The 65857-nt window shown below is 44.9% G+C and overlaps 1 protein-coding gene and 1 long non-coding RNA gene across 8 annotated transcripts; both read right to left on the bottom strand.

Moving 5' to 3' along the window:
- Window positions 1–13129: 13129 nt before the first annotated feature.
- Window positions 13130–15226, bottom strand: LOC123492110. The gene is made up of 3 exons (XR_006661627.1): window positions 15005–15226; window positions 14736–14834; window positions 13130–13488 (listed from the first exon to the last, which is right to left on the bottom strand). It is a non-coding gene; the product is annotated as an uncharacterized LOC123492110 (long non-coding RNA).
- A 642-nt stretch (window positions 15227–15868) lies between these two features.
- washc2c (WASH complex subunit 2C) lies at window positions 15869–44373 on the bottom strand. Of its 7 annotated transcripts, none has more exons than XM_041887130.2 (32): window positions 44206–44373; window positions 43334–43477; window positions 42879–43043; window positions 42250–42318; window positions 41960–42133; window positions 38921–39014; window positions 35265–35326; window positions 35056–35109; window positions 34614–34703; window positions 34279–34381; window positions 30763–30828; window positions 29830–29957; window positions 29566–29638; window positions 29204–29257; window positions 28722–28916; window positions 23850–24013; window positions 23479–23580; window positions 23176–23268; window positions 22873–22974; window positions 22680–22781; window positions 22196–22365; window positions 21976–22099; window positions 21335–21580; window positions 20805–20999; window positions 20161–20292; window positions 19859–19960; window positions 19680–19751; window positions 19196–19267; window positions 18442–18672; window positions 17537–18268; window positions 17073–17244; window positions 15869–16672 (listed from the first exon to the last, which is right to left on the bottom strand). In XM_041887130.2, the coding sequence occupies exons 2-32, from the start codon at window positions 43475–43477 to the stop codon at window positions 16524–16526; spliced, it is 4431 nt and encodes a 1476-aa protein (XP_041743064.1). In that variant the 5' UTR covers window positions 44206–44373; the 3' UTR covers window positions 15869–16523. The 7 variants fall into 7 exon arrangements, with proteins under 7 accessions (XP_041743064.1, XP_041743079.1, XP_041743074.1 ...); XM_041887145.2 differs by having other exon boundaries at window positions 19211–19267; XM_041887140.2 differs by having other exon boundaries at window positions 35056–35106.
- Window positions 44374–65857: the final 21484 nt, after the last annotated feature.

Raw genomic sequence — 65857 nt, 5'->3', positions numbered from 1 at the left:
GCATATACTGTATTCTATTCTACTGTATTTTAGTCAATGCCACTCCGACATTGCTCGTCCTAATAGTTATATATTTCTTTATTCCATTATTTTACTTTTAGATTTGTGTATTGTTGTGAATTTCTAGATACTACTGCACTGTTGGAGCTAGGAACACAAGCATTTCGCTACACCCGCAATAACATCTGCTAAATATGTGTATGTGACCAATAAAATTTTATTTGATTTAAAAGGTGTCTTATTTGTAAATAAAAACAAAAGATGAAGCTATGCATGTCAAACGGACAGGAAAGTACAGTGAACAAAAATATAAATGCAACAATTTCAAAGATTTTACTGCGTTTCAGTTCATTTAAGGAAATCAGTCAATTGAAATAAATAAATTAGACCCTAATCTATGGATTTCATATGACTAGGAATACAAATATGCATCTGTTGGTCACAGATACTTACCGTAAAGATGGAGGAGCGGTGGTTTCAACACAGTGCCCCCTATCAGTCATCTAGTGTATATATAAAATCATTGGTTCCAATCCCCGAGCCGACTAAGTGAAAGATCTGTCGATGTGCCCTTGAACAAGGCACTTAACCCTAATTACTCCTGTAAGTCGCTCTGGATAAGAGCGTCTGCTAATTGACTAAAATGTAATTCACAAAGCGTCTTACAGTAGGAGTGCTAATCTAGGATCAGGTCCCCCCTGTCTATATAATATTATTCATTATATCCTAAAAGCCAGAACTGACATCAGATCAGCACTCCTACTCTGAGACGCTTTATGAATACGGGCCCAGATGTGTTGTTTGCAGGGGAAACACATTTTCTGCTTATTTGTTGAGAGGTTAGTTTCAGACAGACAGTCGATGTTCCGCTCTAGCAGACAGCCAGGCTAGGTGAAACTCTGCCCAGCAGAAACACAATCACCACTATTACAGACCAGGGAGATGACTCATGCCCCCTACAGGACATAGCATGCTACAACACACCGACGCAGGCCACAATGCAAACTCCACTCTGAAGACCATTTGAGACAAGCACTTGACTTAAGTGTAAAAATGCTCACACATTGGAATCTATCAACAGATCAAACTGGGTATAACAAGAGAGCATGATGACTGCATAAACAGGTAAGAGTACTTGAGGATTGTTTTTCCACTACCATGGTATGGTACTTGAAGGGTAGATGTGTCGGTCCTCTGCCCTCTCTCTACAACCATGCTAGGGTACTTGAGGACAGAGGACTCCCTCTCCGACTGCATCCCAAATGACATCCTATTCCCTATAAAGTGAACTACTTTTGACCAGGGCTCTGGTCAAAAGTAATGCACTAAATAGGGAATAGGATGTCATTTGGGACATAGCCTACCTCTCTCGTTCCAGCTCCTTTCCCCACACTGAATGCACTCGTTGGCCCAGTGAGTGCTGGAGAGAGGCCAGTGTTTGTGAGTGGGGCCAGAGTAGTGCCATGCTACTCTATTGTAGAGAGGCCTGCCTGCCCCAAGCTTCACTATTGTTAAAGGTGCTACACAGAATTTCTCCCCTATGTGGAAGCTAGGTGAATTGATACAGCACTAGGCTGCATTCAAAACAAATCTCCCCCTTCCCCGCATCCCACTGCCCCGTAACATGAGCTTTTACTTTTGGTCCACCAGCTTCCAACTGCTGTAAAAACAATATTTTTAGTTATTTAAAGATATTTCACAGCCATTTAGATGGTACAATGATTCCCTAAACTATCCAGTGCTTGTTTTCTCACATAAACTGAAATTGAACTAACAGTGTAGAATTTTTGCAACCAGGAAATGACAAAGCGATTTCTATAACACAGCCACAAAGTCAAAACAACAGATGCCAGCCAACCCTGTGAGAGAAATCAATAGGTGAATATCACAACACTGGCGGCAGGGTTTCAGTTAGCTGGCAATTGTTTTTTTTTTTTTTGCCAAAATGACAGGGAGAAAAAAAATCTGGTCTGTAGGTTAATTTGCATATTTAAATAAAATTAAAATTGGCCTGTGTGTATTTGTTAGTTGTTTTGGATAAATAAGATACATGATGACTGTCACACATGCACAGCAGTGGTCCTCTGTAGCTCAGCTGGTAGAGCACGGCGCTTGTAACGCCAAGGTAGTGGGTTCGATCCCCGGGACCACCCATACACAAAAATGTATGCACGCATGACTGTAAGTCGCTTTGGATAAAAGCGTCTGCTAAATGGCATATTATTATTATACAGAGCCTATTTTGAGCGGGATTTCTCTTGCAGCTCCTCAGCTGGTTTCTGTTGGAGTAAAACAAGTGCTTTTATAAGCCCATTCATTGTGCAACAATTATAAATGCAATTGCATGTAAAAAAAAATATATATATATTGAATAAAAAAATGTGCCTCCCATTCACCATTCAAGTGCAGGCAACAGGCTATAAACGCGTCACCCACCACTTTACAATGTGCGCTGGAGGCAGTATGCAATTTTTAAACATACTTAATTGTTTGAAACCGGAATGTTTTATTTAATATTATGAGGCATCTTAACTTCCTTCAAAGTAGGCAAAATCCGACCATGGAAACGTGAAAGCACGTGAGTTTGAAGTTTGGGGAAGCTTACAATTCATCCAACCATTTCTACTGTTCTGCGGAACTGTTATGATTTCATATGCACATTTCCGTGGAACAGTTTCATTTCAATAATGTTTTAATTTCTCAAAATCATTGTCACCTGGTTAATCATAAAAATCTGAATTAAAATGATACAAATCTAAAAGTTAAAAGTAAACTAATGTGAGATCACTAGCCTCTGCCATATGGACACACTGATACACCGTGATCCATTGGTGGCTAAAGACATGAGCGCATGGAACTCATAGCCTATAGGCCAATGCAGCAGTAGGCCTATAACTTCCATTTTATTTATTTTTTATTTATTTAACCTTTATTTAACCAGGTAAGCCAGTTGAGAACAAGTTCTCATTTACAACTGCGACCTGGCCAAGATAAAGCAAAGCAGTGCGATAAAAACAACACAGAGATACATATGGGGTAAACAAAACATAAAGTCAAAAATACAACAGAAAATATATATACAGTGTGTGCGAATGTAGTAAGTTATGGAGGTAAGGCAATAAATAGGCCATAATGCAAAATAGTTACAATTTTGTAATAACACTGGAATGATAGATGTGCAAAAGATGATGTGCAAATAGAGATACTGGGGTGCAAATTAGCTAAATAAATAACAATATGGGGATGAGGTAGTTGGGTGGGCTAATTTCAGAATGGCTGTGTACAGGTGCAGTGATCGGTAAGCTGCTCTGACAACTGACGCTTAAAGTTAGTGAGGGAGATAAGAGTCTCCAGCTTCAGAGATTTTTGCAGTTCGTTCCAGTCATTGGCAGCAGAGAACTGGAAGGAATGGCAGCCAAAGGAGGTGTTGGCTTTGGGGATGACCAGAGAGATATACCTGCTGGAGCACAGACTACGGTGGGTGTTGCTATGGTGACCAGTGAGCTAAGATAAGACGGGGATTTGCCTAGCAGTGATTTATAGATGACCTGGAGCCAGTGGGTTTGGCGACGAATATGTAGTGAGGGCCAGCCAACAAGAGCGTACAGGTCACAATGGTGGGTAGTATATGGGGCTTTGGTGACGGATGGCACTGTGATAGACTACATCCAATTTGCTGAGTAGAGTGTTGGAGGCTATTTTGTAAATGACATCGACGAAGTCAAGGATCGGTAGGATAGTCAGTTTTACGAGGGCATGTTTGGCAGCATGAGTGAAGGAGGCTTTGTTGCGAAATAGGAAGCCGATTCTAGATCTAACTTTTGATTGGAGATGCTTAATGTGAGTCTGGAAGGAGAGTTTACAGTCTAACCAGACACCTAGGTATTTGTAGTTGTCCACATACTCTAGGTCAGACCCGCCGAGAGTAGTGATTCTAGTCGGGTGGGCGGGTGCAAGCAGCGTTCGGTTGAAGAGCATGCATTTAGTTTTACTAGTGTTTAAGAGCAGTTGGAGGCTACGGAAGGAGTGTTGTATGGTGTTGAAGCTCGTTTGGAGGTTTGTTAACACAGTGTCCAATGAAGGGCCAGATGTATACAAAATGGTGTCGTCCGCATAGAGGTGGATCCGAGCGTCACCAGCAGCAAGAGCGACATCATTGATATACACAGAGAATAGAGTCGGCCCGAGAATTGAACCCTGTGGCACCCCCATAGTGAATGCCAGAGGTCCAGACAACAGGCCCTCCGATTTGACACATTGAACTCTATCTGAGAAGTAGTTGGTGAACCAGGCAAGGCAGTCATTTGAGAGACCAAGGCTATTTAGTCTGCCAATAAGAATGCGGTGGTTGACAGAGTCGAAAGCCTTGGCCAGGTCGATGAAGACGGCTGCGCAGACCTGCCTTTTATCTATCGCGGTTATATAATATCGTTTAGGACCTTGAGCGTGGCTGAGTTGCACCCATGACCAGCTCGGAAACCGGATTGCATAGCGGAGAAGGTACGGTGGGATTCGAAATGGTCGGTGATCTGTTTGTTAACTTGGCTTTCAAATACTTTCGAAAGGCAGGGCAGGATGGATATAGGTCTGTAACAGTTTGGATCTAGAGTGTCACCCCCTTTGAAGAGGGGGATGACCGCGGCAGCTTTCCAATCTCTGGGGATCTCAGACGTTACGAAAGAGAGATTGAACAGGCTAGGAATAGGGGTTGCGACAATTTCGGCGGCTAATTTTAGAAAGAAAGGGTCCAGATTGTCTAGCCCAGCTGATTTGTAGGGGTCCAGATTTTTCAGCTCTTTCAGAACATCAGCGGTCTGAATTTCTGTGAAGGAGAAGCGGGGGGGGCATGGGCAAGTTGCAGCGGAGGGTGCAGAGCTGGTGGCCGGGGTAGAGGTAGCCAGGTGGAAAGCATGGCCAGCCGTAGCAAAATGCTTGTTGAAATTCTCGATTATTGTAGATTTATCGGTGGTGACAGTGTTTCCTAGCCTCAGTGCAGTGGGCAGTTGGGAGGAGGTGCTCTTATTTTCCATGTACTTTACAGTGTCCCAAAACTTTTTGGAGTTAGTGCTACAGGATGCAAATTTCTGTTTGAAAAAGCTAGCCTTTGCTTTCCTAACTGATTGTGTATATTGGTTCCTGACTTCCCTGAAAAGTTGCGTATCGCGGGGGCTGTTCGATGCAAATGCAGTACGCCACAGGATGTTTTTGTGCTGGTCAAGGGCAGTCAAGTCTGAGGAGAACCAGGGGCTATATCTGTTCTTAGTTCTGAATTTTTTGAATGGGGCATGCTTATTTAAGATTGAGAGGAAAGCACTTTTAAAGAACAACCAGGTATCCTCTACTGACGGAATGAGGTCAATATCCATCCAGGATACCCGGGCCAGGTCAATTAGAAAGGCCTGCTCGCTAAAGTGTTTTAGGGAGCGTTTGACCGCGGACCCATTACGGACGCAGGCAATAAGGCAGTGATCGCTGAGATCCTGGTTGAAGACAGCGGAGGTGTATTTAGAGGGTAGATTTGTCAGGATGATATCTATGAGGGTGCCCATGTTTACAGATTTAGGGTTGTACCTGGTAGGTTTGTTGATAATTTGTGTGAGACTGAGGGCATCTAGTTTAGATTGTAGGTTGGCCGGGGTGTTAAGCATATCCCAGTTTAGGTCACCAAGCAGTACGAACTCTGAGGATAGATGGGGGGCAATCAGTTCACATATGGTGTCCAGGGCACAGCTCGGGGCTGAGGGGGGTCTGTAGCAAGAGCCTTATTTCTGGAAAGGTGGATTTTTAGAAGTAGAAGCTCAAACTGTTTGGGCACAGACCTGGATAGTACGATAGAGCTCTGCAGGCTCTCTACACAGTAGATTGCAACCCCACCCCCTTTGGAGGGTTCTATCAAGATGGAAAATGTTGTAGTTGGGGATGGAAATTTCTGAATTTTTGATGGCCTTCCTAAGCCAGGATTCAGACACTGCTAGAACATCAGGGTTGGCGGAGTGTGCTAACGCAGTGAATAACTCAAACTTAGGGAGGAGGCTTCTGATGTTAACGTGCAAGAAACCAATGCTTTTACGGTTACAGAAGTCAACAAATGATAACACAGAGGATTGGTGATTATCGAGGGGGAGATTGTTGGAAAGATCTTTCAAATAGCTTACTGTGAGGAACTACAGTATTAATAGATTATCATTTGCAATGCATGTAAAAAACAACAACACTTTCCTACATTTCTGCGCAGCAGGCCAAGTACTTATGAGTCCTCAGGCGTGCGCGCCCTACACATTTTCAGGACAGAGAAACCAGACATGTTTATTCCTCACATGGAGCACTCCAAAGAAAAGACAATGAAAAAATTCACAAATCTCGTAAATGATGGTTATGAAATAAACCAAAACTTGTTTCTCACAAGTGTAGCAGGTTGTGAACTCTGCAAACAACGTTTCCATTCTGAGAATGGTAAAATACTAAATTGCATTAAAGCTGCACTATGCAGAAATCGCTCTGTCATTTCCTGGTTGCTAAAATTCCAATAGTTCGCCAAATTTCAGTTTATGTGACCACTGTGAAGGATCTTTTCCATAACCAAAAATATTGTATTTTCAGCTGGTATACAAAACTGAAAGTAAAAGATGCAAAAACAAAACTTAATGGGAAGCATAGAAATAGCTGACAGAATAGATCTACCACTTCTTACACTTGCTTTTAATAAAAATGACAGATCTATAACTAACATTTCTATGTGAATTTGGTTTGGTCATATATTGCAGCTTTAACAGAAATGTATGAAACCAAATGACTGGGATTAATGGTACATTTACTACTGGTACATTTACTACTGGTGACATATTTAATTGGGAATTTATGTTTAAAAAAAAAAGTGAAAGGGCAAACAATTCACACAATGAAAAGTGCTAGAAACGGCAGGAGACAGCTGAGCCTTTCTGGAGAGACTCGCCTATATCTTTGCCACACACCCCTCCCGGTATCAACATTATAAATTATACTCAAGACATTTTCACACATATTTTAGACGCTTTTCACTGACAGCCGTAACTCAATCAGCTATGCCGATTGCCACGGGCGCTGTCCAAATTAGGCATAGGCCTACGAGCTTGTGATTTGAAACAATCCACAGCTATTTTTTAAAAGAAGCTAATGATCCTTGATTCCTCTGTGGCTAAGTCATGCTTTCTGGTGAAGTATTTTGAATGATTTTATATATTTCTGTGTAGACAGGCATAATTATATAATTTTGGCAAATGTATTTTCATTCACTTCCTTATTGGACCCACCGCTATGCCATTTCTCTCCTGTTCTATTGATTTTCATATCAACTTTCTTAAGTTGTCCAGAAGCCAAAAGGCACAATCCTAGTCATATTAGCAACCAATCCTAGTTGTTGCATCTTTAGATTCCCCCTTTCTAAGTTTCTAACTGAAATGTTCACCTCTGTCACATATGGAACTGCTATCAGGTGTGCTGTTTAGAATGGTGTTTTCCCAGGTGCACTGTTTAGAATGGTGTTTTCCTGCAAATTGCATTTTGGCAAATGTTTGAAAATGACGTTTTATCTGCTGCTTAATTACATGAGTTTCATGTTCTGTTAAGATGCATTACCATAATCTAAATGTGATTTGTCATTCTGAGCACCGTGGGTTGACGCCCTAATGGGTTTTGCACCCAATACATATGGGCCCGGTAGATTTCTCAAATGGCTGGTAAATTAAACTATTCTCGGTCACGTTGTCCGGCGCCACATTTTTCTAATGGAAACCCTGACTGGCGGGTAAGTAATACTGTGAAACACTATCATTACACGATTACTGCAGATATATTATGGAAATACAACGCACTTTTGCAAAATGCAAATATTCCTATGTGTACCACCTTAAAGAGGCAAACCCAGTCACATAGCCCTGACTAACATACTGACCAAACCTACTTCGCGCACATATTGCTTTTGTCTATCCCCACCAGACGCGTTCATCAGAGACACAGCTTAAAATACCAAATCCAACTGTGAACCAACTATACTGAACAAAAATAAACGCAACATGCAATAATTTAAAATATTTTACTGAGGTACAGTTCCTATAACGAAATCAGTCAAATTAAATAAATTCATTAGTTCCTAATCTATGTATTTCATGACTGGGAATACAGATAAGCATCTGTTGGTCACAGATACCTTACAAAAAAGGTAGGGGCTTGGATCAGAAAACAAGTCAGTATTTGGTGTGACCACCATTTGACTCAAGCAGCGCGACATCTCCTTCGTTTAGAGTTGATCAGGCTGTTGATTGTCCCACTCCTCTTCAATGGTTGTGCGAAGTTGCTGGATATTGGCGGGAACACACTGTCGTACAAGTCGACCCAGAGCATCCCAAACATGCTCAATGGGTGACATGCCTGATGAGTATGCAGGCCATGGAAGAACTGGGACATTTTCAGTTTCCAGGAATTGTGTACAGATCCTTGCGACATGTGGCCGTGCATTATCTTGCTGAAACATGAGGTGATGGCAGCGGATGAATGGCATGATAACGGGCCTCAGGATCTCGTCACGGTATCTCTGTGCATTCAAATTGCACTCGATAAAATGAAATTGTGTTTGTTGTCCGTATCCTGCCCATACCATAACCCCACCATGGGGCACTCTGTTCACAACATTGACTTGAAAATTGTTTGTGTTATTACATACAGCCGGGAAGAACAATTGGATATCAGAGCAGCGGTCACTCACCAGCATTACGACCAGGAATATGACTTTCCCGCAGCGGATCCTTTGTTCACACCCCCCAGGGCAATTGAACTGATTCCAGAGGCCGACCCAAAACAACGCCGGAGGAGAGGTACTCGGAGCGGCCTTATAGTCCAACTTAGGAGGCGTGCACACCACCCACCACTTCTGAGTATATAACTCGCTAATGTTCAGTCTCTGGATAATAAAGTTGACGAGCTCAGGGCGATGGTTTCTTTCCAGAGAGACAGGGACATACAGTGAGGGAAAAAGGTATTTGATCCCCTGCTGATTTTGTACATTTGCCCACTGACAAAGACATGATCAGTCTATAATTTTAATGGTAGGTTTATTTGAACAGTGAGAGACAGAATAACAACAAAAAAATCCAGAAAAACGCATGTCAAAAATGTTATAAATTGATTTGCATTTTAATGAGGGAAATAAGTATTTGACCCCTATGCAAAACATGACTTAGTACTTGGTGGCAAAACCCTTGTTGGCAATCACAGAGGTCAGACGTTTCTTGTAGTTGGCCACCAGGTTTGCACACATCTCAGGAGGGATTTTGTCCCACTCCTCTTTGCAGATCTTCTCCAAGTCATTAAGGTTTCAAGGCTGACGTTTGGCAACTCGAACTTTCAGCTCCCTCCACAGATTTTCTATGGGATTAAGGTCTGGAGACTGGCTAGGCCACTCCAGGACCTTAATGTGCTTATTCTTGAGCAACTCCTTTGTTGCCTTGGCCGTGTGTTTTGGGTCATTGTCATGCTGGAATACACATCCACGACCCATGTTCAATGCCCTGGCTGAGGGAAGGAGGTTCTCACCCAAGATTTGACGGTACATGGCCCCGTCCATCGTCCCTTTGATGCAGTGAAGTTGTCCTGTCCCCCAAAGCATAATGTTTCCACCTCCATGTTTGACGATGGGGGATGGTGTTCTTGGGGTCATAGGCAGCATTCCTCCTCCTCCAAACACGGCGAGTTGAGTTGATGCCAAAGAGCTCGATTTTGGTCTCATCTGACCACAACACTTTCACCCAGTTTTCCTCTGAATCATTCAGATGTTCATTGGCAAACTTCAGACGGCCCTGTATATGTGCTTTCTTGAGCAGGGGGACCTTGCGGGCGCTGCAGGATTTCAGTCCTTCACGGCGTAGTGTGTTACCAATTGTTTTCTTGGTGACTATGGTCCCAGCTGCCTTGAGATCATTGAAAAGATCCTCCCGTGTAGTTCTGGGCTGATTCCTCACCGTTCTCATGATCATTGCAACTCCACGAGGTGAGATCTTGCATGGAGCCCCAAGCCGAGGGAGATTGACAGTTCTTTTGTGTTTCTTCCATTTGCGAATAATCACACCAACTGTTGTCACCTACTCACCAAGCTGCTTGGCGATGGTCTTGTAGCCCATTCCATCCTTGTGTAGGTCTACAATCTTGTCCTTGACATCCTTGGAGAGCTCTTTGGTCTTGGCCATGGTGGCGAGTTTGGAATCTGATTGATTGATTGCTTCTGTGGACAGGTGTCTTTTATACAGGTAACAAACTGAGATTAGGAGCACTCCCTTTAAGAGTGTGCTCCTAATCTCAGCTCGTTACCTGTATAAAAGACACCTGGGAGCCAGAAATCTTTCTGATTGAGAGGGGGTCAAATACTTATTTCCCTCATTAAAATGCAAATCAATTCATAACATTTTTGACATGCGTTGTTCTGGATTTTTGTTGTTGTTATTCTGTCTCTCACTGTTCAAATAAACCTACCATTAAAATTATAGACTGATCATTTCTTTGTCAGTGGGCAAACTTACAAAATCAGCAGGGGATCAAATACTTTTTTCCCTCACTGTACTGTCCGAGTCGGTCCAGCCAGTTGGGTTCTCAGTTCATCACACAGACAGGAATAAACATCTTTCCGGGAAGCAGAAGGGCGGAGGTGTATGTTTTATGATTAACAACTCACGGTGTAATTGTGATAACATACAGGAACTCAACTCCTTTTGTTCACCCGACCTAGAATACCTCACAATCAAATGCTGACCGTATTATCTCCCAAGATAATTTTATTTGGTTATAGTCACGGCCGTGTACAGTTGAAGTCGGAAGTTTACATACACCTTAGCCAAATACATTTAAACTCAGTTTTTCACAATTCCTGACATTTAATCCTAGAAAAAATTCCCTGTTTAGGTCAGTTTGGATCACCACTTTATTTTAAGAATGTGAAATGTCAGAATAATAGATTTATTTCAGCTATTATTTCTTTCATCACATTTCCAGTGGGTCAGACGTTTACATACACTCAATTAGTATTTGTAGCATTGCCTTTAAATTGTTTAACTTGGGTCAAAACGTGTCGGATAGCCTTCCACAAGCTTCCCACAATAAGTTGGGTGAATTTTGGCCCATTCCTCCTGACAGAACTGGTGTAACTGAGTCAGGTTTGTAGGCCTCCTTGCTCGCACACACTTTTTCAGTTCTGCCCACACATTTTCTGTAGGATTGAGGTCAGGGCTTTGTGATGGCCACTCCAATACCTTGACTTTGTTGTCCTTAAGCCATTTTGCCACAACTTTGGAAGTATGCTTGGGGTCATTGTCCATTTGGAAGACCCATTTGCGACCAAGCTTTAACTTCCTGGCTGATGTCTGAGATGTTGCTTCAATATATCCACAATTTTCCTTCCTCATGATGCCATCTGTTTTGTGAAGTGCACCAGTCCCTCCTGCAGCAAAGCACCCCCACAGCATGATGCTGCCACCCCCGTGCTTCACGGTTGGGATGGTGTTCTTCGGCTTGCAAGCGTCCCCCTTTTTCCTCCAAACATAACGATGGTCATTATGGCCAAACAGTTCTGTTTTGGTTTCATCAGACCAGAGGACATTTCTCAAAAAAGTACGATCTTTGTCCTCATGTGCAGTTGCAAACCGTAGTCTGGCTTTTTTATGGCGGTTTTGGAGCAGTGGCTTCTTCCCTGCTGAGCGGCCTTTCAGCTTATGCCGATATAGGACTTGTTTTACTGTGGATATAGATACTTTTGTACCTGTTTCCTCCAGCATCTACACAAGGTCCTTTGCTGTTGTTCAGGGATTGATTTGCACTTTTCACATCAAAGTACGTTCATCTCTAGGACAGAACGCGTCTCCTTCCTGAGCGGTATGACGGCTGCGTGGTCCCATGGTGTTTATAATTGCGTACTATTGTTTGTACAGATGAACGTGGTACCTTCAGGCATTTGGAAATTGCTCCCAAGAATGAACCAGACTTGTTGAGGTCCACAATTTGTTTTATGAGGTCTTGGCTGATTTATTTTGATTTTCCCATGATGTCAAGCAAAGAGGCACTGAGGTTGAAGGTAGGCCTTGAAATACATCCACAGGTACACCTCCAATTGACTCAAATGATGTCAATTAGCCTATCAGAAGCTTCTAAAGCCATGACATCATTTTCTGGAATTTTCCAAGCTGTTTAAAGGCACAGTCAACTTAGTGTAGGTAAACTTCTGACCCACTGGAATTGTGATACAGTGAATTAATCTCTGTAAACAATTGTTGGAAAAATTACTTGTGTCATGCACAAAGTAGATGTCCTAACCGACTTGCCAAAACTATAGTTTGTTAACAAGAAATGTGTGGAGTGGTTGAAAAATGAGTTTTAATGACTCCAACCTAAGTGTATGTAAACTTCCGACTTCAACTGTATATCCCCCCTCAAGCCGATACCACGACGGCCCTCAAAGAACTTTAAACAGGAAGTACCCGTGCTAAGGACTATTCAACACTGGTCTGACCAATCGGAATCCACGCTTCAAGATTGTTTTGATCACGCGGACTGGGATATGTTCTGGATAGCTTCAGAGAATAATATCAATGTATATACTGATACGGTGACTGAGTTTATCAGGAAGTGTATAGTAGATGTTGTACCCACTGTGACTATTAAAACCTACCCTAACCAGAAACCGTGGATAGATGGCAGCATTCGCGCAAAACTGAAAGCGTGAACCACTGCATTTAACCATGGCAAGGTGACTGGGAATATCGCAAAATACAAAGTTATTCCCTCCGCAAGGCAATCAAACAGGCAAAACGTCAGTATAGGGACAAAGTGGAGTCGCAATTCAACGGCTCAGACACGAGACGTATGTGGCATGGTCTACAGACAATCATGGACTACAAAAGGAATGATGTGAGGATATTTCTTTTTCCAGCACTACTAAAACAGAAAAGCCATCATTTGCAATGGAATACATTTGTATGAGTCTGAGCTTCTGATTACTCATAGATAGATCATCACTCATAGATTATTTTAAATGTTGAAGTGGCACCTGTCCTGCTTAAGTAATGGTAGGGGAAGCTGTATAGACAGCTACATGTAGCCTACATGCTGGGTCAGTAAGAGTGACTACTGCACTGTTATGTACCATACCTTCCAGCCTCTGGATCTTGGCCTTGACAGAGATGACTGTCTCAAAGGGCGAGACGCGCAGCTCGAAGCAGGTCCCCGTCAATGTTTCGATGAACAGCTCCATGGTCTCGTAGAACGGCAACTTGTACTGGAAGGCCCCCACGCTGTCATCATTATAGATTGGTGGCTCCTTTCTGTCTGCCATCTTGGTGAGGTTTGGACTGCTTTAGGGGGAGGGGGGTGTGGGAGGGGCAGCGGCCCAGGGGAAGGGAGAGAGGGATGGGTGTGGGTGCTCTCTGTTGTCACCACGGTTACACATCATGCAGGAACAGGAAGCCCAAAGCTCTGAGAGAGAGAGAGAGAGAGAGAGAGAGAGAGAGAGAGAGAGAGAGAGAGAGAGAGAGAGAGAGAGAGAGAGAGAGAGAGAGAGAGAGAGAGAGAGAGAGAGAGAGAGAGATGGCTCAGTACCTTGCCCTTTCTTCCAAGTCTAAGGTAATCTATGTTTGATCCTCATACAGACACCATGAGGCATAACAGTTGACAAAAAAAAAAACTGGGGGAGTTGAGTTGACATGCCTGCATGCACCTGGTAGGTAAGGAGACCATTACTTCCCTGACAAAACAAACAACGATCAACATCTATGGCCTACAATGTGCAAGGAGGCCTAACCCCCTCTGCTAATACTAGTGAGCAGAATGCAAAGCATTCCATTATGTAATTTGGAAGAAGTGTGTATTAAAATATTCACACACAGACATACTGAAATGTCACCTACTCACAGTCACCTTTGGCCTGGCCTATACAATTAGAGAGCAATAGTTTCAGATAAAAAAAAAAACTTCAGTAGAATTGAAGAGACAAGTGTATGAGTTAATAAGTGCCTTCATAAAACATTCAGCAGAGCACAAGGCCCAGGCCACAGCTCTTGGCTGCAGTATAGTCTAGGTAGCTAAAGCTGATCAGCTGTTAGCCTATGTAAAGACATCAGGAGGAATGTATGGTATCAAACACATAGAACTCCATGCAGGCATAGGGGACAGGAGGACTCTTGACAGTTAACCTGCATGTTATGTGACTGCATTAATATTTCAATTTAAAAGCATGCAAATGTAAAATTGTGGGCTGATTGATACTCGGAACGACTTCAGATTGGGAATCTGTGAAGTGAACTACTAGAGAGATGGGATTTATGTATTTGTGGTGTGTTCAAGCTGATTAGATTCCTTTCACACGAACACTGTAAAGACCAAGTCTACTGTATCCCTAGCCGAATTTCTCAACTACACAAATGAGGAACTCGGCTACTGTATTCCCAATGTTTAGGCCTACACCATCACCATGAAGCGTTGATGTCTGGCAAGAAAGAAAACCTGGAAAGCTCAACATGACAGGTGGTGTCCAATGTGAAGTAAGTTATCAACCCAGTGCTACATTATACCATTTGTGTCGATCGTGAAAAACAAAAGGTTCTTGATCTTTCCTATCAGTGCTTACTAGACAAAAGATGCAACTAGATAACTAATACATGACCAGACAGGAATGTTTTCTCGCTGTCTCACCAGACCCCCCACCCCTTTTTTTTTTTACTCACCGTAAGAGCATCCCAAGAGAGGGTCCCTATAGCCGGCAAGAGTACACCACCGATGAACAACTGGCGTCCCAAGACTAGAAACACTCCGTCTTTAACTAGCTGGACATAAAACAATTGCACAAATATAGATAGTAACGTTATTAACAAAGCAAATGCATTTATTATCTAGCTAGCTAGTTCGTATACCTAAATAAATAGGTTGTGACTAGCTAGCCATAACCAGTTAGCGCGCTAGCTAGCACCACTTTAGCAACCCAAACAATGGCTACCTTGCTTGGGTCGATGGCTGCTGCAAGCTGCTACGCGTACACTCCTTTTCAGATTCGGCATTCTACATTATAATGAAACGGTTCCGTGTATCTTCATGTTTGAAAATAAAAAGGACAGCCGAAAGCTATCCTTATTGCCCATGAACTAAGATAGATCGGTAACCCTTGGGGTTTTCCTGAACTGAACTCATCTCACCTGTCAAAAAACATAGGCTCCTGACTCCTGACCGTGACTTCTCTTGATTGACAACAAAGGCACCATGACGTAACGTGTTCGCTCGAGAAAAATGTAGGTCAACCAATGAAGAGTACACAGAGGCGGGACAAAAATTGTTCGGTCACAGAGATTTACGTTTCTCCTATAAAAAGAACACTGGCTTCGGAGCGACTTATTAAAGATACTGATAGCCTAACAAACTAACATTTCATCTGTGGAATAATGGTTGTTTTTGTGCTACACTTCAATAAGTTGATTTAAAAGTGTACAAGTTATCTTTAAGCAATCATAAAATACCATCAACGATGAATGGATAAAAATATAGCTTTTCCTTATAAAATGTAGGCTCCTATATCAATGATGCAGAATCCTCTTTAAATGTATCAGTGCAGTTACTCAACATTTAAAGTCGACTAGCAGTCAAGGCATGGCAGTGAAGGCCATCCTTTAAGCACAGAAGTAGAATATTAATTAAAAAGGAAGGAACAGTGTAACTCTAGAATCACACAGAGGTGCTAAGAACAGCCCTGTTCCTCTTTCATGCCATCTTCCTTATTTCTGCTGCATTCATAATTCCACTATTCATGATCTCAACAAAAGGCTAGAAAGTAGTGCTGCAGATCTTTGAAACAAACTTACAACACACATTTCACATTTCATAAAATATCATTTTAGTTTTTAAAAAAAGAAGAAGAAATGTCATTCATCACAGGCAAAGTTACCAAATTTAACAATTTCATATTAATTGAAAAACAAAAACATTTGCTTGTTGTTGCTAGGACAGTCAGTCAGTTAACAAGGACTTCATAACTATGATATGGCACAGCCCACAACTTAAACACAGAGAGCTCTCCAACTATATTTATAAATCATTTACTATTTATTTATTTATTTATTTATTTTCAGCTGGCCTAATGATGGCTAAGAATATGCTTATAAAGTGCTGCTATCATGGAAATTAAATAAAGACAAAATAGCATTTCATAACTGTTACTTTGTCTGTTATCAATCAGAGATGAGTATGTGAAGGGTATATCAGAATCATCCCCTTCATAATTTCTTCCTGTTTAAATTTCCGTCCGAGGTTACGTCGATCAACCTATTGTTTTTATATAAATAGTCTATATGAACAGTGTTAATATCGCCAACCCTTTTTTCAGTCCTCCAAAACAACAAGAAGTTATTAGGCACCAAATGGCATATTATACCTCACATAGGGCACTGAGCTAATTAACTATCTAGGGAATAGGGTGCCATTTGGGATGCAGCCAATGTTTTAGCTCCTCAGGAACGGTCCACGGTTCAGTTCCCGCCCAGAGCGTTGAGAGGGTCGTCAAAGATGTTGCCCGAGTCGTCCGCTGCACTGGTGTCCTGGGAGGGAGGGCTCTTCTTGGACTTGGATGGAGGCTGCTTGGCCACTGGCTTCACAGTGCTGGGAGAGAAGATGTCATCTGCAGAGAGAGAAGTATGGACAGTACTGTAAATGTTTCAGTTCAACCTGGTGGCAATGGCATTGTAAGACTATGTGTGTGAGTTTGTTTTTGTGTGTGTGCACCACAGGAGCCTGCGGAGGGGAGGACGGCTCATAATAATGTCCGGAAAGGTGTGAATGGGATGGCATCAAACACCTGGAAACCATATGTTTGATACCATTCCACTGATTCCGCTCCAGTCATTACCAAGAGCCCGTTCTCCCCAATTAAGGTGCCACGAACCTCCTGTGGTGTGCAGGTATACCTGTATTTGTCTGTGTGTGTGGTGAATTTCAACATACATGTTGAAACAGTTATTGAGGAACAATAAACAAGCAAGTTATAGATATTCTGAAATATGTGCACTGCAAACACTCACCCATATCATCATCAAATATTGATTTAGTCTCCACCTTCTTGGACTTCTTCTCTTTTGGTTTTGAAGTGGCCGTCATATCAGCAAAGATGTCAACGTTGTCGTCAAAGAGGCTGGCATCCAGGGATTTCTCTTTGTGCTTTATGTGGGTTTTGGGTGGCGTCTCTGCTTCATCCTGTGAAAACAGAAACAGACATATTCAGACCAGAAGCACACACAGACACGACACACACACACTTTCCAAGGAATATATTGATTTGTTTCCTCCTCCTGTTGCAGAGATCGTGACTGTTGGATAAACAGATGTGCTGACCCAGCATGCGCTGTGACAGACCAACTGCATTTAGACTGTTACAATGAAAAGTTATTGTAAATTCCGGCCTGCACAATATATTTTAAAACTGAAATCATAAACAGACTGACTGATAGTTCAATTGACTGAAAATATTGATCATCATGACCAATACCTGGAAGATGTCCTGCTTGGGAGTAGAGTTGCTCCCAGCCTTAGTGTCTTTACCACCAGCAGCAGTAGTGGGAGTGGAGCTCTTTCCCAGCCCAAAGATATCCTCTTCATCCTTCTCCTCATCCTCCAGGAAGGAAGATGCCTTGGCCTTCTTAGCCGACCTCGGCTTCACCTTCTTGAACAGGTCACCCATGGGGTCGTCAAAGAGGGACTGAGGGGTCGTCTCCTTCTCCTTCTCACTCTCATTCTTCGACGTCACTTCGCCCTCTGTAGTCTTTGTTGTGTATTTGGGGGATGGAGTAGTGAGTATGGGTGAGGGGGTGGTGAGTTTGGGGCCTGGGGCAGACCCGAAGAGGCTGTCGGACCCAAACAGGTCATCCTCGTCAGGAGAGGGCAGCACCTTCACCTTGCTACCCTTAGAAGTGTCTTTCTTTAGAGGGGTGTTGGACACTGCTAGTGTTAGCACTGACGGTCTAACAGAGACATCGGTGAGCAGGGGTTGGGAGGGTAAGGAAGCAGGTAAGATGGAGGGTAAGGCAGTGGTTGGGGCTTGGTTAGGTAGACTAGGCCTGGGAGGAGTTAGGTTAGGTAGTGCTGGGCTAGGCTGGGTTGGGCTGGGTCTGGCCTGGTCCTCTCTCTGGTTCTCGTCTCTCTGCTCCACAGAGCTCTGAGCTGCCGTCTGCCGTGCTGCCCTGGTCTGGGGCCTGCGGCGGATGGAGCCTTTAGCTCGACCCTACAGGAAGAGAGGACACATGGAGTCATCACGGGCTTATTTTGGAAGGAACAAGGTTAGAGCTTTATACATTTTATTTATATGATTTAAGGATCAAAAGTAGGTGTTCCATGTTTCCCCCACCCTGTTCCATTATGTCCACCCCAGTGCCTGACCTCTGACCCTTGACCCACCTTGTTCGCACTCTGTAGCGTGGACACCTGGACTGGGTTGTCGAAGCTAACCCCTCTGTTGCTGGGGGGCTTGGTCCCGGCAGGACTAGGGGTGAGGCTGGCACTGGGGCCTGAGGAGCTGGGGCTGGGGGAGGTGGGGCTGGAGCTCAAGCCTGGGAGTACACTGACCCCCCCTGAGATCTGAGAGACCGCGTCAGGCAGGAGGGCAGCAGGGTTGATCACCAGGTTGGCCTGAGAGTGAGGAGGAGGAACAGATTTGTTCATGAGTGTTGGCCCAATTTCATACCAACTAAAGGCCTTAATAAGAGAGGGTTTGTAATCAGAGCACAGTACAGTGAAGACATTTGGATTTGTCCTCAATTGGATTTACAAGTCATTTTGTTCATGCAGTCCCTCATGATCATCAGAACCAAGCGGTAGACAAAACAGAGGAAAGTGAGAGCCCAAGAATAAAGATAAAGAAAAAGTCCAAATGTAGACGTAGGAATAACATCTATTCATGTGGTTTCAGTAAGAATAAAGGCTGACCAATCGCTTTCAATTTGACTGTAAAAAACGAAACCTTGTGAGAATCAATCTGACAGTCACAGGGTCTCAGTTTAGCTTTTAAGCCAGCAGTGGAAAAGACGACTTGTTTCACGTCAAAGGCGGAGGTTCAAAGATAACTGGCAGAAAACATGTTGGGAGAATGAAAGCTCATTCAGAAATAGTAAAGAAAGAGTAAAATGTTGAATAATAAGAAAACTGATTTAACATTTTTGAAGTTTACTTGGAGTATTCCAGTCCGTGAAGGCTCTTTAGATTTTACAGGGCTTGGTGTCGGCTTCTGTGCAGTTGAACGACATAGATCATGTTAAGTAATCTGGCCAGGAGTATCTCCAAAAGCAATGTAACAGTATAATAACTATCAACTGAGAGGAGAAAGCATTACTGTCTACAGATATCCTTCAAATTCTGAAAAAATGTAAGACATACATATGTACACCAGAGGCGGCTGGTGGGAGGAGTTATTTTGGACAGGCTCATTGTAGCGGTTGGAATGGAATCAATGGAACGGAGTCAAACGTGGTTTCCATATGTTTGATACGTTCCTTTTATTCCATTCAAGCCATTACAATGAGCCCATCCTTCTATAGCTCCTCCCACCAGCCTCCTCTGACGTACACCCTTTAAATCATAAGCACATGGGCAATCACATATTCTGCAGAGACTAGGACTCTTAGTTTCATCAGCCTTACCGCACTCTCTGTGACAGCAGGTTTTGAGGATGGCTCGTCTTTCCTGGGTTTACGGGGCTTCTCTGATACTTTCTGAGAATGCAGGTCAAAGAAAGGACTGAGGATGTACAGTCATCGGTAAATTAATCAAATTGTATTCATATTGTATTGACTGATTGAGGTGATTTAGAATAGGGTACCGGAGGAGGAGCTTTGGGCTTGACAGAGCTGAAGAGGTCATCTTCATCTTCATCACCAAACAGTGTTGGAGCTGCTGACCTCACGGAGCTGGGCCTGGAGCTCTGAGACAGGAACACACTTTATCATCACTACTATCATTAGTAGAATGAATTCATCACTCAAAGGGGTAGCAAGTAGTACGCATCAATGTGCTGATGCAATGCAAGACATCCACCCTGGTCCTGGTGAGTCAAGGCGTTTTGCTCTAGCCCAATACTAACACTTATACCCTCTCACTAAGCCTACTGTCCCTAGAACTCACCACAGACTTGTCAGGCGTGGCAAAGATGTCAACGTCAGGGTCGTTGTCTCTCTGCTGAGTCTGACTGAAGAGCAGTTCCTCATCCTGGAACACCCCGGTACTACTCTTGGTACGAGGACGCTCCTCCGCAGGCTAACACACGGACACAGGATTTACACAGACACAGGATTTACACAGACACAGGATTTACACAGACACAGGATTTACACAGACACAGGATTTACACAGACACAGGATTTACACAGACACAGGATTTACACAGACACAGGATTTACACACACACACACGATTTACACACACACACACGATTTACACACACACACACACACGATTTACACACACACACACACACACACACACACGATTTACACACACACACACACACACACACACACGATTTACACACACACACACACACACACACACACTTTACACACACACACACACACACAATTTACACACACACACACAATTTACACACACACACGATTTACACACACACACGATTTACACACACACGATTTACACACACACACACACACACACACACACACACACACACACACGATTTACACACACACACACGATTTACACACACACACACACGAATTATCAGTAGTATGAATAAAATAACTCAGACAAACCTTTAGTGTGTTTTTGGCAACTGGTTTGGTCGGTATGGAGATGGGGGCAGTCCAGTCAGCACCCTCCTCTTCCTCCACATCATCAAACAGACTAAGGGCGTTTTTCTTCGTTTTGTCCTCCTTCTCCATGGGGGGCGGGCCCTCCTTAGACAGGAAGTCATCACCGTCCGGCTCGTCCAATGGGCTCTTAGTCTGCTTGTTAAGGGACAGGAAGATAGAAAGGCGTCAAAGTGAATGCAGCATCTCACACTCACAGGTATAGGAGCAGGGCTCCATCTTAATTCACCTTCCTCTTTCCTTGCCTCCTTCTCAGCTATATCGGAGGAAAAGGTCAAAGGTCCCTCCCATCCAATGCGTTTTGAGAAGGAGACGAGGAGAGGGAATGTGAGGAATAACGGAAATATTAATTGAAAAAAGGTCCCAAATGGCCAAAACTAAGTTATGGTTAGGATTTGGGTTGGATGAGTTTAGCTGGCCCTAGATCTGAGCTTAGGGGGAACTTCTACCCTAAGCCTTATGTAGCATCTCACCTTGGCTGCTCCCAGTCTGTCTCCCAGCACGTTGATCCCTCCAAACAGACTGACGGCCCCTACTGGCTTCTTCTTACTCCCACTGCCCTCTAGTGGAGAGGACAGGGACGGCACCTCAGGACTCTTGTCCTTCGCTACGCTCTCCTCCTCTGCAGGTTTCTCCTCCACTGGGGGAGGAGGTGGTGCTGTCACCTCAGGTTTGTCAGTGTGGCGCAGCGAGGGGGCTGGGGAGACTACAACAGGAGCCTAGAGAACAGGACAAGGGCACAGGAGAAAAGGGTATGAGCTAGGGGGTAACGGACTGAAGTAGCATTGATTACAGTCATCGCTATCACTGCAGGGATGTTACCACACACAGTATTTCTATAAACAGTACATCAAAACAGTGCTTTCTTACAATAACGATCATAAATAAAAACAATATTCATTCAATATTTGTATTGTTTTAAAATAATAGACAAGAGCCTAGACATTACTGAAGTATTAGCTTTTTAACAATTACATTGTTGTCTTGAAGGCGTTTCACCTATAGGTTATTCGTACATGACAGAGGCTGCATCTCAAATGGCACCCTATTCACTATATAGTGCACTACATAGGGAATAGGCTGTGGACAGACAGAATCTGTAACCCAGGCTTACTTTAGGGTCAGCTGTAGTAGAGCGGTTGTTGACGCTTGTTTTGAAGCCGAAGAGGGATCCCTTATCTTCATCATCCTCAGTCTCATCTTCAAACAGGAGAGACACTCTCTGGTGCTTCTTCTGACTGCACAAACACACAGACATGTACACCCATCAACACCACACCAAGGCGTCATACTACAGATTAAGTATTTTTGTCTACTATTGATATGACGTTTACCTCGACTCCTTGGTAGCTGCAAAGAGATCGTCATCATCCTCATCGAACAGGCTGTCTTTAGGAGCTGCTATGACACTGGGTAGACTAGATGGGGCACTAGTCCTGGACTTCATCCCTCCAGTCTTACCCTCTGTCTTACCAGCACTAGGCTTGGAGCTCATCCACTGGTCCTAATACAGAAAGAATACAAAAGGGTTAAATAGATACCATCTCTTGAAGTAATAGAAACAACCTTCACCCCTTGCCCCCTACCTTTCTGGTGTTTGCAGATTTATAGGAATAAAATTGGTGTAAGCTATATCTGAAGCTGTCCTAAGCCCATTGGATGGCAGAGCCATCACCATATTGCTTACACCTCTCCAGGCATTTCAGATCTGTGAATACCAAAGGGGTAGTGGCTAAAGGAGGGGGCTAAGGGTTATTTTCTGACAGGCTGAAGTTGAACTGAAGTTTATGTAGCAAGGTTCCCTTCCCTCCCCATTACCTCGTCATCACTGAAGAGGGAGCTAGAGACAGGTTTCTTGACTTGTGGTGTGGCGGCTTTAGCTTGGCTTGGTTTGGACTTCTTCGCAGACGCAAACAGATCCTGCATGATGAAAGAAAGTGGTTAGATATGAAGATGCAGGTACAAATTATAATCTTTTATGGACCGATATCGATCAGGCTCATCTTCTCACTTCTTCCTCCTCGTCATCGAAGATGGACAGAGGAGCTTTGCTGGCTTTGCTCGGAGGTGTGGGTTCAGGCTTAGACTGACTCTTGGGGATGGTTTGAAATATCTAGAAAGACAGAGACAGAGAAAGGTGAGGTTACATCTGTAAAACAACACCATGCTTCATGATCAACCTAACATTCTAAGCATTAATTGTACGGCTCATGTAGATATTGATGTAATTGATAAGCATGCGAAGTACCTCCATCAACAACATTCAGGTAATGGATGCATACTTGAGAATGAGTGTTAAAAAGAAGAAGCACACCTGTGAGTCTTCATCGTCAGAGAACAGACTCTTCGCCTGGGGTTTCTCTGTCTGCTTAGCAGGGGTTTTCACCACGTCTGGAGGAGGGCCGTTCTGTAAGGAACAACATGGAGAGGGTGATGAGTAGAGTTCTACAGCTCTACAATGAGAGAAAGAGGGAGAGAGAGATGAAAAGGAGGGCAAGAGAAACAAAGAGAGAGTTAGGAAGAGAGAGTGAGGGAGAGAGAGAAAGAGATTGTAGATAGATAAATATAGATAAAGTGATGGAAGAGAGATGATGGGTAGATGAAAGAGGAGTCCCACCTGCTCTGACTCGTCGCTGGTGGAGGGCTGTCGTTTCTTCAGTGCCTCAGTCAGTAGGCTCTTGGTACCAGGACCAAACATGGAGACACCTCCCGCTGGCATCTAAACACAACCAACAACCATCATTAGCACAACTCATCACTATAACCAACAAACATCATCAGCATAATTCATCACTACAACCATCAGCATAATTCATCACTAAAACCAACAATCATCATCAGCATAACTCATGAACACTACTGTAAGTAAGCAACTTATAATCATGATAACCAAGTGCCCCAAATCCATTATCATGATCACTCTAAAATCATGATAGTCAATCAACACTTGTTAATATGGAAACACAATGTACACGTGTGTATGTTCACCTTTTTCTGAGGAGCCTGTTTCACCTGTTCTTCCTCCTCCACCACCTCCTTCCTGCTCTGTAGAGGGGGCGGGGCGACAGCGCTCTCACTAAAGATGTCACCATCCTCATCATCTCCTCCAAACAGATCCACTGTCTTCTTCTGCTTGGGTTTCTCCTGTCCAGCTGAACACAGGTGACAACACATTATTAGTGCTTGCGCTAAATACAGTTTTAGTGTTTCAATCTATAGCTAGAGGACTCCTGATATCTCCAGGAGTGATAAGTATAATTTTTGTCTTCATCTGTGGTCTAGTACTGTCTTTTTGCTAGCTAGGGCCATCTGCTTTAACTGCTGTCTGTCTTCTCAGTAGCCTACTTGGTTTGTGAACTGCTGACTGCTCATAACTTGCAGCTGATTGTTGACACATCAACCACTATTAAAAAAGGGATATTTCAGTTTATATTTCCACTTACTTTTAGTGTTGAAGCATCATCCAGACAGTTGTTTTGGTCAGAGTTCCATTCCTGAGATTTCTTTGGCTGGCTTAGTTGCTTGCATGAGCCATATAGTGGTAGTGGCCAGACTCACCATAAAAAACGTGCTTCAGAACGTCCCCACAAGAAACTCTTACAGCCATCTCACGTCTTTGTGGGGTATACACCCATGTCAATATCAAAACACTTGGCTATTTTCACTATTACGAGCATGAATGTGTTTAACTCGAACTGTGCTTACTTCCTGTTTTCGAGTAGTCACGCCTACAAATGACGGTTCTCGAGGCTAGAGCAGTGCAGACACGGCTTTCAAGTTCTACACCGCCCAAAATCATTCAATCAAAACATGTCTGAGTCGGACAGCTACGAGCCTGAAGAGGATGCATACTTTGCAGAACCATATTTATACTGAACTAAAATATAAAACGCAACATGCAACAATTTAAAATATTTTACTGAGTTACAGTTCATATAAGGAAATCAGTCAATTGAAATGAATTCATTAGGCCCAAATCTATGTATTTCACATGACTGGGAATAAAGATAAGCATCTGTTGGTCAGACACCTTTAAAAAATAAAAAAGTAGGAGCATGGATCAGAAAACTAGTCAGTATCTGCTGTGACCACCATTTGCCACATGCAGCGTGACATCTACGCATAGAGTTGATCCGGCTGTTGATTGTGGCCTGTGGAATGTTGTCCCAGTCTTATTCAATGGCTGTGCGAAGTTGCTGGATATTGGCGGGAACCGGAACACACTGTCATACACGTCGATCCAGAGCATCCCAAACATGCTCAATGGGTGACATGTCTGGTTAGTATGCAGGCCATGGAAGAACTGGGACAATTTCAGCTTCCAGGAATTGTATACAGATCCTTGCGACATGGGGCCTGCATTATCATGCTGAAACATAAGGTGAAGGCGGCGGATGAATGGCATGACAATGGGCCTCAGGATCTCGTCACGGTATCTCTGTGCATTCAAATTGCCATTGATAAAATGCTATTGTGTTCGTTGTCCATAGCTTATGCCTGCCCATACCATAACCCCACCATGGGGCACTCTGTTCACAACGTTGACATCAGCAAACCGCTTGCACACACAACGCCATACACGCGGTCTGCCATCTACCCGGTACAGTTGAAACTGGGATTCATCCGTGAAGAGCACACTTCTCCAGCGTGCCAGTGGCCATCAAAGGTGAGCATTTGCCCACTGAAGTCGGTTACGACGCCAAACTGCAATCAGGTCAAGACCCTGGTGAGGACGACGACGATCACGCAGTTGAGCTTCCCTGAGACGGTTTCTGACAGTTTGTGCAGAAATTCTTCGGTTGTGCAAACCCATAGTTTCATCAGTTGTCCGGGTGGCTGGTCTCAGACAATCCCACAGGTGAAGAAGCCGGATGTGCAGGTCCTGGGCTTGCGTGGTTACACGTGGTCTGCGGTTGTGGGGCCGGTTGGACGTACTGCCAAATTCTCTAAAATGACGGAGGCAGCTTATGGTAGAGAAATGAACATTAAATTCTCTGGCAACAGCTCAGGTGGACATTCCTGCAGTCAGCATGCCAATTGCATGCTCTCTCAAAACTTGACACATCTGTGGCATTGTGTTGTGTGACAAAACTGCACATTTTAGAGAGGCCTTTTATTGTCCCCAGCACAAGGTGCACCTGTGTAATGATCATGGTGTTTAAATCAGCTTCTTGATATGCCACACCTGTCAGGTGGATGGATTATCTTGGCAAAGGAGAAATGCTCATTAACAGGGATGTAAACCAATTTGTAAACCAAACATTTTAGAGAAATACAGTAAGATTTTTGTGCGTATGGAACATTTCTGGGATCTTTTATTTCAGTTCATGAAACATGGGATCAAGACTTTACATGTTGTGTTTATATTTTTGTTCAGTATATTTACAGATCATCTAATTTTGCTCTTTTGTAGCTTTTTCAACTATGTGCGTGTTTTCTATACTTGTTCGCTCCTCTCCCTGTAGGCTTTTTACAGATGCAACCTTTCTAATTTAGTGTACCCTGCTTGCACAACCCATGTGTAATTCTTGGTCTCTGCGTTTGGAACTGCCGATCTGTGGTCAAGAACGCCAAGTTAATCTTAGCCTATGCTGCCATTCAGTCCTTAGACTTTTTGTCCCTGACGGAGACATGGATCACCCCAGAGAACACTGCTACTCCAGCTCCTCTCTCTTCATCTGCCTACGCGTTCTCTCATAGTCCGAGAGCATCTCATCGTCGCGGTGTGGCACAGGGCTACTCATTTGTGGAGATTCTATTTTCTCCCTGACTCACCTGTCCAGCTCCTCATTTGAATTCCATGCTGTCACTGTCACTTGTGCACTCAAGCTTAACATTGAGAGTTCCTCAATAAGTTTGACACCATGATAAATTAATTTCCTGACGATGGTTTACCGCTTTTCGTACTAGGCGACCTCAACCTCCCGGTGTCTGCCTTCGATTAATTTCTTTCTACCTCTTTCTTACCCCTACTTGGCTCTTTTGACCTCACCATTTCCCAGTCCCCTCCCACTCACAAGGCAGGCAATACACTTGACCTCATCTTTACTAGAGGCTGTTCGCCTACTAATCTCACTGCAACCCCCCTCCAGGTCTCTGATCACTACTTCGTTTCCTTTTCTGTCTCCCTCTCCTCCAACCCTACCCACTCAGCCCCTACCTAGATGGTCATGCGCCAACACAATATTCTCTCTCTCTCCCACTAGTCTGTCCTCTATCCTATCCCTTCTGCTAAATCCTTCTCCCTCCGTTCTCCTGATTCTGCCTCTTCGACCCTACTCTATGACTCGCACTGTCCCCTTTTCTTCCGGCCGGCTCGGCCCTCCCCTCCTGTTCCGTGGCTCATTGCAAGCTTACAGAACAGGGCTGCGGGTAGCTGAACAAAAATGGAGGAAAACGAAACTTCCGGACCCATCATCCTTTCACTCCCTCCTCTCTACTTTGTCTTCCTCTGTATCTGCTGCTAAAGCCACTTTCTATCACTAAATGTCAAGCTTCTGCCTCTAACCCTAGGAAACTATTTTCCACCTTCTCCTCCCTCCTTAATCCTCATCCTCCACACCCTCCTCGCGGATGACTTTGTCGACACTATGAAAAGAAGGTTGACGACATCCGCTCCTCATTCACTCAGCCTATTGAGTCCACTGGTCCCACTCACACAGAACTACCCTAGGCCTTGACCTCTTTCTCACAACTCTCCTCTTCTCTCTATACACCAAGTCACTCGGCGCAGTCATATCCTCACATGGTCTCTCCGATCATTGCTATGCGGATGACACTCAACTACTTTTCTCCTTCCCCCCTTCTGACACCCAGGTGACGACACGCATCTCTGTATGCCTGGCAGATATCTCATCTTGGATGTCGGCCCACCACCTCAAGCTCAACAAGACAGAGCTGCTCTTCCTCCCAGGGAAGGCCTGCCCGCTCCAAGACCTCTCCATCACGGTTGACAACGCCACGGTGTCCCCCTCCCAGAGTGCAAAGACCCTTGGTGTAACCCTGGATAACACCCTGCCGTTCTCTGCAAACATCAAAGCAGTGACTCACTCCTGCAGGTTCATGCTCTACAACATCCGTAGAGTACGACCCTACCTCACACAGAAAGCGGCGCAGGTCCTAATCCAGGCACGTCATCTCCTGTCTGGACTACTGCAACTTGCTGTTGGCTGGGCTCCCTGCTTGTGCCATCAAACCCCTGCAACTCATCCAGAGTGCCGCAGCCCTCCTAGTGTTCAACCTTCCCAAGTTCTCCCATGTCACCCCACTCCTCCGCACACTCCACTGGCTTCCAGTCAAAGCTTGCATCCACTACAAGACCATGGTATTTGCCTACGGAGCAGCAAGAGGAACTGCCCCTCCCTACCGTCAGGCTATGCTCAAACCCTACACCCCAACCCGAGTACTCCGTTCTGCCACCTCTGGTCCCTCCCAAAAGCCTTTTGTGAACTAACACTCGCACTTGACTTTTTTTTCCTCCTTACTAGCTCTGACTTTGCTGATAGCTACTACATTGAGGAAAAATGTACTTACTATGACTGAGATATGTGGTTGTCCCACCTAGCTATCTTAAGATGAATGCACTAACTGTTAGTCGCTCTGGATAAGAGCGTCTGCTAAATGACAAAAATGTAAATGTAGTGAGACAAAATGTTAGATCTGAAACTCACTGCATGAATGAAAATACGATGAAAATGGGCTGACTTCTAACTTGAGATTCACATACATAAGGAGTAAATTATGTACTTGCGTGATGTCAATGCAAGATTTACACTGATATTTTACAATCGTTGATTTCAAGTTTGGATCTCACCCAACGTGCTAGAGAAAGAGAGAGCGGTTACTGTTTGACTGACTTACCTGAGCTGGACTTTTTAAGGCTTTTGCCAGTGAAGAAGTCATCCTCTTCATCGTCATCGAACAGCCCCCCTCCTCCTCCCCCTAAAGAGGTATTTCTAGGGGCTGATGTCTGGGTCTTGTTGGGTTTGGCTGAACTGCCATTCTCTCTGCCCGCCACTGAGTCAGAGTCATTGGGAATGCCAAACAGGCTGTTCTCTAAGGGAAAAGAAGAGGACAGGACTCAGAGGATGATCTTGTCAATACCATCACAGTATTGTCAACATGTAGTCAACTGTGTGTAGTAGTGTTTTGTAGTAGTGTTTAGCTTGAATTGAATAAATTAAATTTCCACTGAATAAATTCAAATTCCATTTCAGAAGGGCAAGACAATCTGTAGAGGCATCACGTCCTCAAGCCCCCCAAAACTGTCCAACTGTTATTACTATGTAATAATCTGTCATCTTTGAAAGGCCTTTGCTGTCCTTGGGGCATGTCTCTGTTACCTGGGAATATTGACACAGCCCCTGAAGGAATCTTCTTAGCAGGCTTGACGGGTTCTGGCAGAAACACAATAGAGAAATACAGGTCAAAGTCTCTATACTGTCCAGGAAAATGCACGTAATAATTAAGACGATAACCCACGACAACTAAATTAGAAACCGTGACCACAGCCATTATACAAAATTAACAACATTCCCAATTCACTTATAAGAAAACATGACCAAACTGAAAGAAACTGGAAGCTACTATTTGAACTTGCCCAACAAGAAATGTTTCATTTACAATTGAAAAACATTTTTGCTACGATGTGCCCTAATGAAAACAGCCTTGGTGTTTCAACAGATAGTTGTAGGGCCATTATTACCTGTGGCGTGAGCTGTGTTCCTGGTCTTCTCCTCTGTTACAGGCTGTTTAGGTGCATCAGAGAACAGATCCCCCTGGACAACAAACATCATATCATTAGGTTTGCTATGGTTTCAGACAAAACTAATTTAATGTACTATTTGGGAGCAATAAACAAGCCAGATAGATTTTGTTCTATCCATCATATTATTTGAAATTACAATTGGTAAGTAACATTTAAAAAGTAAGATATGGAAGCTACAAAATGGCATTCAGGTGAGCATACTTCATCATCATCATCATCAAACAGTCCTCTTCCTCCGCTGAAGAGGCCTCCTTTCCCTCCGAACGGAGAGAAGTCCTCGTCCTCCATCTTGGGCGGCCCAAACAACTCCTCGCTGTCATCTTCAATAGCTACAACACAAACAAACAGGTCAGGTGTCAACAAGAAACATATAAATATATACATTCTGTAATGTCATTTTATTACAAATTACTTATGACAAATTATATCTAATTCAGTTACTTTCTTCTGACTGAAGTGTTATGAAGTAACAGTTACTGTATATTGTCCCTGCTAAGCTGAGTGTGCAAACATTTAGAACACCTGCTCTTTCCATGACATAGACTGAACAGGTGTATCCAGGTGAAAGCTATGATCCCTTATTAATGTCACCTGTTAAATCCACTTCAAATCAGTGTAGATGAAAGGGAGGAGACAGGTTAAAGAAGGACTTTTAAACCTTGAAACAGTTGAGACATGGATTGTGTATGTGTGCCATTCAGAGGGTGAATGGGCAAGACATGATTTAAGTGCCTTTGAACAGGGTATGCTAGTTGATGCCAGCCGCACCAGTTTGTGTCAAGAACTGCAACGCTGCTGGGTTTTTCACGCTCAACAGTTTCCCGTGTGTATCAAGAATGGTCCACCACCCAAAGGACATCCAGCCAACTGGACACAACTGTGGGAAGCATTGGAGTCAACATGGGCCAGCATCCCTGTGGAACGCTTTCGACACCTTGTAGAGTCTATGCCCCGATGAATTGAAGCTGTTCTGAGGTCAAAAGGGGGGGGGATGCAACTCAATATTAGGAAAGTGTTCCTAATGTTTGGTATACTCAGTGTAATTGGATGCATAGAGTGTGAGATTAGGTGCTTGTTCACGACGCATAGTAAAGAAAACCCTCTTTTACATAAGTGAGTGAATGAATGTCCTACCCTGTGGCCTCTCAGGCTTGGGCTTTTTCTTTGTTTGACTCTTCTTCTTAGAGGCAGACGACAACGCTTCAGAGGTGACATGGGAAAGGAAACATGAGCATGCACATGCAGAACAATAATATGTAGTGAAACATGTTTGTACTGTTGTAATTCTCAAAGACAGATATTTTCTGCTGTATGACATCACATTTGATGTATGGCCTACATAAACTGAAAACACATCTTGAAACTTGAAGACTATATGGAGCAAACAGTGATGATACGATTCAAAAATAGGGAGGAAAGATGAATGAATTTTTTTGAGTGCATTGTATCGTAAGTGCCAAACGGTTTCTGTATAAAATGTAGGGCCCGGTGTTTTGCGCAATCACATGACATAGCAAAATTTTATCCTGAATTGAGAATTACACAAAAAATGTAAGCAATTGTCTGAGGATGGTGCTGGACCATCTGACATAAAAGTGTGTGCAGGGCGGCCGCCAAGGTGGCAGATTGAAAAGGGCAGCATTTTCCCAGCTAAACTGACCAAGACGCACCTCCAACAACAAATAATGATGCCATCCCATTAGAAGTAGTGCCCACTCTGATAAAGACGGTTGCAAAATATCTATCTTGTCCATGCCCAGCGCACCTCTCCATGGTGCTGTTGGGGAGATGCAGCATTGCGGTGCTCCACCAACGCTCCGTCAAATCATGTAGCCTTTACACTAGAAAGAGTCTATAGCCTCTGTGGCCTTTTCTGTAGCCTACATGGCGACCAAATTCATGACAATATCATGAGACAGACACTTTTTACATCATGCGTGTTTCCGATCAAATAGCCTAAATGACGCCCTATCAAAAAACAATGTGCTTCGATGTGAATATGAATTAACATGTTAACAAACACACCATATCCTAAAAACAGGACAGGTCAAAATAAAATGGACAGTAGCCTAGGGAATGAAATTAGGCTACTCACGACCTCTGTCTGGGAGTTTCACTCAGTGGGCTAAATTGTCATGATAATTAGACCCATTTGTCAATTTCTGATCTGATCATGGCGAAGAAGAAAATAGGCTATGAACTGCATTTTCCAAGATAATACACTGCCTGATAAACTTGGGTAGCTGACATAGGCAGCGCGAGTTTCACGTTTGGGGAAGCTAAGAATTTATCCTACCAATCTGCGCGGCAGTTATATTTTCATATTGGCATTTTCGTGGAACAGTGTCATTCTCAAAATCATTGTCACATGGTTACAAAAATGACTGAGAAGCTCAGCTTATTATTATTATTAGTGGTGGTCATAAATCAGGTATCCCCAAATGGGCACTTTCCTACATTTGCGTGAGCATGCCAATTAGCCTACTTTATGCGTGCATAGGTGCCCGATCTACATCTACATTAACAGGACAGAGAAAGAAACCAAACACATGCTCATTGCTCTCCAAACAAAAAACAATTACATCTATTTTTACAAAACTCGTAAATGGTATGAAATAAACCAAAACTTGTTTCTTACAAGTGTAGCAGTTTGTGAACTCTGCAAACAACGTTTCCACTCCGAGAAAGAATGAGAACGGTAAATGACTGCAATTAATACATGCATTAACAGAAATTAATGTAACCAAATGACGCCGATTAATGGTAAATTTACTACTGGTGACATATGTAATGGGGAATTGATAAAAATAAACAATTCACACAATGAAAAAATGTATGCACAAGAATTGGCGAGACAGCTAAGCACATTCCGGAGAGCTGAGTGCATTCCGGAGAGCTGAGTGCATTCTGGAGAGCTGAGTGCATTCTGGAGAGCTGAGTGCATTCTGGAGAGCTGAGTGCATTCTGGAGAGCTCAGTGCATTCTGGAGAGCGATGCGCCTATATCCTCTCCACCCACCCATCTACTTTGTCTTGTCTTAATATTTAAAATGATACTCAAGACACATTGTCTTCACACATATTTGTTATGCTTTTCACTGATAGCCGCAACTCAATAATCAGCTAGGCCTATTGCCATGCGTGCTGCCCAAATTGCTGACTTCCCAACTAAGCATACTCACTTCTGATTTGAAACAATCCACAGCAAAAAAAATGTTAGAAGCTAATGATCCTCTGTGGCTAAGTCATGCTCTCTGGTGAAGTATTTTGAATGAATGCATTTATATAATTTTGGCAAATATATTTCAATTTACTTTAGGACGTGCCGCCTATGGTAGCTGATATTCAGAGCTTGAATAGCCTAAATGATTAGTCGTAAGTCTTTGTCAAGTATCAGGACTATAAAGCCAATGCAACGTCCTGTTTTACAAACAATAGGCTACCACATGGATAGGCATTAATTAAAGTGCATTGTGGGCCGATACTGTATAGCCTAGGCCAGAGCTCAAAGTTTCTGGCAGCACCGACGGCCATACATTTATGGTTAAATAGTTAAGGTGGGTGATGTTGCAGTGCGCAACAGGCACTGCCCTTTCTCTCCTATCTGAACTAACATGTCGACTGAGTCAAGCCTTTAGATATTAATAACAGTCCTACATTATATGTCAAACATGAGTGGCATTTAGCCTATATATATATTAAAAGTAATTAAAAGTCAAATAAAAGTTTGGCTACATTTTCAGGCGCCTCCCTCATGTCAGCATCGGTCTAGACATTATAGGCTGTAGCCAATACGCATAGGATTTCACCTACACTTCGACATGTAGCCTAATTATTTATGTACATTTACATAGTTGTTTTTTCTTAACAGAAGAGCCACTGTTTTTCGTTTTTTTAATCTATTTAAATTGGCTATTTTAGTTAATGGCCTTGGTGCCCTAGCAGATGGCCTTGGTGCCCTGGCAGATGGCCTTGGTGCCCTGGCAGATTGGGCACCTCTTGAAGGCCAAATGGCCTTGCCCCTAAAATCATGAAATTCCAGGCCTGGCCTAGGCTTTTATTCTACTTTGCGGGGATAGGAGGAGGGCGGCAATTTTTTTGTCTAGCCTAGGGCGGCATATACGCCACTGCTTCTATCTATAAGAAAGTAGAACTATAAGAAATCTAAGATGTGTCAAATAAATAATATCTAGCTCAGGGCTCCAGCTATGCATTTGGTTTGCTAGCTTGCTATCCAAGTGGCTAGATGTCAAGAGGAAGCTTATTGGTTACAGCAGAGACTTTCAATCCCTTCCTGTTGCCTAAATTGTTTTGTGCGTAAAAATACAAAAATAAATTAAGATATATTACATTCGGTAATATCGTATGCCCCGCTATAGTACAGAAACGGTGTGACAATCTGGATACCGCCCAACTTTAGTGTTGAACAGTTTGCAATACAGGTCATCATAGCTGCGGGGAGTAGGGGTGCTGCAACACCCCCTGATAAATCAGAATAATAAATACACAACAAAGTGTGCACTGGGCCTTTTTTACTCCTGTATGAGTGGACAAAAATAGTAGTCAGCAGCACAGGGAGAAAAACATTTCTCAGCAGCCCCACCCCTAAACATATTCCTGCAGCCATGCAGGTTATATCAAGTCAACTTACATGTGCGATCTCCCTCCGGCTTGCTGATAGGTTCCCCTTTGATTCTGGCAGCCAGCTCATCAGCAAAGGATGATGGTCCTGTGTTCTGAATGTGACACAAAGACTTACGTAAAAGAGAGGTGGAATAGAACATTAATATTCATGCAAGGGGACACGTAAACATGCAATTAACTCTTAACATGTTATATTCGCTATATTCACTTAAGTCATACATATAACGTATTAGCAATGTTGACTTACCTGGATAAATAAATGTTTGGTAATATTTAATAAATTACCTGTTTGTAATAATGTTAGTATCATTATCCAGCAGCAAACTATAATCACAAACATACCGTTCTGCTATCTTCATCATCATCTTTGTCCGATTCTCCGAATATGTCTGATTCTTCCCCCTCGTCCTCATCACTCAACATGGACGACTTCTGCAGAGGAAATCATTCAACGTCATCCATGCTGTTGCAAATTGCATTACATTCCTCACTAAGATAAGAGCGTCTTCCAAATGACTTAAATGTTAAACGTAATCATTACCATCGTCACCATAAACAACAGCATTCTTATGGCCAGTGTCCAGAGTAGGTAGGATTCAAGCAATTGCACACTTTTCTGTTGCCTTCCGTCTTTGATTAAATTGGCAAATACCCTAATCATCCCTTGTCAGAATTGTTCACACAGAGATACAATCCTGTACATTTGTTATTGTTATCGCAAAGATATCCACAAACTCTGGGTTTGAACGTTGACCCTGACAGTCAAGAGTAAAATTGACCTCACCTTCTTAATGCTGCTTGGCCCCTCCTCATCCTGGTCAAAGTCTTCGTCTGACTGCTGTTCATAAACACCACAGGGATAATAAAATGATCTGAATCAAATATAATTTTCTGTATTTTCACCTTATTTGGATCAAGATGTAAAATTATGCCAACTTCACTCTCTAAAAAACATCTGATTCTTTCTGGGTGAGTAAAGAAAAAAAGTCTTACATCAGCATCTTTGCCATCTTCACTGTCGATGACACTGTCTCGATCGCTGTCGATGGATATTTCTGTATAGTAAAAAACCACACCGGTTTCACAAAAAACACATGACAGAGGTTCTTCGACAGAGGTTACTCTTCCCAGCAGGGGTTGGAACCGGTTCAGGGAACAGAACCGAAAATTGGAAAAGAACAACATTTTTCAGGGAACAGAATCAGAACAGGGAACGAAAGTGATCTACACTGTCCCGGAACAGAACAGTTATTTTTAAAAGCATGTGAATAGGTGAAAGTTATTTTACGTTCCGGGCATTTCTATTTCAGTCCCACAAAAAAATGCAACAAAGCGCCTATGCAAAGCCCTCCCTTCTTCCAGTGTCTGCCTGCCAGCTGAGAAACGTTGGTGGTGTGTGTGTAGGCTACCTGCCCCTGCCCCTCCGAAGCAGAGCTGTAGCCTACGGACATTACAAGCATGATTCAAAAGACAGAGGGCTTTTTAATTAGAGAAGAATGGATTAACTTTTTCAATGCTAGTTAGGGATGCTATAGTTATCACATTCCACATTGGATTTATTAACTACAAAAAGTTAAAAGGTGTTATTAATTCAGGTGCCGCTCTTCACACACAAGATTGTTAGCTAGTTAGCTTCTCTGGTCCAACGTTAAGCCAACTCTGAAGCTCAGACATTCAAAGTTCTTCCATAGAATAATTATATGGGCCTAATTCAGATAATGCATGTCATCACAAGATGCCCAGCACTTCAATCTAAGCCTCCACTCCTCCTCCACCCTCTCTCCCCACCCGCAAAATTGCACCCTACGCTTGTCTTTCCATCACGCATGTAAACAACTCACTGAGCTATAGCTTGCCTGCTCCATAGCAAGCTGCTCTATCTGCACTGCATGATTGGTGAAGTAATTTAATGTTGAGCTAAATGTAAAAAAGTATGCTTTCAGAGGTTTAAAAAGGAACAGAAAGGAACAATATAAACCAGTACTTTTTTTGGGCTGGGAAACCCAGCCGCGAGCTGCCCAGTTACGCAAGTCTACCAGATGAGCTAAATGCTTTCTATGCTCGCTTCGAGGCAAGCAACACTGAACCATGCATGAGAGCAGCAGCTGTTCCGGACGACTTTGTGATCAAGCCAATGTGAGTAAGACCTTTAAACAGGTTAACAATCACAAGGCCGCAGGGCCACACGGATTACCAGGACTCGTACTCAGAGCATTCGCTGACCTGCTGGCAAGTGTCTTCACTGACATTTCCACCCTCTCCCTGACCCAGTCTAACACCTACATGTTTCAAGCAGACTACTATAGTCCCTGTACTCAAGAACGCAAAGGTAGCCTGCCTAAATGACTATTGTCCCGTAGCACTCACATGTGTAGCCATGAAATGCTTTGAAAGGCTGGCCATGGTTCAAATCAATACCATCATCCTAGACACACTCCAATTCGCATACCGCCCCAAAAGATCCACAGATGACGCAATCTCTATTGTACTACACACTGCCCTCTCCCACTTGGACAAGAGGAACACCTATGTGAAAAGCTGTTCATTGACTACAGCTCAGCATTCAACACCAAAGTGCCCTCCAAGCTCATCAATTAACTAAGGACCCTGGGACTGAACACCTCCCTCTGCAACTGGATCTTGACTTCCTCACGGCCGCCCCCAGGTGGTGGGTAGGCAACAACACATCCGCCAATCTGAACCCCAACACGGGGGCCCCTAAGGGGTGCGTGCTTAGTCCCCTCCTGTACGCCCTGTTCACCCACGACTGATTGGCCGCACGACTCCAACACCATCATTAAGTTTGTCGACAACCCGACGGTGGTAGGCCTGATCACCGACGACGATGAGACAGCCTATAGGGAGGAGGTCAGAGATCTGGCAGTGTGGTGCTAGAACAACAACCTCTCCCTCAATGTCAGCAAGTCAAAGGAGCTGATCGTGAACTACAGGAAACGGAGGGCGGCGCACGCCCCCATTCACATCTACGAGGCTGTAGTGGAGCGGGTCGAGAGCTTCAAGTTCCTCGGTGCGCACATAACAAAGGGTCTATCATGGTCGACACACACCAACACAGTCGTGAAGAGGGCATGACAACGCCTCTTCCCCCTCAGGAGGCTGAAAAGATTTGGCAGGGGCACTCAGATCCTCAAAAGGTTCTACAGCTGTACAATTGAGAGCATCTTGACTGGCTGCATCACCGCTTGCTATGGCAACTGCTTGGCATTCGACCAAAAGGTGCTACAGGGTTGGGCGGTATACCGTATCCCGGGGTATTTCGAAATACCCTCGGTATGATTTTTCAATACTGTCAAGTAAATACAATTTAATATTTGTACTTTCTAAATAAATACCTGTAGTCAACTTGTGCACTAGGTTAAAGATAAAGCAGATTGCATGCATCATCTAACAGGCAAAATTATTCTTCATTATGAAGCTTACCGTTTCCCAAAGCTCACTAGTTTGCCAAAACAGCAATTTGAGCCATCTGTTTGAGCCAGTCGTGTGTTTGTTTACATAGAAACACAACCAGAAAAAACGGGAACTTTGTAAAGTGAGTCACTCCTGCAGCGAAACCTAAGTGAGGTGATCAAGTTACACTTGCATGAAATTCACTACTAATGTTTGCCAGCTATATATCTTATAATTATTAAGTTAACTAAGATGTGCCAAATAAATTTGCTCCAGCTGGGTTTTGCCAACTGGCTAACATTAGCTTGCAAGATCAAGCTTCTTGGATTTGATTTGTGCGTGCTGCAAACTGCGTTTTGAGATACTTGCATAACTTTATTAGCTGGGTTGTCTGTCTTAGTAGTAAATGCATGCCCTCGTTAGCATTTACCTAGCATCTGCATTAGGGATTCCGTAGTAAGGGAAAGGGGGATACCTAGTCAGTTGTACAACTGAATGCATTCAACTGAAATGTGTCTTCCGCATTTAACCCAACCCCTCTGAATCAGAAAGGTGCGGATGGCTGCCTTAATTGACATCCACGTCATCAGTGCCCGGGGAACAGTGGGTTGACTGCCTTGCTCAGGGGCAGAGCGACAGATTTTTACCTTGTCAGCTCGGGGATTCGATCCACCAACCTTTCGGTTACTGGCCCAACGCTCCTACCCGCCATTACTTATTAGCATTTTGTTAGCATTCTGGTAAGTGACGTTTTTGGGGCGTATTTTTTTTGTTAAAGTATTTATGAATTATGTAAAAATGTATTTTAAGAAATTACAATTACGTCAAAAATATACTGAAACAAAATAATATAAACTGCCTCTGTCAAGTCACACTTTTTCTGAGATAACTGAAGTGCCTCCTGGCGTTTGTGTTGTACACAGGTTTTGCTCATCATGTCTGATTGCATTGACACATGTTGCCTATATGTGGCCTCTGTCATGTGTTTTTGTCTGCTCTGATGAAGGTCTGACGACCAAAAGCGCAGCCTAAATAAATAGAAAATTGTGCATCGATCCGGAGTGTGCAGAGATTTATTTTCATTACAAAAAATACATGAGAAACATTACTAATGTTACACAAGAAACACTATGCTTGGAAGAGAGTATTGAACACTAACAATATAAACACATGCTAAGAATATACACACTTTCTTTCAGTAGAAATGGTATATTAAGAACAGAGGTGAGGTGACCTACCTTCACTGGAGAGGTCTCCAAGTCCTACGTCGTCTTGCTCCATAAAGAGCTGAGAGCCAATCAGATACGGTAAAGGCCTGTCCACATACAGGTCCTACAGACACAGCGAGAGGTGGGTTGGAGAAAGAAAGAGGGGGGAGGAAGAGGACAGAGATCACATCATTGGTCAACACGGGCAGAATCATTCAAATCAAATGTTACTCAAAAACACCCTTTTTACATCAACAGTTGTCACAAAGTACTTATTATTACGGCCTAGACCCAAAAGAGAAAATCAGAAGCACAGTGGCAAGGAAAGATTAGCCAGGGAAGAAAACTTGAGAGGAACCAGACTCAGAGGGGTGCCCATCCTCCCTTAGATGTACTGGATATGTATTAATTATGGGTGTAACAGTTAACCAAACCCACGGTCGGTACGTATTGCAGTTTTGGGGCCATGGTTTGGTTTGGTTTCGTAACAGCGGGAAAATGAAATGCCAACAGTTACTGTAGTTAACTTTTGTTTACTTAAGAAAATACAAAGTGTTGGTATTCCTGATTCCATATACACTACATGGCCAAGAACATCTCATTCCAAAATCATGGCCATTGATATGGAGTGTGTCCCCCCTTTGCTGCTATAACAGCCTCCACTCTTCTGGGAAGACTTTCCACTAGATGTTGGAACATTGCTGCGGGGACTTGCCTCCATTCAGCCACAAGAGCATTAGTGAGGTCGGGCACTGATGTTGGCCGATTAGGCCTGGCACGCAGTCAGTGTTCCAATTCATCCCAAAGGTGTTCGATGGGGTTGAGGTCATGGCTCTGTGCAGGCCAGTCAAGTTCTTCCACACCGATCTCGACAAACCATTTCTGTATGGACCTTTGTGCACAGGGGCATTGTCATGCTGAAACAGGAAAAGGCCTTCCCCAAACTGTTGCCACAAATTTGGAAGGACAGAATCATCTAGAATGTCATTGCATGCTGTAGCATTAAGATTTCCCTTCACTGGAACTAAGGGGCCTAGCCCGAACCATGAAAAACAGCCCCAGACCATTATTCCTCCTCCACCAAACTTTACAGTTGGCACTACGCATTGGGGCAGATAGCGTTGTCCTGGCATCCGCCAAACCCAGATTAGTCAGTCGGAATGCCAGATGGTGAAGAGTGATTAATCACTCCAGAGAACACGTTTCCACTGCTCCAAAGTCCAATGGCGGCGAGCTTTACACCACTCCAGCCCACGCTTAGCATTGCGCATGGTGCTCCTAGATGTTTCCACTTCACAATAGCTGCACTTACAGTTGAGCAAGGCAGCTCTAGCAGGGCTGACTTGTTGGAAAGGTGGCATCCTATGACGGTGCCACGTTGAAAGTCACTGAGCTCTTCAGTATGGGCCATTCTACTGCCAATGTTTGTTTATGGAGATTGCATGGCTGTGTGCTCGATTTTATACACCTGTCAGCAACGGGTGTGACTGAAATAGCAGAATCCACTCATTTGAAGGGGTGTCCACATACTTTTGGTAATGTAGTGTATGATCATGAGTCATATAATTAAGCAATTAGGCACCAAGGGGTGTGGTATCTGGCCAATATACCACGGCTAAGGGCTGTTCTAAAGCACGACGCAACGCGGAGTGCCTGTATACAGCCCTTAGCCATGGTATATTGGTCATATACCACAAACCCCCAAGGTGCCTTATTGCTATTATAAACTGGTTACCAACGTAATTAGAGCAGTAACAACAAAGTTGTCATACTCGTTGTATATGGTCTGATATACCACAGCTGTCAGCCAATCAGCATTCAGGGCTCGAACCACCCAGTTTATAATGTCTGATAAAAGCACAATCAGGAATACCACACGTTGTATTTTCTTAAAATGAAAACACACGATCGCTCATCAACAACACTAAAATAAAATGCAATAGGCGTGTGAAATCAATATGTAAACATGACATTGGATGGCCTATGCTATAATGTTTTCTTACGAAGAGAAAAATATGCGCACTTCTTAGGCTCTCATAAAGAGGGTGTGTAGCACGGTACTTCTCATTTCCCACTCTAGGGTAATGTGATGGGCTGTCACTGTTAATGTAGCTCTCTGTAGCCCTGAAGGTCCATCCATCTGTAGTAAGTGCAATTCATTGACAACTTCGGCTTTAGCTTTCTTATATAGAGCAGGTACTACCTGTTTGATTAAATGGGTGTGAGAGGGCGAAATTCGTAATGTGGCTAGAGCACTTTCACGAGGTGCTGAAACCCCCTATTCTTCTCAACCACCGAGAATGGGCGCATATCCACGGCTATAAACATACCTATCACCCTTGTAATTTCTTCGGCCCGGTCAGAATCAGCTGCGAAGAGCTGCTTGAATGCAGTGGGAAGACGAAGTTGTGTTGTTTTTTTGCTCCGGTGGTAGGAATACTTGGGTGATGTCGCCGTAAATGTGTCAACATGTTTGAGGTGATGGCAGCTGCATAGGCTATTCTCATTGAGCAGTAGCGACATACTCTCAATTCAAGGCATGGGAAACGTATGTTAACATTGCCAAAGCAAGTGAAGTAGATGGTAAATAAAAGTACTCTCTCTGTCCATCGCCGTTGTTATCTACTGGAAAGCCAAAATGTTCCCAAACTGGAGACTTAAAAGATTATGGAGAATCCTCCTGGTTTGTCGACCCCACCAATTAGCCATCAAACAGAACTAGTTCCCGGCTGCACCTCACAAAAAGACAGTTTGAAATGCGGCAATTAAGATTTAAATATTGATTACAACGTGCACATAGGCTCTAGTTGTTTTAACGGAATAGCCAGAAATTGGGGGTTTTCAGCTCAGATTTACTCAAGAGGCAACGTAGCGTAGGCATAGCCTATAGGCCTAGGTTATTATATACTACTTTTTTAATGTATTAATTCGGGTTCACAGTGAGGACTGAACCAAGGTCCCCGTACCGAACGGTTGGGTACGAATACGTGTATTACACCCCTAGTATTAATCCTAACATGATATCTGCAGGCATAAGTAACTTGAATGATGATTGAATTCCACCCTCACCTTGGGCTCTAGTATGGGCTCCACTCTGTCTGTGGCCTCCTCGTCTTCAGAGTCAGAGTTTCCTGCTTTGATGTCCAGTTGCTCGAAGGCAGAGTCTAGCACCCTCAGACCGAAGTTCACTGCTTCCTGGACCTTAGGGATTAGCTCGGCTTCCTTCTGCTCACGAGTCTTCTCCTGGGGAAGAAATTGAATTGAACTTTAACCCCAGGGAGGAAATTAAGATGTCACAGGCCTACACATAACATCACAAAAAAACTACATATATGGGAAGGAATAGGTCGATTATTTACCAGTTCAGGTTGTCTCTCCATGGCCTCAGCCTTTGGCACTGGCTCCTCCACCTCCTCATCATACACTCTCTGATGAGGTCAACAAACAAAGATCAGTAACATCACACAATCAATACAGAAGAATGAGTTAGAATCTATCAAACATAACACCCTCTGTGATATAGTCAGCAAACAGAGGAGCCACCATCAGTAACCACATGATTAAACACAAGAGGACTCAGTTCCTAATAGTCCCAGTGGGGATGACTTCCACATTTTCCTGACCATGTAACGATTAATATTTTCTTAATTTGGTTAAAAGCTTGTGAAATTTCAAAAGGTCTAAAGAAGAGGGGCACCTAGCTCAACAGAGGAACAAAACATAGGTTGTGTTCATTTGCACACACCGTTGTACAATTAAATAAATACAAATCTGTTACAAAGCATCTTAGAGTAGGAGTGCTGATCTAGGGTCTGTCCATATACTCTTATTTATTATGAACTAAAAAGCAAAACTGATCCTAGATCAGTACTCCTACTTAGATGCTTTGTGGAAACGGTGCCAGGACTTTCTGTTTCAGACCATTATCTTCCATTAAAATTCTCTAATGAACGCAACCATGGTATTTCCTGTTCACACCACAACATACGTTTTCGATGAATTGTGTGTTGGAGAGCATGAGGAAGTCGTTGAAGACGGTATGCAGGCAGCAGTCTGTGGCCTTGGTGTCCCTGATCAGTCCATCCAGCTGCTTCTCTATCTCATGAGTTTTTGACAGCATCCTCTGGGAGAAGTCTTGCAGGAACAGGAAGAGCTGTGGAGGAGGGGATACTAACATCGGTTTCATCTTCATCTATTCAATAGTGTATCCGATTTTCCACAAGCGGCCATTGTGTTTGGCACTGAGAGAAATAGTTAATCTCTTGCATGCGAATGCATTGCTATGTTTACAATCCTAAATGATTGCTCTACCCATAATATGTAGATTAGGAGACTATTACACATTGCTGAATGCAGACGAAACAGTCAGGTACTCAGAGACTGAATAATAACTCAGAGATACTAGCCTAAATGAAGGCCATAAACAAATGCCACTTAGCCTACCCCTGAGTCTGCAGCCAGGGACCAGTTGGCGCTGGTCTGTCGCATCTCTTCCAGGGTCCAGGGTCTCTCCCACACCTGGCCATCCTTCCCTGCATGGTTGCTCTGGCTGGGGCCATTCACCACGCCATCTGGCAACCCGCTCATCTGAAACAATATTGGGGGCTTGTTCAGTGGTAATAAAAATGGGGAAAACATTTCAAACGGGCGTTCAGCGTGGCAAGAACCGTTTTAAAAACGTTCCCTCCTGTTTCGTACAAACTGAAGCGATCCAGTAGCTGGGGTGTATTCATTATACCGATTAATTTGCAAAAAGTTTCAACTGTTGGAAACCGTTTACCCCAAACGGAAAACGAACGTTTCTATTGGATAAATTCAGTTAGGTCCTTCCCGTTTCGTTCCGTTTGCTTCCGTTTGGTTATTAAACGATAAACGGATTCCGTTGCAAGACGTAATGAATACATCCCTGAATTGTAGAAAAGAAGGCCAAATTATAACTTGATAGCGACAGGCATGCATTGGCAAATGCGAGCTAAATGAGCTGCCACCACCGGCTGCTTTCTTGCATGTAAACCAAATTAGCTAGTTACCTTAGCTAGCTAGCAAACTACGAACACTGCAGTGCAAGGTTTCATAGGGAAGTCACAAGCTTTCGCAAAATTTTCTTTGGAATGATAGCTAGCTAGCTAGTTAGTTAGTTGAGGGAATGTTTATGCACTGCCTGAGACTGGCTTGTTATAGCTAAAGATTTGTACAAACCCTTCAATCTGTGTTATAGCCAGTTAGCTATCACACGAGCTAACCGTTAGCTAGCTAGGCAGTGATTCATTGAGAGCCTACTCTCGCACTTTCAGGGATCTTCTTATTAAACTCACCTTAGTTACTGTTGGCAAATGTTGTCCACGATAGTGAAATATGAGCCCAAACGACGTGAAAAGGGTATCGATTATGCTAAACTCGGCCGTTTCCTCATTGGGCTTCTGACAGGTCGGCCATGTTATGTCTGTCTGGAGGCAATCAGCTGACCGCAGTCACCTGACTAATGTGGCGAGGCAAGACATTTACATTTTAGTCATTTAGCAGACGCTCTTATCCAAAGCGACTTACAGGAGCAATTAGGGTTAAGTGCCTTGCTTAAGGGCACATCGACACATTTTTCACCTAGTAGGGTCGGGGATTAGAACCAGCGACCTTTCGGTGACTGGCACAACGCTCTTACCCACTAAGCTACCTGCCGCCCAATGCAATACCGCAAAACATTATCCAACGTGATCAATACATTATGGTGGATGTCAATAATACAATTATACACAACAGCCACACACACCCAGGCCCGTTTGGAACACTGACAAGTAGAGAGCTTTTTTTGTTCAATCTGATTGGGTGGGCCTGAATCACCAGGCCCACCCACTGGGGAGCCAAGCCCACCCAATCAGATAAAAAAAAAAAAAAAAACCTCTCTACTTGTCAGTGTTCCAAATGGTACATTATTTGTCTTTTTACCTAAACATGTTAACACCATCAGATATAATTCATAGCTAGCAGCACACTGTAATAACATTCAGATGAACTGGAATTACATTCACTCTCATGAGATGGGTGGCCAAAAATAACTAACTGAAAGTCACACCCCCAATAAGCCATGAACATGACTGCATAGAGTACCACAGTGTGAGTCATAATCAGTGGCACCCATCATTCAGGGCAGGTGGGGCTCTGCTTTTTTGTTGTTGCCTGTTTGCATGTTATCTTGGCATTAATACGTGTCACAGATCAGTTTGCAAACAATGTAAAAAAAATATATATCATCCAAGAAGGCTCAAGGTCATTGGCCACAGATAAAATGACGTCAAATCACGTTATATCTACCGTAGCTTTGATTGGACTGATCATGTCAATATCATACTTTCAAAATCTTAGCTAGCAAGTTAGCAGTCATCATCATGAATAAAGTTGAGAATCTACTGGCAAATCCTTTTCAATGCTTGTCATATGAAGATACATTATAGATAACGTATTGGTGCTCATCGGCCATTGGACATAAACATTACACAAGTTGGAAATCGCAAATTCAACAATGAGTGGTTTAGAAGGAATCAGTGGCTAACTGCAAGCATTGCAAAGCAATCACTAGCCTGCTATTCAGTGGAGTGCGTGTGTGGTCCAAGTCTGGGTTTAAGGGTCTCTTTTCCAAGCTTAAAAGGATAAACATTCAACATTGGCCATGCTGTCAATCCTGCATGACTTCTTCCGTGTTCAAAACAACTGGAAACTCGGAATTGGGAAATCTCAGACTTCAGTGAGTTCAAGACAACTGGGAACTCCGACTGGAAAACTAAATTTTGAACGGTCATCCAACTCGGATTTCCAAGTCGGGAACTCGGGCCTCTTTCTAGAGCTCCGACATGAAGATCACTGCCGTCATGATTCGACCTTGTTTGTTTCTGAGTTCCCAGTTGTCTTGAAAGCACTATAAATCCAGAGAATGCAAGACTTTGATGATAGTTTGATTACAACATTTGCAGACAAAGGATCACCCGCCACCTTCCTGTTCAAGTGAGCACAGCACAACAAGTTGAGTCCAAAAATGTATTGTATGCTGCTGCATAAATGATGTAATATGCCAGGGAGATAGTATGTATTTATTCTATGGTTCTGACTTGGTGTACAGGGAGAACACTGTAAGAATTCTGTCACTGTACATTTCAAAAGTGCTGAACAAATAGTTATATTGACTACGTCCGTCCTAGCTCACTCATTATTGTCTTAATCAAAATTACGGATTGCCTCTTATCTGCTCATCGTCCCCTTATACAATATCTCAATTGACAGTAGAAACCACATTTGTTTAAGCAAGTCAGCCATATCAGCTATGTTTTTTTAAAAGGCAATAAATGAGGCTGAATTAACTGTTTCGCTGCCAAACAAGACTCTGCTGATAGCCAGGTGTAGCAGTGGTAAGGTGTTGGGTCTGCTGTTGGGACTCTGCTGTTGGGACAGCTTTATGTAGGCCCTAACAGTTTGTAGGCACCGTTTGTCACCATTATAGTGCAATGAATGTATTGTGTTGTGTTGTGTAGTGGCTTTGCTGGCATGCATCCCCAAAAAATTGGGGGAGTTTGCCCCACCAAGATGTACATGCTAAAATGTTCCGTGTAGGCTTACCCTTGCGTGACGTTTTGATAACCATGTAAATCTCTCTAGGACAAGGTGACTTATATCAATATATTGGCCTGTATTTAACCCCCAAAACATTTTTTTAATGCTAATTGGCTGCTAATGTGGCTATCATAAAGAACTACAAATGTCATGATGATCTGGACGAGACTGCCGAATCGAGGCAAAGGTAAGAATCTCTGGATTAACTATCTAATGTTAGCTAAATGGAGTAATGAATAAATTTGCTCCATTTCTTTAAATTGACTGTCTTGTTCAAGTTTTAAATTGACACAATACCTGTTAGCAAAGATGTCAGCTAGAGATGACGTGCAGGAGCTTGCAGGGATTTGTAGTTTTGCATGATGTCTACTTTTACTCTTATTAGCATTTTCAAATCTGAGAGTAAATAGAGCCGAATATAATGATTAAAGTCACCTTGTCCGAGAGAGATTTACATGGTTATCAAATGTCACGCCAGGGTAAGCCTACACGAAACACAGCCCTTATTTGAAACGTGCCCCCAGGTGGTAAGGGTAGACAACAACACATCTGCCACGCTGATCCTCAACACGGGGGCCCCTCAGGGGTGCGTGCTTAGTCCCCTCCTGTACTCCCCTGTTCACCCACGACTGCGTAGCCAAGCACGACTCCAACACAATCTTTAAGTTTGCCGACGACACAACGGTGGTAGGCCTGATCACCGACAACGATGAGACAGCCTATAGGGAGGATGTCAGAGACCTGGCAGTGTGGTTCCATGACAACAACCTCTCCCTCTACTTGATCAAGATAAAGGAGATGATCGTGGACTACAGGAAAAGGAGGGCCGAGCACGCCCCCATTCTCATCGATGGGGCTGTAGTGGAGCAGGTTGAGAGCTTCAAGTTCCTTGGTGTCCATATCACCAACAAACTATCATGGTCCAACACACTAAGACAGTCATGTAGAGGGCACGACAATGCCTATTCCCCATAAGGAGAAAAGATTTGGCATGGGTCCTCAGATCCTGAAAAAGTTATACAGCTGCACCATTGAGAGCATCCTGACTGGTTGCATCACCGCCTGGTATGGCAACTGCTCGGCCTCTGACCGCAAGGCGCTACAGAGGGTGGTGCGTACGGCCAAATACATCACTGGGGCCAAGCTCCCTGCCATCCAGGACCTCTATACCAGGCAGTGTCAGAGGAAGGCCCTATAAATTGCCAAAGACTTCAGCCACACTAACCATAGACTGTTCTCTCTGCTATCGCACGGCAAGCGGTACCGGAGTGCCAAGTCTAGGTCCTAAAGGCTCCTTAACAGCTTCTACCCCCAAGCCATAAGACTGCTGAACAGTTAATCAAATGGCTACCCGGACTATTTGCATTCAAATTGCCATTGATAAAATGCAATTGTGTTCATTGTCCGTAGCTTATGCCTGCTCTTTTCATAACGATGACATCAGCAAACTGCTCGCCCACACAACGCCATACACGCTATCTGCCATCTGCCCGGTACAGTTGAAACCAGGATTAATCAGTGAAGAGCACACTTCTCCAGTGTGCCAGTGGCCATCAAAGGTGAGCATTTTCCCACTGAAGTCGGTCAAGACCCTGGTGAGGACGACGAGCACACAAATGAGCTTCCCTGAGACGGTTTCTGACGGTTTGTGCAGAAATTCTCCGGTTGTCACATCTTCCTGCTAGGCTGCCTAGTTCGGGCAGGCTTCGGCGTTCGTCGTCACCGGCCTTCTAGCCACTGCCGCTCCTCATCTCTTCATTCCATTTGTTTTGTCTTGTTTATTACACACACCTGGTTCATATCCCCTCATCAGTACCTGTATAAGTGTTCCCTCTGCCCCCTTGTCTTTGTGTGTGATTGTCTATTGTGAGGAGAGAGAAGCTCGGTGGAGCTTCTTGTATTTTGTATCGGCAGGTTATTTTCCCAGTGTTACCTTGTTGGTTCCAGTGCGCCTGTCTTGCGCACTGGACTGTTTTTACGCTTTACTGCATACTCTGTATTCCGGAATAAATCTTGTTATTCTGTGATCTACCCTCCTGCGCCTGACTCCTTCAAATCACCCATCACATAATCACACACCAACCATGGAGTCAGCAGGAGAGGAGCACATACCTGGAGTCGTGGCACGGGTCCGGGAGCATTTGACGATGCTAGCCAGTTTGGGAGAAGCAATGGATCGGGTTCTCCAGGTCGTCCAACGCCTGGAGAGGAGAGCACCCAGAGGGATCCATATATCCCGACCACGGGAGTTCGACGGGACACCTGCTCTCTGCCAGGGATTCCTCCTACAACTGGAGCTATATTTTTCGAACATCAGCCCAGCCCCATCAGAGCGGGAGAAGGTTCCGCCCTCGTCTCCTGCCTCTCGGGGAAAGCCATGGAGTGGGCCAACGCGGTCTGGAGTGAAGGAGGAGCCACGTTGGACAACTACGGGGAGTTCGCTAGCCTCTTTCAGGCAGTCTTCGATCACCCGCCCGAAGGTAGAGAGGCAGGCGAGCGGCTGGTCCACCTGAGGCAGGGGACGAGGAACGCGCAGGACTTCGCCCTGGAGTTTCGGACTCTAGCGGCTGGGTCCGGTTGGAACGAGCGGGCCCTCATCGACCACTTCCGGTGCCATCTACGAGAGGACGTCCGAAGGGAGCTAGCCTGCCGTGACACTATGTTGTCCTTCAATCAACTGGTGGACATGGCCATCCGGTTGGACAACCTGCTGGCTGCTAGAGGACGTCCTGGAAGGGGCCTGCCCGGGAGAGCAGAGTACGACAGCGCTAGTGTCACTCTCGTGGTGCAAGAGGACATTCTCCTGCACGCTGTCTACAGTGATCGTTTGGGTCTGGAGGCGGCAGGCAGGGCACTCTCGCGTCACCCCAGGTATCGAACACCCACACTCGTTCAGAGCCCTCTGCTGCGCACTGTACCCTACCCATTCACTTTCCTGATTACACAGTAGTTCCCCAGTGTAAGGCGCTGGTCGATTCAGGCACAGCTGGGAACTTTATGGACAGGTCATTTGCTCGCAGTCTAGGCATTACATTGGATCCCCTTTCCATTCCACTCCCCATCAGAGAACTTGACAGTCGACCATTAGAGTCTAGGTTTGTTAGGGAAGTTACAGCACCAGTCACTATGATTACGCACGAGACTCATCGAGAGCAAGTCACTTTTTTATTTATTATTGAGTCTCCTGATTTCCCTGTTGTGTTAGGTCTTCCCTGGTTAGCACTACACTTCCCCACCTTTTCATGGCCGCAGAGGGTTCTCACAGGGTGGTCGCGAGAGTGTCAGGGTAGGTGTCATGTCTCCTACCGTTGCTCCCCTCCGGCGCTCTGATTCGCCGGTCTACTGAACCACCGGTCTGAGCGCACCACCTTGGCAACACCGGAATGTAAACCCAACGCACCCTAATCACCTCCAGCACACCTGCACCTCATCATCTCATCACCACCCCTATTTAGCCCTGGACTGTTCTGTATGATGTTGTGTGTGATTGTTAAGCTTCGTGTCGTTTACTCTATCGTTGTTATATAGGGATGTAGCTCAGTTGGTAGAGCATGGCGTTTGCAGCGCCAAGGTTGTGGGTTCAATTCCCATGGGGGGCCAGTATGAAAAATTAAAAAAGAATGTATGTACTCACTAACTGTAAGTCGCTCTGGATAAGAGCGTCTGCTAAATGTTATTTCTCTTGATCATTGTTAAGTAAACCTTGACCTTGTTCATTCCTGCGTCAGCGTCCTGCCTCTTCGTATACTCAGTACTCGTCACAGAATCACACACCAAATGAAAATGGATGCAGCAGGAGTTTCCCAGTGCCTCGACCAGCAGCAGCTTGCCTAGTTGAACGTTGCCATGCAGGAAGTGCTCCAAACTCTGCAAAATCTGCCCAGCGCTCCGGTTCCACCTCAGGGAGCGGCGAGTGCCCCCAATCCACTTGTTTCTGTGCTATAACCCACTTCTGCGGGAATCCTCGCCCTACCGGAGCGCTATGACGGTAAAACTACTAAATGTAGCGGCTTACTGCTACAGGTTTCACTTTATCTGGCGCGTCAGCCTGGGGCATATCCATCTGACCAAGCCAGGATAGCGCTGGTGATTTCGCTTCTTAAAGGAAAGGCACTGGATTGGGCCATGGCAGTCTGGTAAGGAGAGGAGGCAGTGGTGCTTCCCTACCCCACCTTCCTCGCTCGGTTCAGGGCGGTGTTTGATCATCCCATGGAGGGAAAGGACGGGGGTGAGCGTCTCCTCCATCTACAACAGAGAGAGGGGCCTGCGTCCGAGTACGCTCTGAGCTTTTGCACGGTGGCGGCATCTTCCGGCTGGAATGAGCGTGCTCTGCGCACAGCCTTCAGGAGATGCTTACGGGAGGACATCAAGACGGAACTCGCATGTCGGGACGATGAGATGGACCTTGATACCCTCATCACCACGTCCATCCATCTTGACGACATGTTGAGAGAGAGACGGCATTCCCAACACCTCCCGGAGCCTCAACGCTCACCCCATCTGAGCTATGGAAGCCGCCCTGCTTCCGAGTCCTCACCAATGGAGGTGGGCAGCACCCCCTACACCACCACGGACCACAGATCTCCTGGTGGCTCCCTATCTAGGCGGTATGACTCCCATCGCCGCTCCGTGAGTGTTACGTCAGCTCCTATCACAAAAACATTGTTTTTAGTTCCCATAACGGTGACTGGTTGTTCCTTCTCTTCCATATCTACTGCAATGATAGATTCCAGATCAGTGGGGAACCTTATAGATAGGGAGCTGGTCTCTGAATGGGAGTTGCCCACCGTGCCACTGCTATCTCCGCTACACGTCACCTCACTGGACAATAAACCCCTTGGATCAGGCACCATTACACACGTCACTCTCCCCATCACCATCACCATTCCCACACTACCGGAGCACCACGAGGAGCTGTCATTCCACATCGTCACGTCACCCCTTCACCGGATCGTTTTGGGATTGCCCTGGCTCAGACTACACAACCCCACCATCAATTGGAGCACCAAGAGGATCACAGCCTGGTCCACCTCATGCCGGAAGACCTGCCTGTCGGTGGTTTGTTGTTCCACGTCAGTGGAGAGTCCGGAGACTGCCCTCTAGCCCAACATTCCAAGTGAGTATGCAGATCTCTCCAATGTCTTCTCTTCATTAAAGGCTACGTGTCTCCCTCCTCACAGGCCCTGGGACTGTGCCATTGACCTGCTGGAGGGACAACACCCCCCAAAGAGTCGCATTTACCCCCTTTCCATGGCGGAGACTGAGGCCATGGAGAAGTATGTGGCGGAGACCCTGAAACAGGGGTTCATCAGACGCTCTACCTCTCCTGCCTCCGCCAGCTTCTTCTTCGTGGCCAAAAAAAGATGGAGGACTGAGACCATGAATTGACTACAGGGGGCTGAACGCAGTCACCACCAAGTACCGGAACCCTCTCCCTCTGGTTCCGTTGGCCATCGAGCAGCAACGAGGGGCCCGGTACTTTACCAAGTTGGACCTGAGGAGTGCCTACAACCTGATCCGAATCCGGGAAGGAGATGAGTGGAAGACGGCATTCAGCACTACCTCAGGCCACTATGAATACTGCGTCATGCCCTACGGCCTCGCCAACGCACCTTCTGTGTTCCAGTCCTTCGTCAATGATGTGTTCCGGGACATGCTGAGTAGACAGGTGGTGGTATACATCGACGATATCCTGATCTACTCGGCTACGTTCGAGGAGCACGTCAGGGACGTCCGAGCTGTCCTACTCCGCCTCCGGGAACACAGCCTGTTGATGAAGGGGGAGAAATATGAATTCCACCAACAGGCCATCTCCTTCCTGGGATACCGGATCAGTCCTCAGGGGGTGTTCATGGAAGGAGTGAAGACGGACGTGGCCAGTTCCCACCACCATCAAGGGCCAACAGAGCTTCCTGGGCTTCGCTAATTTCTACCGGCATTTCATCAGGTCCTTCAGCTCCATAGCCGCCCCGCTCACCACTCTCCTTAAGGGTGGGCCTCAGAAGCTGGCCTGGAACCCTGAGGCTGACGCTGCCTTCAAGAGGCTGAAGTAGAGGTTCACCTCAGCGCCCATCCTAAAACACCCAGATTCTTCTCGTCCTTTCATCCTGGAGGTGGACGCATCGGTGGAGGGTGTGGGTGCGGTCCTCTCCCAGCGGCACGGTAAGCCAAAGAAAATGTATCCCTGTGCCTTTTTCTCTAAAAAGCTTACCCTAATCACCTCCAGCACACCTGCACCTCATCATCTCATCACCACCCCTATTTAGCCCTGGACTGTTCTGGATGATGTTGTGTGTAATTGTTAAGCTTCGTGTCGTTTACTCTATCGTTGTTATTTCTCTTGATCATTGTTAAGTAAACCTTGACCTTGTTAATTCCTGTGTCTTTGTCCTGCCTCTTCGTATACTCAGTACTCGTCAAGGTAGGTGTCTTGGTGTTTCCGCTGGTGCAACCACGGTGGAAATTCCAGACACTACCTCCACCGTGCGCATTCCCCCCTAATACCTTGATTTGGCGCACACGTTTTCCAAAAATGCAGGCGACCAAATTACCACCTCATCAGGCGTGGGATTGCGCGATAAACCTCCGGGTAGACACTGTGCCTCCTAGGAGTCAATGTGTATCCCCTGTCGCAGGCTGAAATGGAGGCTATGGAGACATATGTCTCCGAATCCCTGCGCCAGGGGTTCATACGTCCCTCCACTTCGCCCGCCTCCTCGAGTGTCTTTTTTGTGAAGAAGAAGGAAGAGGTCTGCGCCCTTGCATTGATTACCGAGCACCGAACAAGGGGACAATACGTTATAGTTATCCTCTACCCCTCATTCCATCTGTGATCGAGTCAATGCATGGGGCGCGCTTCTTCACAAAATTAGATCTCCGGAGTGCGTACAACCTGGTGAGTGTCCGAGAGGGGGACGAGTGGAAGACAGCATTCAGCACAACCACAGGGCATTACGAATATCTGGTGATGCATTACGGTTTGATTAATGCTCCATCCGTCTTCCAGTCGTTTGTGAACGAGGTGTTTCGGGACATGCTTAGTCGCGGTGTAGTGGTCTACATCGATGACATTCTGGTGTATTCAGCTACACGCGCCGAGCATGTGTCCCTGGTTCGCAAAGTGTTGGCCCGACTGTTGGAACATGACCTTTATGCCAAGGCAGAGAAGTGTCTGTTTTTCCAACAGTCTGTCTCCTTCCTCGGATACCGCATTACCACCTCAGGTGTGGAGATGGAGGGAGATCACATTTCAGCCGTGCGTAATTGTCAGACTGCATTTTGGCGCCGGTAGTATGGGCGATGGACGCAGACATAGAGCGGGCGTTACGCACAGAGCCATCTCCACCTCAGTGTCCAGCTGGGCTGCAGTAAGTGCCGTCTCTTGTGCGGTCCTCTGTAGCTCAGCTGGTAGAGCACGGCGCTTGTAACGCCAGGGTAGTGGGTTCAATCCCCGGGACCACCCATACACAAAAATGTATGCACGCATGACTGTAAGTCGCTTTGGATAAAAGCGTCTGCTAAATGGCATATTATTACACTGCTCAAAAAAATAAAGGGAACACTTAAACAACACAATGTAACTCCAAGTCAATCACACTTCTGTGAAATCAAACTGTCCACTTAGGAAGCAACACTGATTGACAATAAATTGCACATGCTGTTGTGCAAATGGAATAGACAACAGGTGGAAATTATAGGCAATTAGCAAGACACCCCCAATAAAGGACTGGTTTTGCAAGTGGTGACCACAGACCACTTCTCAGTTCCTATGCTTCCTGGCTGATGTTTTGGTCACTTTTGAATGCTGGCGGTGCTTTCACTCTAGTGGTAGCATGAGACGGAGTCTACAACCCACACAAGTGGCTCAGGTAGTGCAGCTCATCCAGGATGGCACATCAATGCGAGCTGTGGCAAGAAGGTTTGCTGTGTCTGTCAGCGTAGTGTCCAGAGCATGGAGGCGCTACCAGGAGACAGGCCAGTACATCAGGAGACGTGGAGGAGGCCGTAGGAGGGCAACAACCCAGCAGCAGGACTGCTACCTCTGCCTTTGTGCAAGGAGGAGCAGGAGGAGCACTGCCAGAGCCCTGCAAAATGACCTCCAGCAGGCCACAAATGTGCATGTGTCTGCTCAAACGGTCAGAAACAGACTCCATGAGGGTGGTATGAGGGCCCGACGTCCACAAGTGGGGGTTGTGCTTACAGCCCAACACCGTGCAGGACATTTGGCATTTGCCAGAGAACACCAAGATTGGCAAATTCGCCACTGGCGCCCTGTGCTCTTCACAGATGAAAGCAGGTTCACACTGAGCACATGTGACAGACGTGACAGAGTCTGAAGACGCCGTGGAGAACGTTCTGCTGCCTGCAACATCCTCCAGCATGACCGGTTTGGCGGTGGGTCAGTCATGGTCTGGGGTGGCATTTCTTTGGGGGGCCGCACAGCCCTCCATGTGCTCGCCAGAGGTAGCCTGACTGCCATTAGGTACCGAGATGAGATCCTCAGACCCCTTGTGAGACCATATGCTGGTGCGGTTGGCCCTGGGTTCCTCCTAATGCAAGACAATGCTAGACCTCATGTGGCTGGAGTGTGTGTCAGCAGTTCCTGCAAGAGGAAGGCATTGATGCTATGGACTGGCCCGCCCGTTCCCCAGACCTGAATCCAATTGAGCACATCTGGGACATCATGTCTCGCTCCATCCACCAACGCCACGTTGCACCACAGACTGTCCAGGAGTTGGCGGATGCTTTAGTCCAGGTCTGGGAGGAGATCCCTCAGGAGACCATCCGCCATGCCCAGGCGTTGTAGGGAGGTCATACAGGCACGTGGAGGCCAGACACACTACTGAGCCTCATTTTGACTTGTTTTAAGGACATTACATCAAAGTTGGATCAGCCTGTAGTGTGGTTTTCCACTTTAATTTTGAGGGTGACTCCAAATCCAGGCCTCCATGGGTTGATACATTTGATTTCCATTGATCATTTTTGTGTGATTTTGTTGTCAGCACATTCAACTATGTAAAGAAAAAAGTATTGAATAAGATTATTTCATTCATTCAGATCTAGGATGTGTTATTTTAGTGTTCCCTTAATTTTTTTGAGCAGTGTATTATTATTCATGTCCGTGACAGTCTGATCTATTGGGCACACACGTCCCCCTCCTCTGGTCACCCAGGTATCAGTCGTACAGTGCGCTGCCTGACCGAAAGTACTGGTGGCCTACCTTGGTAAGGTAAGGGAGGAGTAAGGCACCGAGGCAACTCCCAGCGGGTAAGTTACAGCCCTAACCAGTTCCACAACGGCCATGGTCCCACTTGAGTATTGACTTCCTTACTGATCTTCCCCTCTCTCAAGGTAACACCACCATTCTGGTCGTTGTGGACCGCCTCCTTCCTCTGCCCGGTCTCCCCACGGCTCTGCAGATCGCAGAGGCCCTGTTTACACACGTCTTCCGGCACTACGGGGTGCCAGAGGACATAGTGTCTTACTGAGGTCCCCAGTTCACATCCAGGGTCTGGAATGCATTCATGGAACGTCTGGGGGTCTCGGTCAGCCTGACCTCTGGTTTTCACCCCGAGTCTAATGGGCAGGTGGAACGGGTAAATCAGGATGTGGGTAGGTTCCTGCGGTCCTACTGCCAGGACGGGCCAGGGGAAGTGGTCGGTGTTCTTGCCATGGGCCGAATATGCCCAGAACTCTCTCCGCCACTCCTCCACTAACCTAACGCCATTTCAATGTGTTTTAGGTTATCAGCCGGTTTTGGCACCGTGGCATCAGAGTCAGACCGAGGCTCCTGCGGTGGATGACTGGTTACGCGGAGGAGACATGGAATGCTGCTCACGTCCACCTCCAACGCGCTGTGCGTCGCCAGAAGGCCAATGCTGACCGCCACCGCAGTGAAGCCCCGGTCTTTGTACCAGGTGATCGGGTCTGGCTCTCGACCCGGAATCTGCCCCTCCGCCTGCCCTGCCGGAAGCTGAGCCCGCGGTTTGTGGGGCCGTTCAAAGTCCTGAGGAGAATTAACGAGGTTACCTATAGGTTATTACTCCCACCGGATTATCGTATTAACCCCTCGTTCCATGTGTCTCTCCTCAGGACGGTGGTGGTTGGTCCTGTCCAGGAGTCTGAGGTGCGGGAGGTCCCTCCGCCCCCTCTGGACATCGAGGGGGCCCCGGCGTACTCCGTCCGTTCCATCCTGGATTCGAGGCGTCGGGTGGGGGGCCTTCAGTACCTCGTGGAGTGGGAGGGGTACGGTCCGGAGGAGCTGTGCTGGGTCCCAGTGTGAGATATCCTCGATCCCTCCCTGTTGCGGGATTTCCACCGTCGCCATCCGGCTCGCCCTGCTCCACGTCCTCCTGGTCATCCCCGAGGCCTGTGTCGGCGCACTGCTGGAGCTGTGCGTCAAGGGGGGGGGGTACTGTCACGACTTCCTCAGAGGCTGCTTCCTCTCCTTGTTCGGGCAGGCTTCGGCGTTCGTCGTCACCGGCCTTCTAGCCACTGCCGCTCCTCATCTCTTCATTCCATTTGTTTTGTCTTGTTTATTACACACACCTGGTTCATATCCCCTCATCAGTACCTGTATAAGTGTTCCCTCTGCCCCCTTGTCTTTGTGTGTGATTGTTTATTGTGAGGAGAGAGAAGCTCGGTGGAGCTCCTTGTATCGCCAGGTTATTTTCCCTGTGTTGCCTTGTTGGTTCCAGTGCGCCTGTCTTGCGCACTGGACTGTTTTGACGCTTTACTGCATACTCTGTATTCCAGAATAAATCCTGTTATTCTGTGATCTACCCTCCTGCGCCTGACTCCTTCAAATCACCCATCACACTTTTATTGTCCCCAGCACATTGTGCACCTGTGTAATGAGCACAAAATACATTTTGATTTCTATACAGGCTATTGTTAAAAAAGAGCATAGTCTTAGTTTGGAACAGTGCTAATGTTGTCTATCAACTGTAAAAATTGAGTACAACAGAACCATTTACAACTGAAGTATCTGATCATCAATGAATTCGAGAAGCCATTCATTTCTTAACACAGCAGCTGCATTTCATCAGGTAGGCCTATATGCATTTGTAACTTTTTTTTCATTTGGGAAACTATCATTTTCTAATTTATTCTATTTTATTCCATGATATTGTTGTTACAAAATTGATTTGTGTTGACTGATTAGGGCATGGGAATATAATTTTTATTTATTTTATTTCACCTTTATTTAACCAGGTAAGCCAGTTGAGAACAAGTTCTCATTTACAACTGCGACCTGGCCAAGATAAAGCAAAGCAGTGCGATAAAAACAACAACACAGAGTTACATATGGGGTAAAACAAAACATAAAGTCAAAAAATACAAACAGAAAATATATATACAGTGTGTGCGAATGTAGTAAGTTATGGAGGTAAGGCAATAAATAAGATCATCTGCTAGGCTAAATTAACAAACTAGGCAGGCATAGCTCACCGCATGATCCTCAAAACAAAGACTGGCCAAACTTGTGTTTCTAAAAGTGATTTCAAAGGCATTTTAAAATGACTGTATAGCCTAATAAGGCATTTTTCAATGCATTATTATTTAATAAACAGATTTTTTTTTTTTTACATTTCATTTTATACAGCCTAAAGGCGAAATGTATAGGCATGTTGTTGAAGTGCTGTTGTGTTGTTGAAATGCTGAGCACTCCTGCCAGCCTGTAGCGTGACACAAAGGCTTAACAATGTATTTCTTAAATGGCAGGCTATAGCCTTGAAATAATAATATAGCCTAAATAATTCATTTTTGTTCCTTTTTAGACTACCTGGCTTGTTCCTGACTAATTTAGAGTTAGTATGTTATTTAGTAGCCTGTTGAAATGTCGAACGTCAATTGATAGTGACTAGGGGTGGGCGATATGAACAAAAATTCATATCACGATATTTTCCACTGTCCGGACGATAACGATATAATATCACGATATACTGTAAAACAATGTTTTAACATTTTATGAGCCCTTCAAAGTTAATAAATGACTAAATATTGCTTTTAACCTTATAGTAACAGAAAGGGGACATTGCAAATGTTTTAAATTATTCTTTGTTTTACTTCTGTGGTAAACCTGTGCAAACATGAAACATAAACAAAGGTATATGAGTTAAATAAATATGCAGTAACATTTTATAAAAAAAGATTTAAAGTAGTCAGGATGTAAACTTTTTCCTGCCATATAAGAAGTGCAGTCTTTTTTCAGCGTAACACCGGTCATTATGAATTCAAGTTGTAAACCTTTTCAAATTAACTTCAAGCATTAACCAGACAGTCTGTATGTTTCTCAGTTCAGCATGTAACAATTCACTGCCTCCCTCATCACAAGTTCTGTGCCAGGAACACCCGCCTATTGACAGTTTCTGGCTTCAAAGTTGCCCTGTGGCATGTGCCAACATTGCCCCCAGTGCTAAATGCTCTCTCAGAGGGCGAACTTGTGGCAGGGATGCATAAGTATTTCTTTGTCAGACAACTCAATTGGGGGAAGTTGGATGCGTGAACTCGCCACCACTCCAAAGGATCAGCCTGCTGTGATCATCAGAGTGTAGCTCTTGCTCGATGACCAGTCTCTAGGTTCTTAAGGCAGGTGCACTATTGGTTTTCTTAAAGAAGCTCCCAAGGCTCTTCTTGGACTTCTTTGCTGATTGTGGAGCAGTGGCAGCTTCTTTCTCTCTCTCACTCTGGTCCTCTTCAAAAGAGAAGTCTCCCATGGCTGTGTTCCCTACCAGGAGGGCTTCTGTCTCGGAGGCAGCTCTCACCTTCACCTCCACCAGCTTCTCAGTGGTCATGTAGGTGGTCTTGAACCTTGGGTCCAGAAAGGTAGCCATGGTGAGCAGCTCATCTGTTTCAGGGTAAGTGTATTTGTCATTCAGGTAATTGAGGATCCTCATCTTAATCTCTCCGGTCAGTTTGGCATCGCCCTCATTTGATTTCAGAACTTCCATCTTGAACAAATGGAGGACCGGATTCAGATAGGACACACACACGTATGTCTCTCCTGACAGGGCATCTGTGAAATCCTGGAGGAGCTTAAGTGCTGCCGTGATAGATTCAAAGACCTCAATGTCTTGCCGGGAGGGTGCAAGGTGACATGTTGTTTTGCCTGCTGCCAGGACTTGTGTGATGGCCTTTTCCTCTTTCCATCATCTGCAGTCGAGATCCCCGCCTTGTCTGGGATTCCGTGATGAGCTTGTGGAGGAGCAGGCTCAGTTTATCCTGTGCACTTGTCAGGGCCTTCTGCTTCTTCCAACTATAGGAAAATTGGCTGACCACTTTCTTGCACACTCCTGTGGCCCGGGAAACCCGAGGTTCGTTTTGGACACTCCTCTCTGCAAAATAAAAAGGTGAAAAATAATTACATATTAGTCACAATTATTCAATAGAAATAACATAGCATCTGCTGTAATTACAACAATTTACAGCATGGACACTGGATATGATTACAAATTTAATCCATCTATAGATTTACAAACAACTGTTGTGATTAAGAGAGCTATGTTGCTTTAGAAAACGGGATCATTTATTGGGTAGGCTATTATTGAAAGAGAGAGGATAGATTCATATATTGAAGCCATAGGCTAATGTATCAATTATAAATAAAAGCAATGTAATCCATGTAATGTTTGGATATTGTACACATTTACAAATTACAGATATTCTAGATTTGCATAGCTGTATATATCCGGCTTAACGTATAAGAAGGATCAGGCAGTGTAGTCAGCTCTAACTTTAAACAGAGGAGATAAGGAATACAACAGTTATTCTGCATTTTATGTTGTTGTTTTTAAGTGACGTTATATTTCTACCTAGCTCTATGTGTTTTGGATGTTGAAACTTACCAATAGCAATGTGTAGACTGTGTCCGAAACACCCTAGTCTTGTCCATTTGTTCAGCGCCAATGCTTTGACCATGTTCGATCCGCTGTCGGTAGTCATACATGACGCGACTCTTTCAAGCCACAGGATGAAAGTGCCTCCCTCGGCCCAGCTGCAATTATTTCTCCGGTGTGGTCGTCTGGGAAATAACAGGTCTGAAGGCATTTGCTTTGCAGCTTCCAGTTGTCGTCAATGTAATGAATCGTGAGGCTAATGTATGGCTCTGTGTCCGGCTTGACCTTAAGTCGGCAGTGGTAGAGAAGAATGCACCGTTACGGATTTCGTTGGCAACTCTGTCCGGACATTCTGTGTAGAGTTCTGGCAGACATATTTTGCTTAAGTATTTACGGCTCGGCGTCTCGTATCTTGGGTCTAGAGTTCGAATCAACTTTCTGAAACCGTCTTTCTCCACAGTTTGAATAGGTTCCATGTCTTTTACTATGTGATACGTAATTGCACTCGTTAACTCACTAACGAATGATGCCTTGAGTGACAGCTGAGTGCGGGTCTGGCTTGATGATGTCTTGGGACTTGCTTCGCTGCTCTGGGGATTTGTTACATTTTACATTTTAGTCATTTAGCAGACGCGCTTATCCAGAGCGACTTACAGTTAGTGAGTGCATACATTTTCATACTGTTGCACGTATTCTGGTAGATTCTTCATATTCGCGCACACGATTGCTGGTGTTTCCACCTTTGGCTAGCACAATACGTCGACACAACTTTCACAGTACTGTTTGTTGGTCGGATATCTTAAAGCCAAACCAGTTCGAAACGACAGAGGAGGCCCCCTTTTTTCGAACCAATTCTTCCTCGTCCTGCAAATCAACCTCATTTTCCTTGTCTTCAGTCATCCTCAATGCTTGATTTTCTGACACTTTTGCAAACGAAAGGAGTTTACTTCACTAAATGTTTGCTTACTCTGCAGTTGCGCATGCTTGTTTGTTGACTTTGATTGGCAGGCAGATTGCGTGTAACGTCCATGCTTCTAGTTTTTAGCATAAATCATTGCGGACTAAAGCGTCGTTATAGATCGCTTTATATAATCAGGTCCATTTAATTTTTTTCAACTCTTAAGCTCTCTCCCTCTCAAACTGAACATGACATCCGATATTGAATTATTTTACAAATAATAAAATATTTCCGGAAGAAGCCTTTAACTCGCTTCCTGAAATGCCACCTTACACAGCACAGCCATTGGTTAGGCAGCACAAAAGGCTTTAGGCCTACATCAGTAAGAGCAGGGCAGGTCAGGGCTCATGATTGGGATAGCCTATCCATTGCAGTGTATAATGCAGTATAGCCTAGTTTTACACCATCCCAGCAGTGCAAAAACTTGTGAAAAAATGTCATTTTCTTAGAAATATAACTTTGCCCTGTGCTTCTCTGAGCATGCTCTTCATATAGCCTAGGCCTATAGTATAGGCTATGGATCATTTGATTGAGACCACACTAGGCACACTTGATATTGCGCGCCCAGCAGAGAATCAGGGATGAGGGGCAGCATCGGGCACACATCGAGATATAATAAGCAACAGAGAAGAGCAGTCTCAGTTGAATGACCAGTCCTGAAACCTGACTGGTTTGGATCAAGAAGGTCATTCTGAGAGAGATAGCAAGAGAGTTGGCTAAAGACGGCACGCTCAATAGTTTTGGAAAGAAAAGAAAGAAGGGATACTGGTCTGTAGTTGTTGACATCAGTGGGATCGAGTGTTGGTTTTTTGAGAAGGGGTGCAACTCTCGCTCTCTTGAAGACGGAAGGGACATGGCCAGCGGTCAAGGATGAGTTGATCAGCGAGGTGAGGTAGGGGAGAAGGTCACCGGAGATGGTCTGGAGAAGAGAGGAGGGGATGGGGTCAAGCGGGCAGGTTGTTGGGCGGCCTGCAGTCACAAGTCGCAGGATTTTATCTGGAGAGAGAGGGGAGAAAGAAGTCAAAGCATAGGGTAGGGCAGTGTGAGTAGGACCAGCAGTGTCATTAGACTTAACAAACGAGGATCGGATGTCGTCAACCTTCTTTTCAAAGTGGTTGACGAAGTCATCCACAGAGAGAGAGGGGGGGGGGAGGATTCAGCAGGGAGGAAAATGTGGCAAAGAGCTTCCTAGGGTTAGAGGCAGATGCTTGGAATTTAGAGTGGTAGAAAGTGGCCTTAGCAGCAGAAACAGATGAAGAAAATGTAGAGAGGAGGGAGTGAAAAGATGCCAGGTCAGCAGGGAGTTTAGTTTTCTTCCATTTCCGCTCCGCTGCCCGGAGCTCTGTTCTGTGAGCTCGCAATGAGTCATCAAGCCACGGAGCTGGAGGGGAGGACCGAGCCGGCCGGGAGGATAGGGGACACAGAGAGTCAAAGGATGCAGAAAGGGAGGAGAGGAGGGTTGAGGAGGCAGAATCAGGAGATTGGAGGGAGAAGGATTGAGCAGAGGGAAGAGATGATAGGATGGAAGAGGAGAGAGTAGTGGGAGAGAGAGAGCGAAGGTTGCGGCGGCGCATTACCATCTGTGTAGGGGCAGAGTGAGTAGTGTTGGAGGAGAGCGAGAGAGAAAAGGAAACAAAGTAGTGGTCGGAGACATGGAGGGGAGTTGCAGTGAGATTAGTAGAAGAGCAGCATCTAGTAAAGATGAGGTCAAGCGTATTGCCTGCCTTGTGAGTAGGGGGGACGGTGAGAGGGTGAGGTCAAAAGAGGAGAGGAGTGGAAAGAAGGAGGCAGAGAGAAATGAGTCAAATGTGGACGTAGGGAGGTTGAAATCCCCCAAAACTGTGAGGGGTGAGCCATCCTCAGGAAAGGAACTTATCAAGGCGTCAAGCTCATTGATGAACTCTCCAAGGGAACCTGGAGGGCGATAGATGACAAGGATATTAAGCTTAAATGGGCTAGTGACTGTGACAGCATGGAATTCAAATGAGGAGATAGACAGATGGGTTAGGGGGAAAAATTGAGAATGTCCACTTGGGAGAGATGAGGATTCCTGTGCCACCACCCCTCTGACCAGATGCTCTCGGGTATGCGAGAACACATGGACAGACGAGGAGAGAGCAGTAGGAGTAGCAGTGTTTTCAGTGGTAATCCATGTTTCCGTCAGCGCCAGGAAGTCGAGGGACTGGAGGTTAGCATAGGCTGGGATGAAGTCAGCTTTGTTGGCAGCAGAACGGCAGTTCCAGAGGCTGCCTGAGACCTGGAACTCCAGGTGTGGGGGTGCGTGCAGGGACCACCAGGTTAGAGAGGCAGCAGCCACGCGGTGTGAGGCGTTTGTGTAGCCTGTGCAGAGAGGAGAGAACAGGGATAGGCAGAGGCATAGTTGACAGGCTGTAGCAAATGGCTACAATAATGCAGAGGAGATCGGAATGAAGTGAACTAAACATCTGGGAGAGGAGAGAGCAGGGCCTCCCTCACCAAAACTTCCACCTCAGAAACTATAATTGTTTCACTGAACCACCCGAACAAAAACTCTCCCAACTTCCACCTTTAGAAATCAGAATTGTTGTGAACCACAGCGGTTCAATGTTTCAAGGAATAGACTCAACCCACTTTATTCAGCTAGCTAACTATGACACCATAGCTAACTAGCATGCTAGCATCCAATAACACACAGTTTAGCACCAACACTTGGTCACAACAAACCACCAATAGTGTGTTAACACACTAAACAGATAATTCGTGTCCGTGTCTAGTTCCTTTCATAACGCAGCAATAATTAAACGTTGGCTAGCTAGCACAAATATATTGTATTTAGCTGCCACAGTACAGCACACAATGGCTACTGTGTTGACTCTGTTCGAAAAACGGCTAGCTAGCTAGCTTCGTACTACACCCGGCACCGCCGAAAACAATGCTAACCTACAATAACTACCCACAACAGCCCACGATGCCTAACTATGACACCATAGCTAACTAGCATGCTAGCATCCAATAACACACAGTTTAGCACCAATACTTGGTTACAACAAACTACCAATAGTGTGTTAACACACTAAACAGATAATTCGTGTCCGTGTCTAGTTCCTTTCATAACGCAGCAATAATTAAACGTTGGCTAGCAAGCACAAGTATATTGTATTTAGCTACTACAGTACAGTTAGCTGATAAGTATGAAGGTTCGTATATACGGGTCCACTGAAATACCACGCAGGGCACTCAGTTAACTAGAATTATTGTTTACAGATTCTTTCTCAAATACTCTGACAGAAAGCCTCCACCTCTTCTGTTGGCCAACCAGAGCAAAGGACTGAGTGTGGTCCAGACTCCATTCAGCCAATCCGTTGGCGCAGGGGTTGGTCCCAACTCCTCGGCACTCCATTTGTTGCCAGGCATAGTTGCTATGATAATAACCTGCGGAGTCAGCACCGAAAAGACACCATTCCACTGTACTCCATGTTCAAGGACAGTTTCACAGACTACAAAGAGAGAGTGTTCGCATCTGCAAGAAACACAAGTCTTATCTGTCCTACCCCCAACGTTCCCCACATGAATAACAGCCTGTTATGTGAAACAATCTATATCAGTACAGTTCATTAATGCATTCCTTCCAAGCTATCCATCACATACAGATCCAATTATGAGAAAAATAGAACCCAACAATTCCCCCTTTTGACGCCCTCTAGGGTGTCACTCATTAAAATACAATACAAACAAAAATAAACACTTTTATTAATAGACAATTTGATAATAAAAGTCCTTCAGTCCTTCAGTCCTTCCATCTACACCCAACTTGCAAACTGTTACCAGTCATCAAAGAAGTTCAAACCATCACATAAGGAAAGACAAACATTCACAATGGTTAACTTGATTAATAAAGCATAAAACACAGGATTAATAGAACACAAAACATAAGATTATTAAAACATAAAACACCAACAGGGAAGTAAATTTTGGCCCCCTTTAGACACCCTCTAGAGTGCCACTCCACCAAGCCTGGTAGGTAATATCCTTCATTCCTTAGGTCGGAGTCCGGGATTGGGCCGTATCTCACCATCTGTTTGGAAACCACCTTTTCCATCTCCTTTTCTCACCAACCCTCAGACACAGGAAATAAAACAACATCCACAAAGAACAAGTATACCCATAGAAGCTATAACTTCACCCAGAATAGTCACAACAATAGTTTTCCATTTACCAAATATGTTATCAAACCAACCGTTTATGGAGCTATCAATACCAGAGTTCTCAACCAGTTCGTTCGCCAGCGTGGTGATGGTCACTCAAGCGCTTTGGTCACGGGCCCGTCCGGTGCTATGTTGTTGGAGATGAAAGTACAGCACATATATCCAAACAGAACACAAACCCCGTCCCGCTCAGCCAAAAGCATATCTAAAGCTATTCTATTCTGCCATGCCATTAAGCTAGTTGCCGCTGTCTGCTCAGCTAATCCCTTTATTGCATCACGAGTGTGGTTTATAAATCTTTTGCTGGTTATATTAAATATAATTTATCCAATCTACATTTTTATTAATTGTTGACCACCAGAAAATACTTGATTCAAACCCAGCTGCG

This window comes from Coregonus clupeaformis, chromosome 1, assembly GCF_020615455.1.
Source record: "Coregonus clupeaformis isolate EN_2021a chromosome 1, ASM2061545v1, whole genome shotgun sequence".
Classification (NCBI taxonomy): Eukaryota; Metazoa; Chordata; class Actinopteri; order Salmoniformes; family Salmonidae; genus Coregonus; species Coregonus clupeaformis.
This window is presented reverse-complemented; position numbering and strand designations above follow the sequence as displayed.

Bases quoted from the DNA above. Each gene is read 5' to 3' on its own strand.
- washc2c (XM_041887130.2), bottom strand. From the start codon at position 43,477: ATGAGCGGGTTGCCAGATGGCGTGGTGAATGGCCCCAGCCAGAGCAAC. The intron at 39,015-41,959 runs GTGAGGGTGGAA...CTGTGTCTGTAG, and splicing joins AGCCCATACTAGAGCCCAAG to GACCTGTATGTGGACAGGCC. The intron at 22,100-22,195 runs GTAAACGTCATA...GTGTTTGTGCAG, and splicing joins GCAGCTACCAAGGAGTCGAG to TCAGAAGAAGCACCAGAGAG.